This window comes from Moschus berezovskii, chromosome 1, assembly GCF_049115385.1.
Source record: "Moschus berezovskii isolate FMDL1 chromosome 1, NW_MosBer_1.0, whole genome shotgun sequence".
NCBI classification, from domain to species: Eukaryota; Metazoa; Chordata; class Mammalia; order Artiodactyla; family Moschidae; genus Moschus; species Moschus berezovskii.
In genome coordinates this window covers 153,149,248-153,221,336 of record NC_142460.1, presented here as the reverse complement: position 1 = coordinate 153,221,336, position 72,089 = coordinate 153,149,248, and the positions used below count along the sequence as shown (strand labels likewise).

The 72,089-nt window shown below is 40.0% G+C and overlaps 2 protein-coding genes across 2 annotated transcripts; one reads left to right on the top strand and one right to left on the bottom strand.

Annotated features, from left to right (window-relative positions):
- Positions 1-17,506: 17,506 nt before the first annotated feature.
- Positions 17,507-32,056, top strand: MRPS22 (mitochondrial ribosomal protein S22). The gene is made up of 8 exons (XM_055412870.2): positions 17,507-17,705; positions 22,126-22,289; positions 23,383-23,547; positions 25,115-25,258; positions 25,556-25,639; positions 26,857-27,002; positions 30,397-30,505; positions 31,471-32,056. The coding sequence occupies exons 1-8, from the start codon at positions 17,534-17,536 to the stop codon at positions 31,564-31,566; spliced, it is 1,080 nt and encodes a 359-aa protein (XP_055268845.2). The 5' UTR covers positions 17,507-17,533; the 3' UTR covers positions 31,567-32,056.
- A 119-nt stretch (positions 32,057-32,175) lies between these two features.
- On the bottom strand, positions 32,176-65,415 carry COPB2 (coat protein complex I subunit beta 2). Its single transcript, XM_055412858.2, has 22 exons — positions 65,300-65,415; positions 59,987-60,124; positions 54,445-54,531; positions 54,120-54,246; positions 53,052-53,200; positions 51,085-51,231; positions 49,359-49,458; positions 48,563-48,705; positions 48,119-48,318; positions 46,667-46,777; positions 44,600-44,688; positions 44,401-44,507; positions 43,009-43,152; positions 42,004-42,134; positions 41,091-41,298; positions 36,844-36,954; positions 35,645-35,859; positions 33,522-33,614; positions 33,259-33,439; positions 33,005-33,073; positions 32,776-32,847; positions 32,176-32,540 (listed from the first exon to the last, which is right to left on the bottom strand). Exons 1-22 carry the CDS (start codon positions 65,300-65,302, stop codon positions 32,445-32,447), a joined length of 2,721 nt encoding a protein of 906 aa, XP_055268833.2. The 5' UTR covers positions 65,303-65,415; the 3' UTR covers positions 32,176-32,444.
- Between the last annotated feature and the right edge of the window lie 6,674 nt (positions 65,416-72,089).

The window sequence follows — 72,089 nt, the reverse complement described above, 5'->3', positions numbered from 1 at the left end:
CATTACTTTGCCAACCAAGGTCCGTCTAGTCAAGGCAATGGTTTTTCCCGTGGTCATGTATGGATGTGAGAGTTGGACTGTGAAGAAAGCTGATCGCCAAAGAATCGATGCTTTTGAACTGTGGTGTTGGAGAAGACTCTTGAGAGTCGCTTATACTGCAAGGAGATCCAACCAGTCCATTCTAGAGGAGATCAATCCTGGATGTTCATTGGAGGGACTGATGCTAAAGCTGAAGCTGCAATACTTTGGCCACCTCATGCGACGAGTTGACTCACTGGAAAAGACTCTGATACTGGGAAAGGTTGGGGGCGGGAGGAGAAGGGGACGACAGAGAATGAGATGGCTGGATGGCATCACCGACTCTGTGAATTCCGGGAGTTGGTGATGGACAGGGAGGCCTGGCGTGCTGTGATTCATGGGGTCGCAGAGAGTCGGACACGACTGAGCGACTGAACTGAACTGAACTGAACTGAACTCTATCTTAACAATTAAAAGGCTGAATAAACTGAAAATCAACAGATCTTCTTAGGTATGTCAGAGAAGTGAGGTTACAGGGCAAACTGCTACCCCCAAATTGGAGAGACAGGTGGATACATAGAATCACAACTTCTGTAGGAACCGGCACAGAAGTCAGAAAAATGGCTGGAGGTTCAGTGTGGACAAGCATGAGGGTTAAAAACTCTAAGTGGACACAATCATAGGGTGACCTTCATACTTCTGTGAGTTTTACCTCCAGCAGTTGGACCAGGTTCTTGTTACAAGTCCAAGCTCATACTGCTCACCATAAATCAAGAGACGGGGTGTTGGGACAAGGAATAGTGACTTTCTCAGGAAACCCAGCAGACTGACGAGGTTCTAGACTCGTGCCTCACTGAACCATCTTACCTGAGTTAGAATTCAGGTTTGTTTTGTACTAAAATGGGAGGGGCATGGCTGGTTGTTGCAGACTCCTTGATGTCAGCCAGACTCAGAGAGGACGTGATAATCCTTTGTTCTTGCAGATGTCCGCATAGATTTGTTCATGGTGTTCATGTAAACTTCCAACAAGAAAAATGTTATTATCAGACCTGCAACTTTTTATCTCTGTATGAATGAGAAGTGTTATTCTTTTAAAGGTCAATGCTGGAAGGTGGAGTCTTGAGAAGGGGCTATCCTATGTGTTTCCAGCTATAATCAACATTCCTTTACAAAGGTGCAGAACCAGCAGACTAAGCCCAGGCAAGAGAGCCTAAAGGTAGGCGCTAATGAAATAGATCTGATATAGAGGCAGATTTGTTCTTCTCTGTTACATTCTCACAATAAATATCAGAGAAAAATCCCCGCCTGCTTCCTTCGGGGGTATGGGAAAAGTAACCATTTTGAAATCTACCAGAACACTGTGTTCAAGTTTTTTTAATTTAATTTATTTATTTCTTCATGGTTGCACTGGGTCTTCATTCCTGTACCTGGCCTTTCTGTGGTTGCTTTCTGTGGCCTTTCTATGGTGAGCGGGAGCTACTCTAGTTGTGGTACATGAGCTTTTCTTTGTGGTGGCTTCTTCTGTTGCTGGGCACAGGTTCTAGGGCATGTGGACTACGATTGTTGTGATGCATGGGCTTGGTTGCCCTGGGCCCCCTGCATTGGCAGACAGATTCTTAACCACTGGGGATGTCCCACTATTTTCATTATGAGGCCTGAGCTCAAGAGAAACTATTTTATCAGAACCTAACCTGCTAGGGTTTTATCAGAGCCTAGATGATCTGGGGGAAGGAAAATACAGAACTCCACTTCCTGCTAGCCATCCTGCCACACCTAACGGTGTAGAGGAGAAACTGATAAGTACGTGTAAAGTTCACAGAGGCACAGGCTCACTTAGAGACCAATTCCTAATCACAGGACTCTAGAACACTTCCTCTCCCTCCACACATCACCACCACATTCAGTTCAGTTCAGTTCAGTTCAGTCGCTCAGTCGTGTCCGACTCTTTGCGACCCCATGAATCACAGCACGCCAGGCCTCCCTGTCTATCACTAACTCCCGAAGTTCACTCAAACTCATGTCCATCGAGTCAGTGATGCCATCCAGCAATCTCATTCTCTGTCGTCCCCTTCTCCTCCTGCCCCGAATCCTTCCCAGCATCAGAGTATTTTCCAGTGAGTCAACTCGTTGCATGAGGTGGCCAAAGTATTGGAGTTTCAGCTTTAGCATCAGTCCTTCCAATGAACACCCAGGACTGATCTCATTACTAAAGGCCTATTTACAACAATTCGTTTTACTCAGTGTATTATGTCTATCAAGAAAAAAATGACAAAACATGCTAAAGAGGAAAAGTTTGATGAGCCAATACAAGCATCAGAACCAGAATCAGATATAGCAGAAATGTTGGAATTATTAGAAGAGGAATTTAAAACAACAATGATGAACATGTTGAGGCCTCTGATGGATAAGTAGGCAGCATGAAAGAATAGATGGGCAATGTAGGGAGAGAGATGGAAATTCTAAGAAAAATCAAAAAGAAATACCAGAGATCAAAACTCTGTGACAAAAATGAAGAATGCCTTTGATGACTAACGTAGACTGGATTTATCATGGCTGAGGAAAGAGTCTCTACACTTGAGAATATTTCAATAGAAACTTGCAGAAAGGAAAAGTTAAGGAGAAAAGAGAGACTGAAAAAAAAAACCAGAACAGACTATCCAAGAACTATGGAGAAACTACAAAGCATGTAACATACGTGTCACAGGAATACCCGAAGGAAAAGAAAAAGAAAGGAGTACAAGAAATATGTGAAGCGATAACGACTGTTTCTCCCAAATTAATGTCAGACACCAAACCGCAGATCCAAGAAGCTCATAACACACCAAGCAGGATAAATTCCAACAGTTAACACTGGAGTATTTCATACACAAACTTCAGAAACTGAAGATAAAGTCTTGAATGAAGTCGGAGGAAAAACACCTTACCAATGGAAAAGCAAAGATAAGAAATACAGCAGACTTCTCCTCAGAAACCATGCAAACAAAGAGTGCAGTGACATATTTGTGTTAAGAGGAAAAGAAAAACACATACATCTAGAATTTTGTATCCTGAAAAATTATCCTTCAAAAATGAAGGCAAATAAGGACTTTTTCAGAAAAACAAAAATTGAGGGAATTTGTTGCCAGTAGACTTGCCTTGCAAGACATGTTAAAAGAAGTTCTTTAGAGAAGTAAAATGAATTAGGTCAGAAGCTTAGATCTACATAAAGAAAGGAAGAGCATTGGAGAAGCAATAAGTGAAGGTAAAAGAAAATCTTTCCTTTTTCTTGTTCTAGTTGATCTAACAGATAACAGTTTGTTCAAAATAAAGCAACAATATAGTAGATTATATATGATTATGGAGTTATTTATATATACTTATCATATAAGTGAAGTGAATGATGGCTGTGATACACAGGATGGGAAGAAGTACCTATGTTACTATAATGTACTCACACTGCCCATGAAGTTGTGTGGTATCATCTTAAAGTAGATTTAGATTAGTTGTAACTATATATTGCAAACTCTAAGGCAGCCACTAGAAAAAGAAATATAACTTGTACGCTTAGAAAGAAAATGGAAACATATAAAATGTTCAATTAAAACCATTAAATGCAGAAAAATACTGGAAGGCAAAAATAGGAACAAAAAACAAGGGCAACAAATAGAAAATAATAACAAATGTGGTTGATATTAATCCAGCAATATCAATAAATGCTTTAAATGGCAATGGTTTAAATATACTAAATAAATACAGAGATGGTCAGAGTAGATTAAAAAGCAAGACACAACTATATGTGGCATATAAGAAACCCCTCTTTATATTGTATATAAAGACACATATAGATTAAAAGTATGGAGAAAGATACACCTTGCTGTTGCTGCTAAGTTGCTTCAGTCATGTCCGTCTGACTCTTTGTGACTCTATGGACTGTAGCCCGCCAGGTTCCTCTGTCCATGGGATTCTCCAGGCAAGAATGCTTGAGTACATTGCTGTACTCTCCTCCAGGGGATCTTCCCGACCCAGGGATCGAACCCATGTCTCTTATGTCTCCTGCATTGGCAGGCAGGTTCTTTACAACTAGTGCCACCCGGGAACCCCACACCTTGTTAACACTAATCAAAAGAAAGTGAGAGTAGTTATATTTCAGACAGAGTAGAATTTAGAGCAAGAAAAGTTATCAGGGATAAAAAAGGTATGGCATATAATAAAGGGGTCAATTCTCCAAGAAGTCATAATAATCCTTAGTGTGTGTATTTCAAAATGTGTGAAGCAAAACATAGAACTGCAAGAAAAAATAGGATGAATCCACTGTTATAGTTGAATTCAGCACCCCTTTAACAAAATGGCCAGATCCAGTAGGCAGAGAATCAGTAAGGACATAGTTGTACTCAAAAGCACCATCCATCAACTGGCTATAGTTGCATCTGTTGGCTACTTCCTCCAGCAATAGCAGGATACACATGGTTCTCAAGCTCACATGGAACATTCACCAAGATAGATCACCTTCTGGGTCATAGAACACACCTTAACATACTTAAAAGAAACACATGTACTCCAATGTTCATTGCAGCACTGTTTATAATAGTGAGGACATGGAAGCAACCTAGATGTCCATCTGCAGACGAATGGATAAGAAAGCTTTGGTACATATACACAATGGAGTATTTTTCAGCCATCACAAAGAATGCATTTGAATCAGTTCTAATGAGGTGGATGAAATTGGAGCCTATTTTACAGAGTGAAGTAAGCCAGAAAGAAAAACATCAATACTGTGTACTAACGCATATATATGGAATTTAGAAAGATGGTAACCTTAACCCTGTATACGAGACAGCAAAAGAGACACAGGTGTATAAACAGTCTTTGGGACTCTGTGGGAGAGGGTGAAGGTGGGATGATTTGGGAGAATGGCATTGAAGCATGTATATTATCATAGGTGAAACGAACCACCAGTCCAGGTTCGACGCATGATACAGGTTGCTTGGGGCTGGTGCCCAGGGATGACCCAGAGGGAGGATATGGGGAGGAGGGAGGCGGGAGGGGGGTTCAAGAAGGGGAACACATGTACACCCGGGGCGGATTCATGTCAATGTATGGCAAAACCAACCAATATAATATTGTAAAGTAGTTAGCCTCCAATAAAAAAAATAAAATAAAATTCTGGAAACTAAAAAAAAAAAATACTTAAAAGAATAGAAATCATACAATGCCTACTCTCAGATCACAATGGAATTAAACTAGAAGTTAAAAACAGAAAGATAATCAAATGTACACTGCATATTTACCAAGATTGACTGTATTCCAGGACAAATACAAGTCTCAATAAATTTAAAATGTTTCAAGTCATATAAAATATATTCTCTGATCATAATAGAATTAAATTAGAAATTAATAACAGACAGCTATCTGGAAAAATACCAAATATAGAGTAGCTAGTAAATAGCCCATGGATTAAAGAAGAAATTTTAAAAAGAAAAATTTTAAGTTATTTTGATTTGAATGAAAATGAAAACAATGTATAAAAATTTATGGGATGCTGACAAAGCAGTTCTTAAGAGGAAACTTATAGTATGAAATGCCTGTACTGGAGGAAAAAAAAGATCTCAAAACAACCCAGTTTCCATCTTAAGAAACTAGAAAAAGAAGCAGAATAAAGAGAGTAAACAGAAGATCAACACACAAATCAATATGAAACAGAAGAACAATAGCAAAACAAAATAGAAAAAGAACCAAAAACTGGGTCTTTGAGAAATCAAAATTGATAAACTTCTGGTTAGACCGATTAGGAAGAAAAGAGAATATACAAATTACTAATATCAGGAATAAGAGTAGGAATATCATTATAGAATATAATAGATAATAAAAATTTACCAGTAATACTGTGGACAGTATTTACTAATAAATTTGAAGACTGACATGAAATGGACCAGTTCCTTGAAAGACACAAATTAGCAAAGTTCACTCAAAAAATAAATAAATAAAAAGTTTACCTGAATAACCCTATATCTACTAAAGAAATTAAAATTTTGTTGAAAACCTTCCCTCACTGTAAACTCCAGGCCCAGATGGCTTAATTGGTGAATTCTACCAAACATTTAAAGGAGAAATGATACAAATTCTACACAAACTCTTCCAGAAAATTGAAGAGACTAAAAGGTTTCTCCATTGTGAGCAGGAAGCAACAGTCAGAACTGTACATGGAACAACAGACCGGTTCCAAATAGGAAAAGGAGTACGTCAAGGTTGTATATTGTCACCTTGCTTATTTAACTTATATGCAGCGTACATCGTGAGGAACGCTGGGCTGGAAGAAGCACAAGCTGGAATCAAGATTGCTGGGAGAAATATCAATAACCTCAGATATGCAGATGACACCACCCTTATGGCAGAAAGTGAAGAGGAACTCAAAAGCCTCTTGATGAAAGTGAAAGAGGAGAGTGAAAAGGTTGGCTTGAAGCTCAACATTCAGAAAACAAAGATCATGGCATCTGGTCCCATCACTTCATGGGAAATTGATGGAAAAACAGTGGAAACAGTGTCAGACTTTATTTTTTTGGGCTCCAAAATCACTGCAGATGCTGATTGCAGCCATGAAATTAAAAGACGCTTGCTCCTTGGAAGGAAAGTTATGACCAACCTTGATAGTATATTAAAAAGCAGAGACATTACTTTGCCAACCAAGGTCTGTCTAGTCAAGGCTATGGTTTTTCCCGTGGTCATGTATGGATGTGAGATTTGGACTGTGAAGAAAGCTGATCGCCGAAGAACTGATGCTTTTGAACTGTGGTGTTGGAGAAGACTCTTGAGAGTTGCTTATACTGCAAGGAGATCCAACCAGTCCATTCTAAAGGAGATCAATCCTGGGTGTTCATTGGAAGGACTGATGCTACAGCTGAAACTGCAATACTTTGGCCACCTCATGTGACGAGTTGACTCACTGGAAAAGACTCTGATGCTGGGAAAGGTTGGGGGCGGGAGGAGAAGGGGACGACCGAGAATGAGATGGCTGGATGGCATCACCGACTCTGTGGACATGAGTTTGAGTGAACTCTGGGAGTTGGTGATGGACAGGGAGGCCTGGCATGCTGTGATTCATGGGGTCACGGAGAGTCGGACACGACTGAGCAACTGAACTGAACTGAACTGAACTGATAATCTCAATCAGAATTCCAGGAAGGATTTTTATAAAATCAAATACCTGATTTTGAATTTTATATGGGAATGTAAAGGACATAAGGCAGCCAAAAAAATTTTTTTTGAAAGAAAAGAGAACAAAATTGGAAAACGATTGACTCTACCTGCTTTCAAGATTTATCAGAAAACCATAGTAACAATCAGTGTAGTATTAACATAAAAATATAAAAATCCATCAACACAACAGACTAGGTTCCAGAAATAGACCTACACATATACAGACAATTGATTTTTTAAAATGTTGCAAAGCCAGTTCAGTGCAGAGAGGACAGTCTTTTAAACAGTGATTCTGGAATCGTTGAGATATATATGCAAAAATGTGCTTCAATCCTTATGCTATATTTAAAAAATTAACCCAAAATGGACCATAGACCTAAACATGAAATATAAAACTATGAACCTTCTAAAAGAAAATATTGTGACCTTGGGTTAGGCAAACCATAACCCATAAAAGAACACAGTGATAAATTTTAAATTTCTCTTTATAAGATATTGTTAATGCAAAGGCAAGCCACAAAGTAGGGGAAAATATTTGCAAATATTTTAAATATAGGACTTGTATCAAGAATATATAAGAATTCTTGAAATTCAGTAAGAAAACAAATAACCCAACTTTAAAAATAGGCATAAAATTTGAATATACAAATTATCAAAGAAGATACATGAATAGCAAATATGCACATTAACATACAGACACTATATATGGGCTTCTCAGGTGACTTAGTGGTAAATAATACACCTGCTAATACAGGAGATGCAGGTTTGATCCCTGGTTTGGGAAGATCCCCTGGAGAAGGAGATGGCAACCCACTCCAGTGGGAAATCCCATGGACAAAGGAGTCTGGCCGGCTACAGTCCATGGGGTCACAAAGAGTCAGACATGACTTAGCAATTAAATAATGACAGCTACTACTATATATAAGATTATCAACAAGGTATTACTACAGCACAGGGAACTCTACCCAATATTCTTCAATAATCATGTGAGAAAAGAATCTGAAAAAGAATGAATATATGAATATGTATAACTGAGTCATTTTGCTGTACATGTGAAACTAGCACAATATTGTAAATCAACTATACTCCAATAAAATTTATTCAACAACATTAGTCAGTAGGTCACATAAATTAAAAACCACAATGAGATACCACAACACACGTATGAAAATGGCTAAAATGAGAAGACTGATCATATCAAGTGTTGGTGAGGACGTTGAGGAGACAGAACTCTCATACACTGCTCGTGGAGATGTAAAATGGCACAATTACCTAGAAAACAGTTTGAGTGTTTCTTAAAAAGTTAAATATACACCTATCATATGATTCAACCATCCCACTCCAAATACTTTCCCAAGAGAAATATTAACATATGTCCAAAGACTTGTACATAAATGTTCATAGGCATTTTTTTTTCTCTTTTTAAAAACCTTTTTATTTTGTATTGGGGTATACCTGATTAACAATGTTGTGATAATTTCAGGCATTTTATTTGTAATAGAGAAAAACAACCCCAAATCTCCTCAAGAGGTGAATGGATAGCAAATTGTGGTACATCCATATAATGAAATATTATTCAACAATAAAAAGGAATAAGCTGACATGATAACATGGATGAAGCTTAAAATAATTATGCTGAATGCAAAAATCCAAAAAAAGAATTCGAGCTTATGATTATAATCTGGAGATTATAGAACTCTGGAGGTTTCTAGAACTCTAGAAAATGCAAACCAGTCTGCAGAGAGAGAAAGTATGGTTGCCTGGGGGAAGGTATTATACAGAAGAAATGGAAGGAAGCAATGGGCTGATGGACATGTTCATTGTCTTGACTGTGGTGATGGTTATGTGGCGTGTACATACATAGGTTAAAACTTATCAGATCATAAGCTTATTTGTGTGTAGTTTACTGTAAGACAATTATTCCTGAATAAGCCTGTTTAGTTGTTTATTTAAAAAAAAACAACAGGGCATCTCCACTGGAAATTGTTAAGGTCAGGGATATGTGTATTCTTTTCTCATAGGTTCCATGGAGCCTATGCCAGGCCTGGGTGTACAGAAAGTAGTTGACAACCATTTAATAACTTTCATCGCTGCAAAATGTATCAGCTTAGAAAAAAACTCATTGAGTGGGGATTGTTATTTGTGTCACTTGGCTGATAGGGAAATTGTGATTTACTGATGTAGCCAAAGTCATAGTGGGTGAGGGGAATTGGTGTGGCCACTCATTTCTCTGGACTGCTAGTTCAAGTCAGTTCATTTACATCTGAAATGTTTGTAGCCCTGGGTGGGTTTTAAAGAAACAAAATGAATGCCACACAGGCAGGAAACAAAATGGCAAGAGGCAAGAATGATGATAATGGTGGCGGTGATGATAGTCATAGCAGTAATATTATCTACCACTTGCTGGGCACTGACTATGTGCCAGGGCTGTATTGTTCCATGGCTGTTAACCCTCTCCCTGGGCCTGTGAGGAAGCTGTTCTCATCCCACCCTGGAGAGGAGCAAGCCAAGGTGGTGAATAGCAAGGGCCCATATAGCTAATAAATTGTAGAGTTAGAATTTGAACGCATATTTGTCTGACAAACCTCTAACCATTAAACTGCCCAATTTCCAGGCCAGCATAGATGTTTGAGCACATGTATGAATTCCAGCTGAGCTATTTCAAATCCTAAAAGATGATGCTGTGAAAGTGCTGCACTCACTATGCCAGCAAATTTGGAAAACTCAGCAGTGGCCACAGGACTGGAAAAAGTCAGTTTTCATTCCAATCCCAAAGAAAGGCAATGCCAAAGAATGCTCAAACTACCGCACAATTGCACTCATCTCACACGCTAGCAAGGCAATGCTCAAAATTCTCCAAGCCAGGCTTCAACAGTACATGAACCGTGAACTTCCAGATGTTCAAGTTGGGTTTAGAAAAGGCAGAGGAACCAGAGATCAAATTGCCAACATCCGTTGGATCATTGAAAAAGAAATAGAGTTCCAGAAAAACATCTACTTTTGCTTTATTGACTATGCCAAAGCCTTTGACTGTGTGGATCACAACAAATTGTGGAAAATTCTTCAAGAGATGGGAATACCAGATCACCTGACCTGACTCCTGAGAAATCTGTATGCAGGTCAAGAAGCAACAAGTTACAACCAGACGTGGAACAAGAGACTGGTTCCAAATTGGGAAAGGAGTACGTCAAGGCTGTATATTGTCACCCTGCTTATTTGACTTATATGCAGAGTACATCGTGCAAAATGCTGGGCTCGATGAAGCACAAGTTGGAATCAAAATTTCCAGGAGAAATATCAATAACCTCAGATCCACAGATGACACCACCCTTATGGCAAAAAGCGAAGAGGAACTAAAGATCCTCTTGATGAACGAGAAAGAGGAGAGTGAAAATGTTGGCTTAAAACTCAACATCAGAAAACTAAGATCATGGCATCTGGTCCCATCATTTCATGGCAAATAGATGGGGAAACAATGAAAACAGTGACAGACTTTATTTTGGGGGGCTCCAAAATCACTGCAGATGGTGACTGACCTAGACAGCATATTAAAAAACAGAGATATTACTTTGTCAACAAAGGTCCATCTAGTCAAAGCTATGGTTTTTCCAGTAGTCATGTATGGATGTGAGAGTTGGACTATAAAGAAACCTGAGTGCCAAAGAATTGATGTTTTTGAACTGTGGTGTTGGGGAAGACTCTTGAGAGTCTCTTGGACTGCAAGGAGATCAAACCAGTCAATCCTAAAAGAAATCAGTCCTGAATATTCATTGGAAGGACTGATGCTGAAGCTGAATCTCCAATACTTTGGCCACCTGATGTGAAGAACTGACTCACTGGAAAAGACGCTGATGCTGGGAAAGATCGAAGGCAGGAGGAGAAGGGGATGACAGACAATGAGGTGGTTGGATGGCATCACCAACTCGATGGACATGAGTTTGAGTAAGCTCCAGGGGTTGGTGATGGACAGGGAAGCCTGGGGTTGCAAAAAGTTGGACAGGGCTGAGCAACTGAACTGAACCGAATGTACATTAGTGCATACACAAGACCACAAAATGCACACACGTGTTCAAAATAACATATACATGCATGCATGTACACACACATTTGAACACACACTTTCACACCAATTGGCCACCCTGACATACACATATGCACATACACATGTCCCCTGAAGACAAACAAACATCCACATAAACATTTGTGTGACACATATAGCCAAACACACACACACACTGCATGTGCACATACGCACAGGCACACACTTATGGCATCCTAAGGCCATACATTCTGCCCTGTCTGGCTTTCCATTAGTAGCAGCCAATGCTTCTCCCATTCTGGGCCCCAAGCATCTTGAGGACACTGCAGTCCTGAGTCTGAAGTGAAATAATGCTTCAGGTCCTGATCTGGGAACTGCATGCAAGTCAGGGCAATCAAATGCATCACATTTTCTCATGAAAGAAATCTCTGATGGGCTTATTAACCTTTGAAAATATCAGCTCTCAGTCCGAAAGACTTCCTGAGTCCAGATCAAACTGAAAAATAACCTTGTGACAGACCACCCGGTTCTGAGCTGATGGGAATTACTTTCAACCCAGGCCAGCATATCCCTCAGACAAAATGTTCCACATACCAAACCTGATAGCAGCCAGCTCTCACGAGTAGGGGAGCCAAGTGTCTGCTATCATAGATCATATCCACTGTGGCTGTGACAGGCAGTGATGCTCTGGGCCTGCATCATGGTGGGGGCTCCAGAATGGTAGGAAGGAGCTGGCCTATGTGCCTTTGATATCCATGTCCTCATGCTGTAGGACAGAAAGTCTGCCTGTCATCACAGACAGATGTAGCCTTGGCTTTGGGCAATCATTTTCTGTTTTGAATGTTCAGTTTGGGGTATAATTGTAGTTCAGTAGGTGCTGTCGGAAGAAAAGAGACAGTGTCATGTGGAAAATTGAGGATAAACAGATAATTCCAGGGTTGGAAGAACTGACTCATCCACCCCATCATCTTGTGGGGGAGGACAGTCTCCCCGCCTGTCTCTTTTGGGCCATGTTCAGTCTTTATTATTTCTGAAGTTCTCAAGTGTTTTTTCCTCATCCTACTAAACACATGTGAAACGGAGCTTTTCCATTGTAACAGCTGCCAGGGACCACAAAGTTTATAGCCTTGTCTCTAAATCAGGTGGCCCTAGGCAAGACCCTTAACTCTGCAGAATCTCAGCTTATGTATAGAAGATGGGAATGTCAGTATTTTTCTTGTCTACTTCATCCGTCTGACATGAGGACACACAGGACTAATGAGAAGTCTGCTCTGAGAGAGTGGGAAGTTGGTTGTGCTTTATCATGTCTGATGACATTGTTTACCATTGCTCACCAAGCAATCCTTACCATTGATTATGGTTCTTCTGGGCTTCCAGGCACATCTTCAAATGTTTTCCGTTTTCCTCCGGAACTAGGAGTAATAGTTTCCTGGCTTGCAGATCTTGATTCTTTTCTAGCACTGCTTCAGAACCACCCCCCCACCCACTACTTGGTGGACTGCGTGGATTCAGGTTCTAATATCAGAGCCTTGTGCACAGCCCCCACCAGCTAAGTCAGACTTTTCACTCCTGCAGCTCCCAATGCAACCCTGCCTTTTCTCAGCCAATAACTTTGCTTTCCACTGCTCAGAGAAGAGAGGCTGAGAATCAGGAAGTCCCTCTGATTCTCCACTCAAAACCTAGCCACACTCCACCATCTTTACATCCCTGCTTCCTGGTACAAAGGCCCCATCCCACCAATGGGCATTGTCCCCACTTAGACCTTATTTGCTGTAGCTTCTTTGGGAACCTCCCATCATCATGTACCTCTTCTCACTTTACTCGTTTCCTTGCTAATGGTTCCTTCTTAGTGCACAGAGGGGCTTTGGCTTTGGAATTTGTGTGTGTGGGAACCTTTTGGAGGTTTGGACCTTGAACAGGAGCAGGGGAAACATTCTGGGTGAGGATAAAAATGGGGGCACATGTGGCCCCTAGGGACAGCTTCAAAGATAGGGTTTTGAAGATTATGTGGAAGTTGCAAGGGTGTTGATGAAGATTGAAAGCGCTCTTGGATTGTCCAAACTGTTACCCTTCTCCCTCAGTCTCTGTCACCCCTGTCCCTGACGTCTATCTTCACACCCTTATCTTGAAGAATTCTAAAAGACCAGGGCAAAATCCTAGTCCCTTTAGGGAAATAATGAAAAGTTCAGACTTTGTAAAATCACAATTGAGTAATTGAAACATCACTATATTTTTGCTTTACAAACAATAGGACTCATTCTTGCTCCACAGAGCTGGTGATCCCTCTCCCATATTTTACCTGATGAATCCTACTACTAGATGCAGCCACGTTGTCTTGGAACTGTCAGAGGATCAACTTCCCATTTCCAAGTAAACAGAGCCCCACCAGAGCAATCCACTTCTCTCACCAGGAACTTGAATTTGGTGGGAAGCATGTAGTGTCATCCCTCAAGATCCACAGAGGGCTGGTTCTAGGACTCTCTCAGACACCAAAATATAAGGATGCTCTAGTCTCTTACAAAAAATGGCATACTGTTGCTTATAATATACACACACTCTCACTTGCAGTTTAAATCATCTCTAGATTACTTATAATACCCAATACAATGTAAATCCTTTATTGCTGTTGTTGTGTATTGTGCTAAGTTGTGTCCAACTCTTTGTGACCCCATGGACTGCAGCACACCAGGCTTCCCTGTCCTTCACTATCTTCCAGAGTTTGCTCAAATTCATGTCCACTGAACTGGTAATGCCATCCAACCATCTCATCCTCTGTCGCCCCCTTCTCCTTCTGCCCTCAATCTTTCCCAGCATCAGGGCCTTTTCCAATGAGTTGACTCTTTGCATCAGGTGGCCAAAGTACTGGAGTTTCAGCTTCAGCATCAGTCCTTCCAATGAATATTCAGGTTGATTTCCTTTAGGATTGACTGGTTGGATCTCCCTGCTGTCCAAAGCTATATAAATAGTTGTAAATACAATGTAAATGATATGTAAATATTTGCTGACATGTGGCAAATTCAAGCTTTGCTTTATGGAACTTTTAAAAATATTGTTTCTTTTAATATTTTCGATCCACAATTGGTTGAACCTGTGGATTTGTAATCTGTGGATTCAGAGGGCCAACTGAGTTGGAATCAAGTCATTCTGACATCAGTCTCCTGAAGCAATTTCTCTTAAGTTCTTGCCTTTGGGGACGCTGGAGCTTCTATCCTTCAAGTCTTTCTTGAGGCTTGGCTGTTCAGCTTTCTCTTTAACTCTGTGAGATATTAAGCATCCTTCCCATCACTTCTGTCTCTGTTTTGTAAGAAAGATTTCTGTCACTTGCAACCAGAGAATCTTAACTGATAACCTTATAATGCAGTAAAGCTTTCCCCGTGAAGATCTTCAGAAAGCCACCAACTTGCTGACACATGACCTTCTTGCATCCCCTTTGGAAACACCAGGCATTAGATCCTGAAGGTACTTTGTCCTCAGAGTCTAAAAGATAAGTACTATCATCATACCCAGTTTTCAGGTGAGAGAAGGGCTCTGAAAGATGTGGGCATCTGCCCAAGGTTACAGCTGAAATTAACAATCTTGGTAATCCCATCAGTAATTTAGTGTAGCCCAGGAAAAGGAGGTTAATACAGGAAGGTGGGAGCATCTCTAGGCAAGATAGCACACCCCTCCCTCCCTCTCTTTTTCAAGCACCCTAGTTTGCCATTTATGTTTCTGATCCCTTTTCCTGCCTTTTTCTCTGCTTGTTGATTAGTGAGCATATTGCTGGAAAAGGCTGCTCCAAACCTTTCTAAACAGTTACCCATTTTAAGCTTCTGCCATCAATTGTATTTCTGAGTTTGAAATATTGAGGTAAAATCTGCTTGGTGTCTGGAAAGCTGGGGTCAGCTGAAAATGTTCTTCCTCATGAAAGGATATTTATTTCCTAGTTCCTGTAACCTATGAATGTTATATAGAAACAGGATCTTTGCAAAAATGATTAAGCATTTGAAGATGGAGAGATTATCCTGGATTATCTGGGTGGGCCCTAAATGCAATCATATGTATAACCTTACAGAGTGAGGTAAAATGCAGTTGGACATGGACAGAACAGAAGGTGCAGTGAAGCACAGATTATAGTGATGCAACCATAAACCAAGGAGTGTTCACAGTCACAAGAATCTGGGAGACAGGATTTCCTTTGGAGCCTCTGAAAGGGGCACAGCTCTGCTAATACTTTGACCTAGCTGAGTGATACTGAATTTAAATGACTGGTATCCAGAACTGTGAGAGGATTTCTGTTGTTTTAAGTAACCAAATTTGTCATAATTTTCTGCAGAACCTTTAGGGAACTAATGCAACATCCGATGAGTCATTTCTCCTGCATTAGGTGTCCACTCATTGTCCAATCAGTTTTATCTAGGAGGAAGTTAATAAGACAAACACAACCACAGAGGCCTATCCTCTGGGAAAGTAGGTGGTATATTCTCAGAGAAAGGACACGGCTGGGGGACACTTGCATTCATCCCACTAGCACTCCCTGACACCTTTTATCTTGTAGGTGTGAGAGGAAGTGTTGGGACATATTGGGCAGCAGTCATGCCTGAATACAGCACCAAGCTTAGGGCTCTCTCTTTCACTGCCCAAATAGGGTATGACTTCATAAACAGAGCTCTTAGCTGGGCAATGGTGAGGTAAGGTTAGAAGACGAGTTTATCTGTCTAGCAAATTCATATAGTCGTTTACTTAACGCCTCTTTTTAGTCAGATGTTGGGATAAGTTAGCAGAGGCACCAGTCTCAGGTCAGTTCAGTTCAGTCGCTCAGTTGTGTCTGACTCTTTGCAACCCCATGAATCACAGCACGCCAGGCCTCCCTGTCCATCACCAACTCCCAGAGTTCACTCAAACTCATGTCCATCGAGTCGTGAAAAGAAGGGAAGTGAAAAGCAAATGAGAAAAGGAAAGATATAAGCATCTGCATACAGAGTTCCAAAGAATAGCAAGGAGAGATAAGAAAGCCTTCCTCAGTGATCAATGCAATGAAATAGAGGAAAACAACAGAATAGGAAAAAACAAGAGATCTCTTCAAGAAAATTAGAGATTACAAGGGAGTATTTCATGCTAAGATGGGCTCGATAAAGGACAGAAATGGTATGGACCTAACAGAAGCAGAAGATGTTAAGAAGAGGTGGCAAGAATACACAGAAGAACTGTATCACAACCAAGATAATCACAATGGAGTCATCACTCATGTAGAGGCAGACATCTTGGAATGTTAAGTCAAGTGGGCCTTAGAGAGCATCACTACGAACAAAGCTAGTGGAGGTGATAGAATTCCAGTTGAGCTATTTCAAATCCTGAAAGATGATGCTGTGAGGGTGCTGCACTCATTATGCCAGCAAATTTGGAAAACTCAGCAGTGGCCACAGGATTGGAAAAGGTCAGTCTTCATTCCAATCCCAAAGAAAGGCAATGCTAAAGAATGCTCAAACTACCGCACAATTGCACTCATCTCACACGCTAGTAAAGTCACGCTCAAAATTCTCCAAGCCAGGCTTCAGCAATATGTGAACCGTGAACTTCCAGATGTTCAAGCTGGTTTTAGAAAAGGCAGAGGCACCAATCTAGGGGAGGATAAAGCCTGCATATACTGGACAACTGGGAAAAACATAACAGGATCCTCTAATCGTTCATTTAGACATTTATTCAACAAATGTTTGCTGTGTGCATATGTACCAGGCTATTGTGTATCTTATAACACAATATATAATGTCATTGATTTCATGGCATGAGAAAAATAAGCAAGCAGATAAATGAGCAAAATAATTGAGCACAAATTGAGAAAAGAACTGCAAAAGAGACTTAAGATTCTGAGACAGAAACAGGTGTGTGAGTTGAAGGGGAATGATAGGTGCCGTGGCAATCGGGGTCTGGAATCAGGTGTTATTTATCGGGAGTAGTGGGGCGGGGTGGGGGCGAGGTGAGGGGCGTGAGAAGTTTGAATGGAGAAGTAGCATGCTTAGGCAGTTGGATTTAAACCTGGGGCTGGGAGAAAAGGTTGGGGCAGGAAGCAGGAATTTGTTGTTTAGAGCCATGGAAACGAAGGAAAGGTCAGAAAAAAGAGCATATAAACAACTTTTACGTGTGAAAGAGCGGTTTACAAGAAACAATCTATTGTTTTATAAACAAGTTTATTGTTTTATAAATAGGAATTGGGTCGCTTCCTCCTCCCCCTTCATCCAGACTACATTTCCCAGGGTGCCGTGCGAACCGCGTGAAACCCAGAATCGTTCTCAGCCGCTTCCGGCGTAAGTGGCCCGGATAATTATGGCGACCCTCAGAGTGTCTTTATCGCTGTGGAATCTCCATGCAGGTTCTCGGGGTGCCGGGCGAGTCTATTTCCGGGCCCGCGCTCGGCCCCGGCCCGGCGACCTGTTCCAGCCTCTGCCCGGGGTCTGCGGGGCGGGAACGCCATGCTGTGGGCTCTGTTCCGAGGCCGGTGAGTGACCTGCTAGGCGTCCTCTGGGGCGTTCTGGGAGATCTAGAGCCCTTCAGATGACGAGACCCACGCGGGGGCCCCTGTTCTTCCCGTGGCGCGCCCTTAGACCCGGGCGGCTCACTCCTGTACGCACCGGCTCGGGCGTCACCCGCTCGCCTAAGCAGCACTGCTTTAGCTCCGCTCTTTGGTGGCTCAGAGGCTAAAGCGTCTGCCTGCAATGCAGGAGACCTGGGTTCGATCCCTGGGTCGGGAAGATCCCCTGGAGAAGGAAGTGGCAATCCACTCCGGTATTCTTGCCTGGAGAATCCCGTGGACGGAGGAGCCTGGTGGGCTACAGTCCATGGGGTCACGAAGAGCCGGACACGACTATGCGACCTAACACAAGCCAAGTTTAGGGGTTGAGGGGGCCTAAGACTGACATGGGTTTTTGCTTGAGGAAAGTCGTGGTCCAGTGGGAGGAGGCAGTGCAGTGTGACCTGGACTGTGATTGGGGATGGAGAAGAGTGAGTGAATGATAGTCGCTCTCCAGCTCTTTGCGACCGAATGGACTGTAACCTGCCAGGCTCTGCCAGGCTCCTATGTCTGTGGAATTATCCAGGCAAAATACTGGAGTGGGTTGCCATTTCCTTCTCCAATGGAGAGAAGAGTGGCACTCAAACTAGGCTGGAAGGACTGGGGAGGTTTCCTAGAAAATAAGACCACAGCTGAAACTTGGTTAACGGTGTTCAAGAGAAAACAAGAAACATTTCAAGTGCAGGAAACAGCATAAGCAAAAGTCCAGAAATGAGACTGAACTCAGGTAGATTGGGAACCCATTTTGGAGGTAGGATTGATGAGGTTGGTTATAACTGTGAATCTGGATATAAAAGGAGAAATCAGTATAAATGATATTTCTCAGGTTTCTAGCCTGAGCCGTTGAGTGGAGAGTAAGTCCTGTTTGTATCTGGAGAGAGAAAATTAATTATAGGACAGTTTTTTTAGAGGGGAATGAGAGGAGGAGAAGTGAGGGAAAAGGCAGTAGTGGATTAGGTAAGGAGATGGGAAAGGAAGTGGAATTAAACATCTGTCTTGGATGCATTAAATCTGAAATTTGAAATGCCTTTGAAATTCAAGTGGAGGTGTCAGATATGCCGTTACAGATAAGGTGAGAAACATTGGAGTAAAAATGTTAACAGAAGCTAGGGGGAATGGGTGAGGTTGTCTGAGGTGAGAGGTAGTGCTGAGCGCTATTGTGTGTCAGGCACTGTAAGAGACCTTGGGTGCCAGAGACCACTACAAGACAGGGTTGTCACTTTGGGAGAGCACAAAGTCTAGTGAGGACACAGTTTCAATTATTAGTTGGCTGTATATACATGAGTTTATTTCTGCACTCTCTATTCTCTTGGTCTGTGTGTCTTTTTTTATGCCAGGACCATACTGTTTTGATTACATGTTAATGGCTTGAAGTCTGGAAGCGTGATGCCTCCTGCTTTGTTTTTCTTAGGATTGGTTTGGCAATCACAGGGTGTCTTGTGATTTCAATTCCATACAGATTTGACGATTGTTTTTTTCCACTTCTGTAAAAAATGCTGTTGAACTCTCGAGGGGTTGCATTGAATCTGTAGATAGCTTTGGGTAGTATGGACATTTTAATGATATTCTCTAATCCCTGAACAGAGGGTTCCTGCCCACTTATTATATGTTTGATTTCTTTCATCAACGTCTTGTGGTTTTCAGCAAAGCAGTCTTTCACCTTCTTGGTTAAATTTAGTACTAAATATTATAATGTTTTTGATACTTTATTACTTTTTCAGGTAATTTGTTGTTAGCGTATAGAAATGGTATTGGTTTGGAGATGTTGAGTTTTGTATCTTGCAACTTTGCTGAATTTGTTGATCTAGTAGTTTATTGATGGAGTCTTTAGGATTTTTATAGATAACATCATGCTGTCTGCAGAGAGAGACAATTTTACTCCTTTTCAGTTCTGATACCTTTTATTTCTTTTCCTTGCCTCAGTACTCAGACTAGAACTTCCAGTACTGGGTTGTATAGGAGTGGTGAGAGTGGGCAGCTCTGTCTTGTTTCTGTTCTTGGAGAAAAGACTTTCAACCTTTCCTCATGGCGTATGTTAGCAGTGTGTTTGTCATTTATGGTCTGTCTTGTGTTGAGGTGTGTTCTGTTTATACCTAATTTGTTAGAAGTTTAAAATCATTAATTTTGTCACGTGCTTTTTTGCATCTATCAAAGAAATCTTCCTTCTTTCTATGAATATGTTTCATATTGATTGGTTTGAGTATGTTGAGTTGTATTTGCATCCCAAATCTTATTTGATCATGGTGAATGATCTTTTTAACGTTCTGCTGAATCAGTTTGCTAGTATTTTACTGCGAATTTTTGCATCTGTATTCATCAGGGATATTGGCCTGTAGATTTCTGTTAGTATCCTTTATTGATTTCAGTATCAGGATAATGCTGGCCTTATAAAATGAGTTTGGGAGTGCTTCCTGCTCTTCAATTTTTTGGAAGAGTTTGAGAAGGATTGGCATTAATTCATCTTTAAATGTTTGGTAAAAGTCTCTTGTGAAGCCATCTGGTCCTGAGCCTGTTTTCACTGGAGGATTTTTTATTATTGATTTAGTCTTCTTAGTAGTAATTGGTCTGCTTTGATTTTCTGTTGCTTCCGGATTTAGTCTTGGTAGATTGTATGTTTCTAAGAATTTTTCCATTTCTTCTAGGTTGTCCAATTTGCTGGCCTATTGTTACTCATAGTAGCCCCTTATGATCCTTTGTAATTCTGTAATATCAGTTGTAATGTCTTTTTTAGTTATAATTTTGTTAGTTTGGATTCTTTTCCCCTTGGTCTAGCTAAAGGTTTGTCAGTTTTGTTTATGTTTTCAAAGAACCACCTCTTTGTTTTGTTAATCTTTTTTGTTGTTTGGATTACATATTTTATAGATGACTGTGATTGATCTGTGGAGAATGGTCAGAATAGGGCAAGGAGACAGGTTAGAAGGCTGAGGCAAGAGATAGGATGGCCTTGACTAGGGTAGTGGCAGTGAGAAATAGAGAGTTAAAGACTGATTTATAAGATGTAACAGGCAATTGACTTGTGTCAGTGTCCTCTTGTAAAAATGGGACTAATCATAGTATTTATGGGATTGTTTTGAGGATTAAATGTACCAAGTATGTAAAAGTATTAGTCAGTACTGGCACATAGTAAATATCTAACAGATGTTAGCTGTTAACATTTTTGTTTTTATTACTGATGCTATTGGCTAGATGTGGAGGGGGAAGTCAAGAATGACTGGGTTTCTGGCTCACGTGACCTATTGGATGGTGCTAAGGATAGGAGGAAAAGCAGGTTTGTGACAGAAGAGAAGGTATGAGTTCTGCTTTGGCAGTATTGAAGTACCTGTGAGATGTCTGTTGGGTAGTTGGATGGAAGATGATCTGGCTGGAGATTCAGCTTTTAGAGTTTCTAGGTAATTAATAGTTACAGAAGGTTAGGAGATAATCCATCAAGGATATGAGAAGGCAGAGAAGAAGAATGTACTTCAGAATCCTGTGGGACACCAGCATTTATAGGACTAGCAGAGGAAGAGGTGGTTGGGAAGGAATGGCTTCCCCCACCCCCAATGGAAATGGAGGTTGGGCAAAGGGATAGGCATACTAGGGAAGGCAGAGCTGAGATCTGGGTCTCCACTCCTGTCCAGCTTTCTTCCATAACATCACATGGCCTTTTCAGTATCATGTCCAGTGATCCAGGCCTCTCTTTCGTGACTGGAACCCCTTCAGCCTAGAATTTCCTTCCCTTTTTTCCTCTGCCCTATTCAGGCCCCCTGGGAAGCATCGTTTGACCCTACCATGCCTTTCTCTGCTCCCAGGCTAAGATTAGTTTCAGTCTCCGTTATTACACAACCCCCTGTACCTCCCTTGTATGTAGCACTTACTCTGAGGAACATGATGGCAAATTGAAATTGATCTAGGTTCTAGAATCAGATAAACTTTGGTTTAAATCGGGTATATCATTTAATAGCTAATTGTCTTTAGCAAGGCTCCAGTATCCTCATGTATAAAACTGGGATATCAGTACAGACTTTGTGGCTTGTTGTAAGCATTCCTGAAAATGTGTGTAACTCCTGTCAGATAGGAAACAGTTCTTTGGTTGGCAGTAACTGTTATTGTTATTAATATTGCATTAACTTACTTTTTTCCTGTTGCTTCCTCCACTAGACTTTGAGTACCTTTTTGGCAGAAACTGTATCTTGATCATCGTGAATGACCAGTAAATTTTAAATGAATGATTGAATCTTGTAGGTATTAGTATTATGCATACTTAGGTAGACATGGTGTTGATCATTTTTATCATTGACTTTTTCCATTTAGATGTCTTGTTGCCTTGTCATTTTTGCCATCTTATTTACTAAAATTCATTTAACAGAATCTGGTAGCCCAAAGATCAAGAAACCTACTTTTATGGATGAGGAAGTCCAAAGCATACTCATCAAGATGACAGGCTTGGATTTACTGAAGATTTTTAAGCCAGCAATACAAGAAACAAAGCCGCCAACTTACAAGCTAATGACCCAGGCACAGTTGGAAGAGGTACGTGAATGCAGGAATATTGGTAGAATATCTTTCTTTAAAAGGTTAAACAACATTAGGGTCCCTCCAGATTCTGACGGTTGCTTTTCTACAGGTACTAATGAGGGGGAGTTCCAGGCACAGAACTGAGAAAAGAAACTTGTGCAGTCTGGCAGAGAGGAGTAGGGAAGATTGCCAGAATTAGACAGACTGAGCATACGGGTCAGGTCTGGCTGTCAGGCGGAACCACCTCTGCTCCAAAACCAGCCTAGCATCCTTCCTCTGTCCTCCCTGCTCCAGCCTCCTTCCTGCAGAAACATTTCTTGTGAGCTGCTTTAAGGCTGAGGCTTGGTGAGATTATGAGATCCTTCTGAACAGTATTCTGTTCCAGGCAGGTGTCCTCCTGGAGTCATGGGTATTGAGTGCTTTGTGGAAAACCCTTTCATGTATGAATATGTGAAGTATTGTTGCTTTTCTTTCAACTCAAAAATCATTGAGAGCCATAGCAGAGTTCAAATACCCAAAAGTATATAGCCCATGAAGAGTGAAAGGCCCCTTTCATCTCTCAGAGGTAGCTACAGTCAGCGGTATGGCATGGAGCACTGTGCTCAGTGGTTAAGGGCATGGGCTCTGGAGTTAAATTGCCTGGGTTCAAATCGTAGTGCTGCAGCTTCTTAGCAATTTACTGAACATTTGTGTGCCTCTATTTTCTCTCTCATAAAATGACCTCTAAACAGTAACGCTTAGCTCATATGGGTAGTTGTGGCATTAAAGGAGCCAGATGCACTCAGAGTATTTGAGCAATATCTGGAACATAGTAAGCACCCAGTAAGTGAAGTCCTCTGTCTTGTTTTGGGTGGCTCTTGTGGCCTGGCTCTGTCTCAGAGCCTCCCTTTGCTGTTTTTGAGAGTGGTTGAGCCTGTGACTGGTGCTGTCATCATAGACAAAGGCCAGGGCCCAGGAGCCCAAGTTTGGCTTTTCACTCACTTATTTGTACCTACAGCTTCTGTCTCAGTCTTTAGCACTTTTTTTAAAATTAGTATCTACTTTTGTCAGATGATCCTTTTGGTCTGTAACCTTGTGGCTTTCCCTTAGATATATTTTATTTCATTAGGCTACAAGACAGGCAATTGAGGCAGCTAAAGTCCGATTAAAAATGCCACCAGTTCTGGAAGAGCGAACACCAATAAATGATGTGTTAGCTGAAGATAAGATTTTAGAAGGAACCGAAACAGCCAAATATGTGTTTACTGATATATCATACAGCATACCACATCGGGTAAGTATATGTCTAATCGCAAAATGATTCTGCCCAGGTTAGATTGACTTCAAAAAGCTCAAGCTTTTTGAGAAGATGGAAATGCTTGCTGATGCCCCAAAAGCTCAGACTTCCCAAAGGATTTTCACTTTTCAGAATTTGCAGTAAGACTATCACACTTCCCCAGATAATTTTTAGGCACCACTTCATCTGCTGTAGTTTTTATTGTCTAACTCCTCTTCCCTTGATTGGCAGTTCCAAAAGAACACTTTAGCACTTATAAAATAACATACATTAGTTTTGTGTTTGCGCCTTTTCAAGTAACGAGTGAAAAGAGTAATTTACATTTCAGCCCACAGACTGCAGTAGAATATTGAATAGTGATAGGACTGAAAAAAGGGCCACCCCGTGCTAATCTTATCATATTGATTATGGTTAGAAGACGTGATGTGAGCAGTGTCCATGTCTGTATGTCAGTCACCTGTGTATCTGACATAATGAATGGGATTAGAGTTTCATTTTATTAGAATTTTTGCTTTGAAGTATTTTAGTATACGTTTGCAGTGCTGTGAAGGCTGGTTATGGGAGCATTCTACAACCTGAAAGGGAGAAAGGAACTTGGAATTTGAATTGCCAAAATCCGTTTGAGGAACAATTATGTTCCTTTACCATCTGCTATTTTTTTTTTCTGTTTTCAGTGCTTGATGAAAGTTTTAATTATATTATCCTCGAAACACATTCAGAGACTCTTATTAAAGTTCTGAAGAGTTGAGAGTCACTGGTTAATTTAAACATTAATCAGATGTGTAGCATTTATCAGCTGTGTGCAAAGCTCTGTTTGAGTCATTCTGGGTTTTGTAAAGAATTATAATCCAGTTCCTGACCTTTTCTAGTTCTGAAACAGTGTTAACAGTATCTAAGAGGTGCCACGAATGCTGCATATGCTAAAGTAGATTGCCAGTTGAGTGGTACAGACAGTGGGTGGAATTCACCCAGTGGGTGAAGGAAGCATCCTTTGGCCTGGGATTTGGCACTTAAGAAAGCAGAGAGACCAGAGTCAGGTGCACCAGTCCGTCTCTCTGACATTTGTCTCTTGCCAGAATAAGGAATCGCAGAGGTGTGGAATTAAGATTCCACATTCTTGGGTTTGTTCCATTTATCCCTGTGATTTTAAATATGGACCATAAAATAGTCAAGTCTTATCTGGGTGACACTTTAGGATAAGGAAACAATTTAAAAAGGTTTATAGCACTTCTTTTTTCTGACATGGATTTAGATGAATCTCAAATCAACTTTTTTAGTCGAATCATTTTATGTATTCAACTCACTTTAGGACTGTAGTTCATATTTAGTAAATACTTCCATTAGATTTCTGATTGTCAGAGGCACTGCAGTGATTAGTGAAGGAAGTATCAAATCTCGCCAAATCTGAGGTTTAAAATTATTACTGAAATCATACACGATTGCATTTTGTTTGCCCATTGCATTTTATATTGTTGATTGCAAATTATTCTTGTAATGGTGCTTAGTGGGACACTGAAACTAAAAATCAGCTCTCACAAACTCATCCTTGTGTTTTCTATTTCAGGAGCGTTTTATTGTTGTTAGAGAACCAAGTGGCACACTACGCAAAGCCTCTTGGGAAGAACGGGACCGCATGATTCAAATTTATTTCCCAAAAGAAGGCCGTAGAGTTTTAACACCAGTAATTTTCAGGGAAGAAAATCTTCAGGTAAGATGACTTTGGGGTCATAGAGGCAGTGGTGATGATTTCTTTGTTGAACCAGTTGGCTCTGGTGCTGCTGGGTATTTTGCTTTGATAAACACAGGCATTTCTAATGATAAGTAGGGTCATTTGTCTTGTCTTGGGATTTGAATCCAGGTGTGACATGTGGTTTGTGTGTGGTTTCCCCTTCCCTTGTGCTGGGGGCAGATGTGGTCTGTGTGTGGATGGGCGGGGCTGTCATGGCGTCCGGACAGGTGTTGTACTCTCTTCTCATCTAATTCCAACTCTGCTATGTGGGTTTAGACCATGTACAGTCAGGACCGGCATGTTGATGTCCTCAATCTCTGTGTTGCCCAGTTTGAGCCAGATTCTGCTGACTATATCAAAGTGAGTATATTTTATTTTATAGTTTCTAAAGTATGGGTGTAAGTATGGTTACGAGTAAGATTTTTTAGTCCAACACAATGAGTTAGGTTATAAGCTTCAATCCAGGGGGAGGAAAAGGGAAATGCCTAAACACCTGTCCAGTGCTGGATGTACACCAAATAGATATTTTCATCCTTTCAACAACCCTTAAGGGTGAGAGAACTTAAGCTTAGAGAGAGTCAAGTAACTTGTTGAAAGTTACACAGCTAATAAGTGGTAGTTAGTACCCAAACTTGATGGCAGAGATTTTTTCCTTCAGTTTATTGTACAGGGAAGTTATTTACTAAAGTTAGCCAAAATGCAGTGTATGTGCCTTACATTGCAATTTAATAATCATATAGTACCTTCTGTGTGTAAGGTGTTACTGTGGAGGACAGGCGATGACGTGAACTAGGATGGGGAGCCTTGTCGAAGCTTGCAGTCCAGGAAAGATTGTGGGGAAGTATAATCACCACCATAGGTCTAAGGTGTTAGGTGCTAAGAGAAGGTTGCAGCATGCTCTCAGGGAAGGCCTAAGAGGGCTCTAGGAGGATAGGGAACATTGTGGCAAGTGGATGGAGAAGTATTTCAGGTAGAGAGGAACGTATGAACAACAGGCAGGACACAAAAGTAGACGAGAAATGGCCAGTCATCTGGTTTGCTTGTACATGCGGTGAATACCTAGGGAAGTGGTTCAAGATTAAGCTAGAAAGGTAGATGGGGCCATATCACAGGGGACTCAGACACTAGGCTGACGAATCTGGACTTCAGTCAGCAGCCTTTTTAATATAGGAATGGCCTCATCAGAGTCCTCATTTAAGATCAGTCTGCAAGAACTGAAGGAACATTAGTAAGATGGAATGGGATAGTTGATTGGATAGGGAAAGGAGAAGTGGAAATCCATTATTTCCAGTGGTCCATATATATAATAGGTGCTTCATATATAGTGCATGGCTGCTGAAGTGTAACTAATCTGGCTATAAATGTCTGGCAGACTTGTTCCAGGTTCCACACACTTCTGCAGTGGCGAGCTTTCTTTAATCATACCTACTAGGTAATGATTGATAGTAGATTCAGGATCAGGAGACCTGGTTTACTAATACTTCCTTGGACAGCTCGCATGCTAGTGGATGTATATCCAGTAATGTTGGCTCATTTTTATTTTTGTATTTCTGAAATATTGCATTTTGTATGGATAGATTCATCATCAGACCTATGAAGATATAGATAAATATGGAAAGTATGACCTTTTACGTTCAACAAGACACTTCGGTGGAATGGCTTGGTATTTTGTAAATAAGAAAAAGATCGATGGTTTATTGATTGACCAGATTCAGAGAGATTTGTAAGTATGATCTTAGTAAGTAAAGAAAATACTATCATTACAGTAAACCTGTATTTCAGTTCAGTTCAGTCACTCAGTTGTGTCAGACTCTTTGTGACCCCATGAACCGCAGCATGCCAGGCCTCCCTATCCATCACCAACTCCCGGAGTCCACCCAAACCCACGTCCGTCGAGTCAGTGATGCCATCCAGCCATCTCATTCTCTCTCATCTCCTTCTCCTCCTGCCCTCAATCTTTCCCAGCATCAGGGTCTTTTCAAATGAGTCAGCTCTTCGCATCAGGTGGCCAAAGTATTGGAGTTTCAGCTTCAACATCAGTCCTTCCAATGAACACCCAGGACTGATCTCCTTTAGGATGGACTGGTTGGATCTCCTTGCAGTCCAAGAGACTCTCAAGAGTCTTCTCCAGCACCACAGTTCAAAAGCATCAATTCTTTGGCGCTCAGCTTTTTTTATAGTCCAACTCTCACATCCATACATGACCACTGGAAAAACCATAGCCTTGACTAGACGGACCTTTGTTGTTGGCAAACCTGTATTTAATCTATTATTTTTCCAGTGATAACAGTGTACTGCTCAGTGATAAGGGCTTCCCGTGTGACTCAGTGGTAAAGAACCTGCCTGAAATGTAGGAGACACATGAGACATGAGTTCAGTCCCTGGAGTGGGAAAATCCCCTAGAGGAGGGCATGGCAACTCACTCCAGTATTCTTGTCTGGAGAATACCATGGATAGAGAGCTTGGCGGGATGCAGTCCATGGCGTCTCAAAGATTTGGACACGACTGAAGCAACTGAGCACACGTGCACACCCAGTGATAGCTTTCACTTACTTCAGTTTATTTATGGATTTGTTTTTCCAGTATAACCCAGTTTTCTCAGCCTTTGCTTCTGTGTCATGTAAACACGGCTAGATTCTTTGAGAGTAAATGAATCTGGATCTGTGCTGTGTACCCTGGATGTTGACTTATCCTTAGCCTTGCTGGTGCTTCTGGGTACCAGTGAACTTGCCAATGAACAAGGGGATTAGACAGGAAATGCAAAGAAGTATACAAAAGGTCTGCTGGGTGCTTTTCAGTAAAAGTCATCATTTATGAAAATACTCCTGCTTTTGAACCTTATTTTTGCAAGATTTTTAAGGTGTTAAAAAGGTTACAGGTTTTTTTCAAAGTTGAATAAAACGAGGAATGTCTATTATGTTTTTGTACACAACTGCGGTGTGCCCTGCCTTCTAGCTGCAATAATACTTTATGATTTATGATGACACTGACACTGAAGAGAAAATTGTCTTTTGAGTAGCTTTCCATTGGTTGAGTTAAAAGTCAAAATGGAAAGGAAGAGAAACAAGCATGGCTGTAGTAAGAAGGTCACAGGAAGGGTTAGTGATTATTGTCACCTTGAACATAAGGAGTTTTGACTCAATCTATCTATCCTCCATGTAATCTGAACCATTCGCACAAAGGCAAGGCATTTGGAACTAGAAAGTTCCATATTGTCTTAAGAAAGTCCATATGGAAACAGCATAATTTCTCGTAGAAACATTCATAATGGGAAATGATTTCCAGGCCAGCCCTCTTCACCAGCATGTGTGGTATAATCGTGTAATCCAATTCAGAGGGCAGAAATATGCCTTCATCCCACATAAGGAGGCGGCTGCTGGTGATCATGAGCATGTTCAAAAATGACATGCCTTTAGGTGCATTAGCCGTGAATGAATTTAAAGCTTCTTAGCTGTAAATGTTCTGAAATTATTTAACTTTTTTTTTAAGAAATTCGGGCAACACAGAATGTATTTCTCTGAAAATTATTTATTAAGGTGTACTCATAAGTTATTATAGTACTTATCACATGTAAGCTTTACATCTGAAGCAATTCATTTGCATACTGGGAGGGAATTTTGAGTACTTAACCTTTCCTGCTCAGTTTAAGTAAAACTTCCTGTGGGAATTCTCAGCAGGACGGTTTGCTCCTAATCCCAGGTTAAACAGTAGAGGGTGCATATCCTTGGCAAATGGAGCCCATGCCAGAATTCTGCACAGATTTATTTCACACTCAAGTTCCACTGCTGGTCTTGAATTGAGGCGCTTTAAAATCTTTTTTACGTGTGGATTTACTTGCTTTTAATTTCAAATACAGGCTGGGTGTGAAGCTAAATCGTTCTGTAAGCAGGTATTATACAGTAGCATGAACGTAAAGAAGCCCTGCTGTGACCAGGATATAGAAACCCAGTTAAGCTCTTTATGGACTCACATGCTTATGCTCTTAAAGAGAATGACTGTTATCTTTTATTGCCACGTTTGTTGATCTATTAGAGTACAGCAAACACAATAGATTCATAATGAACATTAACAAGTATTTTTCCTCTGGAAGGTTTCGTTTCTCGGCTCTGGTTTTCTCAGTTTTACCAAGAGATAACTGTTAGGGTGAACGGGCTTTGGGATGAGCCCAGAACATTTCTCTAAGGTCATCGTGGCTTAAGAAACTCTTTACCCCACTCCCAGTCCACTCTAGAAGGGCTCTGAGGTGGCAAATGGTAGGAAGGTGTTGACTGTGTGAGAGGATAGAGGTTATTTAGTTTGGGGAAGGCTAAGTTTTAATGTTGATAAAAACTGTCTATAGGTTTCTCAAAAGTTTAAGTACAAACCGTAAGAATTGAGCTCTTGTTCTGGCTTCATCATGGGTAGTTGTGTGACAAGAGACATGAGACAGATTGCTGAGGAAGAACCCGAATTCTCTTCTGTCTAGAGTGCGTAATTTCAAATTTGCTTCCGTAGGATGCTGGTTTTTAACTAACGGGATCCTGTGAATCGACAGGAGGCTTGGGAGTCTTTCCTTGGACTTCTAGATGCCTCTCAGAGGCATTTATCCACTAATTCAGAGTCTCAGTGAAAATTCCTCAGCAGATGTCACTGCTAGTGCACCTGCAGACAAGTAGCATTGAGCATCCCCATGTCCACCAGTCTCTGGCTTCTGTGGGATGAGGGTACAGACCCACCCTTTGAGTTGTATTACTATCTGCTGGTGATGTGGGCCAGCCTGGAAATCATCCACAGTTAGAACACTGTTTCTATGAGAAATGATGCTCCGCTTTCAAAAAGGATACAGCCACATTTTGAATATATTCACTTTCATAAACTGGGTACCCGCCTGTATTAACTCTTGCTCTGTGAAACCTAAACTAGCCAATATTCCTGAAAATGCTTTGAAAATATGAAACTGAAGGCTGTAAAAGTTTTTTTTTTTCTGGCCCAAAGGAAGTTTGAAATGTTATTTAAAGTTCAGCATATACTTTTATAGGACTGTGAAGCCAAAGAAGAAAACTATAAACTAAGATTAAATATGTAAAAAGAAAATGAAAACAACAAACCCTTTATAACGGTAAACCCTTTCCCTCCAGAGCTGATGATGCCGCCAGCTTGGTTCAGCTCTATCACATCCTCCATCCTGATGGCCAGTCAGCTCAAGAGGCCAAACAGCAGGCTGCTGAGGGATTACAGTTAATTAAGGTAAAGGGACTTCTTTCACATTCATTATCATGTAGTGATTGAGTGAAGAAATCATAGTGAAGATCCCTGGGTCAAGAAGATCCCTTGGAGAAAGGAATGGTAACCCGCTCCAGTATTCTTACTTGGAGAATCCTATGGACAGAGGAGACGGCTACACCCCATGGGGGTTGCAAAAAGTAGTACACAACTGAGTGACTAACACACACACACAGATTTGTGGTCTTAAACCAGTGATTACATCCCCGTATTTCTTCAGCCTGGACAACAGAAACAGCTGCCACTGGAGTCCAGGAAGTTCAGATAGTGGGGTGGCAGCTCCTGTGCTCTTCGGAGCACGTGTTGCCCAGTTTGGTCACGTTCCTGTCCAGGTTTCCAGAAGTGGGGAGGATAGTGTGTTCTCATTTTGGAACTGTATAGCTCTCAAAACTACGGGTTTACACAGATTTCTCTGTAAATGTTGAGAAGGAAGTGGGGAAACCATTATATGATTTTCATCTTTTCTAATGCTCAGAATAGACACGTATTGTGGATCTGGCCTCTGTCCCAATACTACTTTATGCTACTGCAAAGCAGTTATAAAGCTTACTGAGGATAAAAACAACCAGTGATAACATTATAGGTGGAGTAGGAAAAGCCATTCTTTAAAGTGAAAAAAATCATCTTGCTAACTTTCATCCTCTGGATTTCTCTTGAACCTAATGCTTGTCATTTTGATCCAGCAGTGTCAGGTTTTCTTAATTTTTTTCTGAAAAATGACAATCACATTTGGAAACTTCTGGTGTTTGGAATTAGGTTGCTTTAACTGTGATACTGTTTTTCTGTCCATGTAGTATGCTTATTGTTTGGTAATCAGAAAAATACTGCGAAATGTGGAGGGCTTTTTAAACTGGGACTTCACTAGGAACTTTATCAATAGTATATTCTCTATTCTAAAACTTTTTTTTTTTTTTTTTTACTTTAAACAGGTCTTTGCAAAAACAGAAGCCCAGAAGGGAGCACATATAGAATTAACATTGCAAGCTTACCAAGAAGCATTCATTAGCAGTTCTGCAGCTTCCTAAAAATGTTTTTTAAATAAACTTCATTTTACTAAATTCTAGCTAGTTTTCTGTCAATACTGAAAAAAATGTCAAAATTGAGAGTTTCTTATAAAATTGTTTTTTAGACTCCAAATAGTGCCTCTATCCGAAATACAAAGAAAAAACTGTTTACTCCATTCACTTTCCAAGGCTATGAGAGGATAACTGAGAAGTATATTTAAAATAACTGGTTATGAATTTCTCTAATCATGTCAGATGAGTACAGCATAAAAAGAAAAAAAGTACTATGTCTCTGTGTTACCAAATGGGTCAGTTGGTAATTTAAACAGAGCGCAGCTTAATGAGGTCGGGGGAGCTGATTCTAGAAACAGGTACTACCAGACAAAGTCAGAGGAAGGCATAAGAAAGCTACATAGAATGAGGGCAATAATGCAGTGAGGTCAAGGGAAAGAGTTTAGAAACTTACAGCACAGATACTCAATTCTAAGAAAAATATGAGTGATGCTATTTGAAAATAGTTACTCAAGGAGAAGAGAACGTGGGCTGATACCTAGAAGAAGTGGAGTTTTGGCTCAGCCAAACTGGAATCCTGTTTTCATTCTGCAGAAAGGAAACTCTGAAGCATCTTCATCAATTCAAAAGATTTTATGAGATACGGTCCAATGACAGTATGAAAAAAGTCAAAGCCCACAGCTGTTTTAGTTAATAAGGGAACAGTGATTTAGATGCTGCACATAAACTCCTCCGAAGATGAGGGCATTGTGCACCTAGTGGGCCACAGTGTCTACATATAAAAAACTGAAAGAGTTTCTCAAGAGTCCAAAGCATGGTGGTCAGGGTGATGATCGATACCTGTCCATAATAATGATCTGCTTAGTTGAGTAAACGGGAAACATTATTTAGTCGTCCAAAATGTCTTCATCCAGGTTGATATCTGTTGTGTCAATATCTTCTAATTCTAAATTATCCAAATCTACTTCCAGCTCAAGTAAACTCTGCAAACAAAAGGAAGAGGGTGGGTTCTATAGTACTGTTGTTAAAGAAACGTTACCTGTGATTCACGATCCAAAGAGAACTAAACCAACAGTCAGAAGGGGTATCTTTCCATTTCAAAGCCCCTGCTCTGAAACCGATTACATCACTTAAAACACAGGCCTGCAGCTAGCACATGTTCACATGCAGAGAGGGTGAGGCTGGGGTCCGATGGGAAGCTGGGTATGATGTCAGTACCTTTTCTTCTTTGTTGGCTGTCTGGGAGGTAACAATAACAGGAGTAGGAGAAGCAGGTTTCCCATCAAGTTCCTGAAAACCCAGGTAGAGATACAAATAAAAACAAAGGAATTTGTTCAGGAATTCGAAGTTTTTTCCAAAGGGAAGGCTGATTGGGATTAGGAAGTGGGAGATGGTACTTAAAATCAACAAATCTCAACCACACTATCTTGTGCAGCAGTCTACTGACCTGCTGAGCTGCAGATCTTGAGGGCTGAAAGCCTTTTGCTTCTTCCATAACATTTCTTTCTTCATTTGGCTATCAGGGAATGAAGCAATGATGAAATGAAATATTCTGAAAGCATAATTCATCTATGAACTTGGCCCAAATCCCAAACACTAGCTCTCAATCAAACCAGAACATATGTGGTACAGTTTAAAACCTTAAGTCGTGAATGCCCTTCTACTTGTAGTTACACAAAATTAGGCGCCCCAGGCACTCACCGTGACAAGTGGGTACTGTTTGGCCAGCCACAGGTCGGCATGCGTTTCCTTCACCCATTCTTCTACAACAAAGGCTTCCTTTAATCCAGGGAAAAGGTTTTCATATTCTGTTGGATCAGCAAGGGATTCTGCTGCTTTCTGATTGACTTTTGAGAGGTTTTCTCTCCAGAGTTTCACCACCCTGTTACAGATATGGAACCAAAGGGAGACTGTAAGGACTCTTTTTATCTGAAATATTTCCTCTCAAAATGAAAAGTCTGTACCTTGAAACCTGACTGGGTAGGTAAGTCCGTGCCAGGAAGGCAGCTTCTGGCAGTCGTCCAGTTCTAATCAAGAGCTCCAGGCAAGCATCAAGCCTACAGATTAAAGACAGGCACTGTTACCAAGAATAAACGCTGTAATAATGGCACTTAGCACATTAAAGAAATGTGAATTTAGTGCTGCAAAGTCAGCATTCCCTCTCCAGCTCCCACATGTATACCTCTTTTCTGTCACTGAGCCATTAACTTATCACCAGTGAGCTACATAATGGACTCCAGGAGTGTGAGAAATAAGACAGATTTTGTGACCATTTTCAATCTCCTTAACTGTCCTCAGTTCAGTTCATTCGCTCAGTCGTGTCTGACTCTTTGTGACCCCATGTATCACAGCACACCAGGCCTCCCTGTCCATCACCAACTCCTGGAGTTCACTCAAACTCATGTCCATCAAGTCGGTGATGCCATCCAGCCATCTCTAGGCAGACTCTAAAGGGGCTTTTTAAGACAAGGTAGCTGAGATGAACACATTTAAGGGCTTCAGGAGATACAGAGGAGAAACTCAGTTTCACAAGTACATTATTGAGGGCAGCATCTCTAAGATGAACAGTGCTGTGACAATGCTGTGGTGCCCAGTAGGAAAATATCCAAGTGTCCACTTTCTTTATTTCAGTTTTTTCCTGTGTAAGTTTGATAAAGTGGATAATGTGTTTTAGAATCTGTTTAAGAATTTTTTTGATTTTAAAAAGGTAATACTTGGATTTTACAAAGTAATATGCCATATGTTACATAACATCTTCAGCACCAAAGTCACAAACATTAATATTCTGCAAAAAACACGTGACTACTAAATACAATAAAAACATACCAAGTGGCATAAAAACATAAAAACAACTAACAACTTAAGTATTCAGGTCTGATTATGCCACCAAGTACTCTTCAGAATGTTTTTGGGTTTTTGAATGATTGATAAGAAATAGTAGACCAGACTTACCTGGTGGTCCAATGGTTAAGAATCTGCCTGCCAATGCAGGGGGGACAGGAATTCAGAAGGACTGATTCCACATGCTGCAGGGCAGCTGAGCCCATGCGCCACAACTATTGAAGCCCTCATGCTCTAGAGTCCCTGCTTCCCAGCGAGAGAAGTCATCACAGTGAGAAGCTAGTGCACCAAAACTATAGTGGTCCTCACTCACTGCATCTGGAGAAAGCCCCTGCACAGTGACAGACCCAGTGCAGCCAAAAAATAAACAGTGGATCTATTCTTGTTAAGTTGCCTCAGTCGTGTCCAACTCTTTTGCGACCCTATGGGCTGAAGCCCACCAGGTTCCTCTGTTCATGGGATTTACCAGGCAAAAATACTGGAGTGGGTTGCCCTTTCCTTCTCCAGGGGATTTTCCCAACCCAGGGATCGAACCCATGTCTCCAGCACTGGCAAGCAGTTTCATTACCAGGGAAGAATCTGAGCCACCAGGGAAGTCCAGACCTTTTCTCACAGGTACATAAATGTATGCATACATATGTTATAAAATACATATACATTCAAAGTTTTTATGATTAACTGTGAGGTTCAGAAAGTCTGTAAGGCAAAATTAATGAATACTTTTGCATTTTATTTCATAATATGGTCAACCAATGAAAAGACCTAATATGTACTAACTGCTACACTTTTGAAAATATATGACATTTTAATGCTTTAAATGCAAATCTAAAAGTAACTAGCATCCTGATCCCCCTTATTTTTTGTTGTAAACAATCAGAATTATTCAATTTGGGCAAAATCACCTGCCATTCAGGTACGAAATGACAGCCTCCTGCTGTCATTAAATAAAATACCTTAGCCAGGAAGTGGCAGGGCTATTGAGAAAAGGGGTTTAACATTTCTCCCAGTTGAGCTTCCCTGAAGCTCACCTCTGCTCACACATTTAGACCAACTGTGGTAAAAGCACCCTCTGCTGAAGCAGCCCTGTCCCCCTGCCTGCTCCAACCAGCAATACCCGCTAGCCAGGCATCAGTGCACTCTCCAGGGTTTCCTCTTCACGTTCCGCTCGAAAGACCACCCTCAAAAGTCAGTGCAGACGGTGCTTCTCATTACTCGGCCCACCTTTAGACCCTGGCTTAATACTTACTTGCCCTGTAAAAAGTAGCTCATGAATGCCACATTATTCTTGCCGTCTCTCTCTGCGCCCTCCGCTAGCTTGTTCACCATACTAGCGTTACCAGAGGCAGTGGCCAAAAGCAACAGACCCCCATAGTCCTGTGCATGATGCAGGCACTCCTGGGCTAGGCCAAACTGGCATTTACTAATCGCAAGTTCAGCAAGCTGTTTCCACTTCTGTTCTGACTGTAAGAAAGAATTTCCACATTAAAATATCTTTTAAATAAACATCTGAATTTGCAATACCAACATTATTCTGTTAATCTGATCATTACTGTGCTGACAATTTTATATTTTCTATAATTACAAAATACATGTTTTATGTATACTGAGCTGTGCTTGTTAAGTTGGTTCTGTCAGTCAAAATAAGAATGGAATGACAAAATATATGATGAGAAAATGGAAATTATTCACATAACAAAATTAATTCAAACACCAATCAATTTTAATGCTGTATGAATAATCATTAGCCCATTATATTTTTATTTTGTAATTATATAATGAAACTAAAACTAATAAGTTTTAAGGTAATTAGATTGTAATTTAAGGAATGATTTATAACCATTTTTTAAAAGAATAGAAAAAAAGATTTTATGTCAAATATTTAATAATAAATATTATTTCTGTCATTGGTAACTTCTCAGAAATCAAATAAAATGCTGCTCATTTGGATAATCTTAACATAGCTAAAATTTCTTTAGTACATCTGAAATGAATTTACCCATAAAAGTTAGACTGAAACCATAACTGAAGCCCTCAATATACAATCCATAAAAATGGCATTCAACTGTCTCAAAATGTCAGAACACTTCTTTAAAACCAACAACTTCCTAGTACTAGTTTGGATTACTGACACATTACTGCTGTGTCTGCATTCTTTGAGAGTTCCAGATTCCTTTATCTACTACCTTCCAGCTTTTCTTCTCTTCCAAACTAGATCCCATGTAAGATTAAAAAACAAAAAACTTTAGCTTTAATTAGAATGCTAAGAATATATTAATAAGAATAGAGAAGTAACTAATCATTTTTAAAAAGACCAAAGAAAGGCAATAACCTCACCAAAATGAGTTATTAATTTGCATTTCAGAAAACTTTAATAACACAACTTACACTAAACACGTAGCTACTGACCTTTCCACCAGTTACAAAAAATCATAAATTAGTGCATACCTCTGCTTCCACTGCTAACTGGTATGCAATTTTTAGTTCTCCAAGCTGAAGAGCAAGTTCAAAGCGATGCTCAGGGTCTGTGGATACTGTAAGAGCTTGCTGCTTGAAGCCCTGAACAGATAAGACATATGTGTGTGTTTATGTACAGCAAAACCTGTGTGTAGTCTACATATTCAGTGTGCACACACGGCAAATAATCCATTTTCCCCTCAAAACTAAATACACTGCTGACATTGGAAGCCCTACTTAAACAAAAGTAACAACAACTACTCTTCAATAAGAAGACAGACAAATTAAGAAGCTGTTAAATCAACTGGTAAGAACATACAAGGCAGACAAAATTCAGTTGCACGCCTGTTTTCTAAGCATGGAAGCTGACCAATGCTTGATAAACTCAAGTTAAACAACAAGTAGTAAAATTTAGAAGTCTAAAAGTAAACATCAAAAATAATTCTGGAAAGTTGACTGATGGAGACAGATGCTTTACCGTCTGAGCCACCAGGGAAGTCCTCAGAGAAAGGAAAGTCAAATGTAAAACTTTACAACTTTCAATCACCCGCAGGTCATTTAGCAAACATTCTGCTTTCAGGTCCAGACACTGATTGGGTGTCAGTACCTATGCCTTTACTGTTGGTCTCATGTCCAGTTTACTCATCAGCAAGTATTCCAGAGGGCAGAAGTCTAAAACCTCCTTCCCATGCTCCAGTCATCAGAAACAAGCTTTTAAGCCAACCACTATAATCACTATATTAGCTTCTCCCTCAAGATGGTGCTGATGGGGTCTGCCCTATGAGCAAGTTCTTCATCTCCAGGGGACTGGTATAATGAGACAAAAAGTTCAAGCTGCAGAAGACTTCCTCAGACTAAGGGTGAATGCTGTTAGGTCAGGATGCAGAAACTGGACAGTTTTGTCTCATCAGATACTCAGTCAGCATGGCTGTATCACTGTGTTCAAAATAAGTTCCCAAACTATACAAGCTGATCCTCCCTCCACTCACTCCTGAGTACAAGGTAACAAGGAATTCTGAATAGTCTGCATTACTCCTTTTCTCCCCTAGCACTGATGTAGACAATATACAATCCAAGAGTGGAGGATAGAAAATCTATAGAACTAGTCAGATATGGTCAAAATAGATCAGGTACCAAGAATCAGGAATATAAATGGTTTAGACTTGAACAATAACTAGAAACTAGAATACAAATGACACTAAAGGGATTCTTCTTTAAAGCACAAACTCCCAAGGACACATAAAAAGGCAGAGGAGAAATAAGTATTAATAACAACACTTTGTGAAGCTTGAAAGCTGGTGAAGGAGTTAAACTCACTGAAATAAACATTCAGTTAAAACTAGAGAAGACTAATCTCTATATTAGGAGTCAAGACAGCATAGAAATAACTCAATTCACACCTCAGCAGTGTCTTGTGAAGGACAGTATTAAAGCCAGCAAAGAAATCAAACTGCCTAGGTCTATATAAGAAGCAGTTAGACACCCCAGGTCCTCACACCTCCCCCTATCCTCTCAACACACATGGAGGATGAGACTTGTTTTCTAGAGAAGGTAAACTAGAGGGTCTCCAGCCTGAGGGATACCTACACACCCAGAAGGAATACTGAGTGGCAAAAGGAAAACAGGAGATTATGAGAATGGATACTTAACTAAATGTTTGAAATACTAAATACTGAGACACCAAGCTATACTCTACTCCCCTCCAGAATGATGGTGATTGGGGAGCTTTTCTGTAAACTAACCAGTCAAAGGGGCTAGACTTAAAAATACTAAAATGTCAATGAGGGTTATATGGCAGCCTGAGCAGTACAATATTAAGTGCTCATTAAATTTACTAAATGAACAAATTCATTAGATTTAGATACTGACATTGAGGTTTCCCAATCAAATGGCTCAGCCACATCACATATTTTAAGTTCATACTCAATAAGTTCAGCCATAAACTCAGTTCTTTTGACCTGCTTCTTAGACCTCCACTCTTAAATGAGTGCCCAAAGATCATCAGATACCTGAGGAAAATCTTTAAAAGGAAAGACATAAATCAAACCAATAATAGCAGAACCAACAACAGTAATCTGAAGAAAGCATACCAATAAAGGAAAAAGAAAACTTCAACTATCACTTATACCCTAAGTATGAAGAGAAACTTTGATCCATAAACAAGATTTTTAAAAGTCCAAGAATAACAAAATGAGAAAACCAGTGCAAGAAGTCCAACATCTGAATAACAGTTCCACAGAGAGAATATGGAAAACATAGGAAGGAAATCAACAGAAACATGATTCAACAAAATCTCTCAAAAATGAAGGAATGAACTTCCAATTAAGAGAGCTCATCTAATACCCAGTAGAATGAATGATAATTGACCCCTAAACCAGGGCCCACTATCATGATAACATTACAGAATAATAGGAACCAGATCCAAAAAACTTCCAAAGAGAAAAAATAGATCAGGTACTAAGAATCAGGAATATAAATGGTTTAGACTTGAACAATAACTAGAAACTAGAATACAAAATAGAATTTTTTCTTCAAAATTCCGAGAGAAAACTATCTCCAACTTAGAATTCTATATCCAGTTAAGTGGCCTAATATGTTCTAGGGTAGCAATGGCACTTTCAGATATTCAAGGTCACAAAAAAATTTACTTCCTATCAATAAAAAACCCTTTTCTCAGAAAACTACTGAAGGACATACTCCAGAAAAATGAGGAAGTAGACCAGGAAAGCAGATAGGGGATGTAGGAAACAACAGCTCAAGCCAAAGAGGGGCCCCTACATGATGGGGAGGGGATACCCATGATGAGGGAAAGAATCAGTTCAGCCTGAAGTAGACTGAACACACTGAAAGGAGATAGCAAGGAAATCTGGAGAAGCAGCAGAGTAGGAAGTATAACCCTAAACACAGAAAAATAAGCAAAGTTTAATAAAATCGATTATTAACTCAGGGAAAACAACTGAAAAAAGGCGAAGCTATAATATGGCTCAGCTATAAACAGGGTTTAAATAGTCATAATAATAAACAATGGATACTGATCTAATCAAAATTATGATGTAACAATTTAAATGGCATGTATGTTGTTGAAGCAGGGGGAGTGAAAGAAAGATAAATTCTTCATTTTCTGCAGAGTGGGAAGTCCCAAGAAATACCTAAAACTGAGAAACAGCAATATAATAAGCATGTTAGACACGTGGAAATAAATGCCAATAGCCAGCTAAAAGAATTAAAAGTGATTACCACTAGGGAGCAGAAATGAGAGAAGGGAGAGGGCTGTTTTCTCCTAAGCCTTGCAAAGCTTTATATTTCGCGCACATACATAACTTGGATTTTAAAGCAGCACTGTTCACAAAAGTCAGAAACAACCGAAATGTCCACCGACAGAGGACTAGATAAAGATGTGGTACACAGATACAATGGTATACTACACAGCCATAGAACGGAATGAAATAATGCCATTTGCAGCAACACAGACAGATCTAGAGATTATCATGCTAAGTGAAGTAAGTCAGAAAGGCAAAGACAAATATCACAAAGTATCACTTATATATGGAATTTAAAATATGGCACAAATGAACCTATTTAAGAAACAGAAACAGATTCATAGACATAGAGAACAGACTTGTGGTTGCCAAGGAGGGGAGAGGGAGAGAGATGGACCAGAAGTTCGGGGTTGGTAGGTAAAACCATTCTGTACAGAATGGATAAACAATGCCCTACTGTATACCACAGAGAACTATACTCAATATTCTGCGATAAACCACAATGGAAAAGATTATAAAAAACAATGTGTATATGTGTATAACTGAGTCACTGTGCTATATAGCAGACAGGCACAACACTGTAAATCAACTATGTTTCAAGAATAAACAAACTTTGATTATAAAAATGTTACTTTAAGGAAAATGCTCATCACTAATGATAAATTTTATGTGTATTTTACAGAAAGAGAGAAGCTAGCTAGGATAGAGAAAAATACAGCATAGAAATGAAAATACTGATAGAATGGAAAAGAAGTCTACAGAAAGGGAAGACTAATAAATCACCTTCAACATATAAAGGGGATATAAAGGACAATGAGAAAGGAGAAGGAAGCATATTAACAAGTGACTTAAATTTATAAGAGAAAGTCCACTGCCATAAGGAAATCAGTGACAAGAAATAAAGTTCTTCAAATTCATACATTCTTTCAAATTGCTGGCTTTAAAAACACACACAAATAAACAAACAACCCCCCTTACCTGCTTTTCCAAGAAGTGTGCAACTCTGGTCCTCTGCTCTTTCGGGATGGTCGGGAGGACCTTATCGGCCATGCTGAAGTCCCTCCGCATAACAGCTGTCTGGTACTCCAGCACTGAAACCAGCAGGGAGTAGCTAACGATGTTCAGTTCCTTATCCCCCAGATAAAGCCTGTTGTCTTTAGGAATATAGCCCAGGAGATACATCGTCCTGTAAGAGAAAAGGAAACTAATTTAGAATTAAGCCCAAATCAGGACCTACTCTCTCCCTCACTCTGCCTCTTGCTCAAAATCTTTTCATTTGATTGATGCAGTTTTAGTCAGTAATTCAGTTCAGTTCAGTCGGGTCTGACTCTACGACCCCATGAACCGCAGCAGGCCAGGCCTCCCTGTCCATCACCAACTCCCAGAGTCCACCCAAACCCATGTCCATTGAGTCGGTGATGCCATCCAACCATCTTATCCTCTGTCGTCTCCTTCTCCTCCTGCCCTCAATCTTTCCCAGCATCAGGGTCTTTTCGAATGAGTCAGCTCTTCGCATCAGGTGGCCAAAGTATTGGAGTTTCAGCTTCAACATCAGTCCTTCCAATGAACACCCAGGACTGATCTCCTTGCAGTCCAAGAGACTCTCAAGAGTCTTCTCCAACACCACGGTTCAAAAGCATCAATTTTTCGGCACTCAGTTTTCTTTAATAGTCCAACTCTCATACATGACCACTGGAAAAACCATAGCCGTGACTAGACGGACCTTTGTTGGCAAAGTAATGTCTCTGCTTGTTAGCAATTGCCACCTATTTAAACCATAACACTGAAAAACCAGGCCTATCATTGTTACAAGCCAGCAATTGGTTTTATTTTTAAAGTATACTTTTAAATTTAGGATGTTAAAAACAAAAGCAAAACAATAGTCAGCTACCTGTCCAAGTGGGCAATGGTGACTATTTCTCCTCCGACATAATAATTTAATCTGTTCACAGAACTTGTGTAAATGAAGCAATCGCCTACCCACAGTCCTGTTTTCACAATTTCCTGAATCTCACCAAGAACCTACAGAAAGAAAATGAAGCCTGTTATTGTCTTATTCAACAACAAATAACAAACTGTCAATAACAAAAAACTGAATATAATTAGGGGTTATGGATAGAAAAAGACATGCAAAGAAAGAATCCTAGTTCAAGAAAGAAAATCTTTCTTGGAATGTCTATCTTCTTTCTTCATTTAAGAAAAGATTCCTGGATAAGCATCTATAATGTAAAGTCTCACCACTGAGTCAAAGCCATAATCTAAGAAAGTACTGATTGAAATTCCTAACATATATGAGACTGGCATAATAAGTATTTCATAAAATCTTCTAAGACACCTCTACTATGGATGATTTATCTTTATATTTGAAAGTCCATTTAATTAATTTTTTTAAAGAGAATTATAGACTCTCTTATTTTATTTTTTAAATGGAGGAAAATTGCTTTACAATACTGTATTGGTTTTTGCTGTACAACAAAATGAATCAGCCATAATTAATATATATATCTTCTTCCTCTTGAGCCTTCATCCCTTCCCTGCCAAGTTTCACCCCTCTAAGTCATCACAGAGCACCAGGCTCCCTCTGCTTGAAAACCCATTTTAAATAACTCTAGCTAAACTGTCTTAGGACCATGACAACTTCTAACTTCCTTACTGAAAAACAGTCAAAGTTGGTCTAAAGATTTCCTATAATCAAAGTACAAATCTCTTTTAACAAATACTTTCAGATACTAATCTTTGAGCCAAGACTTTAATTTTCACATTTTACCATAACTCCTTAAATGTTTATTAAGTTTTCCCAAACCTAATTTATAATAAAATGTTACAATGAGTGAAGTTCAGCTGTAAGTACATAATTCATTTAAAAACAAAGCTTAAGTTTTACTGATGCAATTACCTCAAAACCATCTTCAATGCCATCTTCAGTAACTCCTTCATGTGTTTCCTGTGCAGCCAAGACTTTTTCTGAGAGATATTTAAGGATAAAAAATGACTCCTCAGTTGCAATACAGACTAGCTCTCCAGAGTCAGACCAGAAAATCTGCGACATGACAAACAAAAACACAGATAAATGATTTTGGAGTCTATATAAATGTGACAAACTGCATATGCTGTTTCCTACAAGATTTATCTTCTTACGTTAGGATAATAAGTAAGCACTTAATCTGACACACACACACACACACACACATTTGGGAGGGTGGACAGGGCGCTGCTATTTTATTTACAGAAATGGAAAGCCCTAAGGGAGGCAGGAAGGAGCGCTGGCAGTAAGTGCCAGGTGTACTGAGATTCAGAAGAGCACGGGACTATTCCCAACTGCTCTACAACAGTGTTTCTCACTCCCTCCCACCCCAAACCTTTTTTAGGCATTTTTTCCCAATCACTTTCCTTGATGAAGTTTTAATATCACAGATACTACACATCTGAAAGTTGCTCAGTCATGTCCAACTCTTTGCGGCCCCATAGATAGTAGCCTGCCAGGCTCCTCTGTCCATGGAATTCTCCAGGCAAGAATACTGGAGTGGGCTGCCGTTCCCTTCTCCAGGGGATCTTTCCAACTCAGATCAAACGCAAGTCTCCTACGTTGCAGGAAGATTCTTTACCGACTGAGCCACGAGGGAGGCCACTATCCATCTATACATTATGTAATACATAAACATACACACAGCACACAAACACATAACATGTATAAACATATGAACATCTATGCTTTATAGATAAAATAGAGTACTTTTCTTATCAATTGGTTTCAAGAACCGATGTCTGCCCCCTTGAGGATGATGCCCCCCTGGCTGAGAATGCAGACTCTAGAAATCAGAACCAGGACCTTGGAAGTTATCTATCTCCAGAGACAACTTCCTGACAATGAAAGTTCTCAAAGAAGCAGGCAGATTTAAAGATAAAAAACTGTCACTGGTGAACAGCCACCTAAAGTTTAAACAGCCGTTATCAGGTAATGTAGGCAAAGGCTTTCTGAACTGAATGGGAGACTTGCAGGTCTTGCCACGCCAAGAACTCATTGACTTTTCCTCTTCAAAGCATTAAAGCCATTTAAAATACGACTAGCACTTGGCATTTGTACAACTCTATACTTTTCAAAAAGCCCAACATCTACTGCCTTATTCAAATACCCCAATCTTCCTTTTTAAAGCAATCCTGAGGTAATGGCCCCATGTCCAGCACAATGGGACAGGGACAGCAGGATACCAGGGTATTTCTTGGCCTTGGGGACCCAGAGTTTGTCACAAAGAGGTACATTCCAAAAACAGCAAAGATGGAAGCTCACATGTTTGGGTTGAATTTCAATTCTGCGTATGAGTTCCGTATTTTCCCAGTCATAGAAAGCTAAACCATTTACAGACCTGACTCCCAGTAAGAAGCCTCCGTAGATACCTACAAAGAACAACAAAATATTTTCAGATCTTTAGATGTTTTTGAGCCATTACAAAGTTTCTAAAATTGTATCATATATAAACAGCACTTACTTTCAGCTCCAAAGTCTGGTTTAAATGATTTTTTTTCCTTAAAGTTCTTAAATATCTTTACAACACTGTTGCTCTCTCTTATTGCATATCTGGGGAGAAAAGGAAAGCAATCATAGCCTATTACATATATACTAAACTGTAATTCCACCAAATATTACAAATATGTTCAAATATATTTGAGTAGTGAATTACACAAAAATATAAAATGAATACCTGAAGATTCACTAATATATTTTTTTCCTAAGAGATCAGTGAACTGCTTACAGTTGGACAAATAATGAACTGGCTCCACAATGTCTATTACACAAATTACTAGGGCTTACAAACCATTTTAAAAGATCCAAATGTCCTTCAACAGGTGAATGAGTAAACCAACTGTGGTCTATGCATACAATGGAATACTACTCTGCCAAAAAGGGAACCAGTTATTGATCTGTGCAACAATAAGTTGCAGTTTAGTCACTCAGTCGTGTTCAACTCTTTGCAACCCCACAGACTGTAGCCCACCAGGCTCATCTATCCATGGGATTCCACAGGCAAAAATACTAGAGTGGGTAGCCATTTCCTTCTCCAGGGGATCTTCCCAGATAAGAGATCAAACCCACACATATCCTGCATTGCAGGCACTGAGCAATCTGGCAAGCCCATGTAACAATATGGATGCAGCTCAAATACATTATGTGAGCAAAACAAGCCATATGACAAGTATATACCGCACAACTCCATTGAGGAAATCCTAAAGAAGACAAATCTAATCTACTGGGGAACAAGGGTGGGGTGCTGACTATAACAGAAACAAGGGGTTGTTTCTGAGGTGACAGAGATGTTGACTGTGCTGGTGGTTACAGGTTACATCCATTTGTCCAAATTTGCTGAAAGATACACTTAAAACACTGCCTTTTATTTTGTATAAATTATTCCTCAATAAAAAGTAACTTAAAAAAACAAAAACTTTTATAAGTGGCTCTAGTCAGTCATGCTTAGCAACAACTTAATAAATTGTGTATACTTGGGCCTCTCTCTTGAAAGGGGGCTATGGCTGGATATTCAAGAGTATATGAGAAAGGTATGGAACAAGTACTTCGCTTCAACAGGAAAGATGCTGAACAGGGAGGGCCTGGGTTGGATAAACCTGAAAAGAGGGAACTATCAAAACAAAGGGAGATGTGTACTGAGAGAGGTATGGCAATTCATGAACCATAACTGTGCTCATGGTAACAAAGTACTTTTTAGTATATGGAACTGTACATAAATGAGTTTATTTAGGAAATTGATGAAAAGATCTTACCTCTCAGTGACCTTTTTGTTAAAAACTAAAAAGCATGCATCTTACTGAGCAATGCTGAGGCCTAAGTTACCCACTGTTGACAGAAGAGGCAACATAAAATATGGAGAAAACAAAGCCAAGAAAACTGTGAAGATGTAATTCAGTGTGTAGTATGGAAAAAACCAAAGCCTCCATGTTTATTACGTGCACCAAACAGGAATCAAAAAGGAACCAGTCAGTAAATATATAGTATAATATTGAGAGGTAGATTTTTTTCTATTTTTAATGAGACAATTTTATGAACATTTTGAATTCAGACAGAATTTGTTAAGAATGGGAGATAAGTAACATCATGAAAACTCATTTTCGTGATGTTTTATCACAGATTCATTAAGTTTTTATCATGATTACATTAGAATCTAGCATCTCTCCAAGTGGCTCAGATGAGGGCAGCAGCAGCAGCTCAGGATGCAGGTTCTGGGGTGGGGGGGACCTGCCAAGGTCTTTATCTGAGGGCCTACTCTGCCTTCAGCCCTGCTGTGGGCTCCACCAAGGAAAAATAGGTGTTGGGTCCCTAGTTTATTATTGGGTCAGACTGAGTGAGCCAGCTCAAAACTGAGAATAAAAGTTAAATGCAGCTCATGCTGCACATTTGCCCCTCACTAATCCTTCAACACAGGTCTGGTGAGAACTGGTCTTCAACATGGAGAAGCACAGCCTTGCAGACCTCTTCAATACAGCTGCACACTGAATGCCCACTGGCAATCAGAGGCAGTTGATATGACACAGCCAAAACTTACTCTGAAGAATCGTGGGCCCACGCGAACTCCTGGGCAGACCCAAAGCTCTTGTTCCTCAGTGCCATTGCCGTGTAGATGATGTACTCGCCGTCACCACACACCACAACAAACCTACAAGTTAGAAAAGCCAGGGTGGGGGGAAGTACAGAGGACCAATGACATGTAGAAGTCAAGAAACAATGATTTATCTTATTTCTAATATGGTGAAATATTTCTAATAACAAACATTATTTCAGTTGACTGTTACAAATGAACCTAATATCCTTTAAAGTTATATATTTCTTGGAATACAGAGCTAGACATAAATATTACACCCAACAAATCAAAAGCAGATTATGAAGATGGGGTTACTGCTGAAAATATTATTGCAGTGGCCTCTCTTACAAACAAAGGGTCAGGAAGATAAGAAAGGCTGGAGACGTATAGGAGAGAACTCCAATAATTCAACTAGCATTTGTTGAGTACTCAGATACCTGGCATTTTGCTCATTACATTTACATCATAAGAAGGCATGATCTCTTGCAAGGCTACCATCATTTTAAAGCTGATCATTCAAATAAATGAAAATATCTTACTCTACTTTTTAATGACTGTTAAATTTATGATATTTATAATAAACAGGATATTTTTTAAATTTGATAAGAAAAAAGGAATGGTGCATAGTCAAAACTTTCTCAACAGACATATTGGCTGTTATTAGACTGCCAAAGGTGAAATGTAAAACTTAAGCAAAAAATGTTTTATGATATTAAGGGGAAAATATACAATGTGTTCTTACTCTTTATAAGAAAACTTTATTGCAAGTAATTATGGAGACCATTTACTGAACAAGGCAGCATACTTGGTTTATATGCTTGGTCTTTTTTAATACTCAGGATAGCATTATAAAATGCTCAGATCTACTGTAAAATAATTTTTAAAGCTTACACGTTTAAACTCATTGTATGAGAAACTTTTCTTTCACAAGATGTTCAGTGCTTTACAAATCTTAAGGGAGAAACAAAGCTGATGATACAAATTACAGAGAAGCAGCAGAATTATTTCCTTTCTCAAAACTTTTTCAAAAGACAAAGACCTCACAACTCTCCTTAAGAGCAATGAGTCAGCAAATATTTAGAGAGCACCTACTAAGTCTCGCTAAGACAGGATTCTTGCCCTTGAAGGGGCATAAGGACATGTCATAAGGACGCAAACCAACACATGTGAAACAGAGTCAACACAAAACTATTCCACTGTTCAAAACTGTGTAGTGGGACAGGCCAGGAAAGCAATTATGCTTCACCGTGCATGCAGACAAGATCAACGGGCCTGGCTGCCTGCCACTGTGTTGAGGACTTGTGAGGCCAGGGCAAAAGCTCAATGAGGAAGGCGTATCACAGGGCAGGGCTGGGACAAGCTGTGGATATGCAAACACACACAGAGGCCCAGAGGGAGATTCTGGTGGTAGCTTACCGCCCGTTAGGATTGTGCTGAATAGTCTGAGGGTATATTTCACAACTGCCCATATCTTTCACTGCCAGTGGCAGTCTTTCTCCATCTTTAATTTCAGCATCTCCCATTGCTTTTAGGTTGGCTTGCTGGACTTCTGAATGTTTGGCCCAGATTATCTTTCCATTGGCATCCATGGACATGGCAGGTTCCTCCCGACCAAGCTGGAGGAATGACATATGACTTTTAGCCACAAAAAGGAAAACAAATTAAACTACAACAAAATAAACATTTTCTATTTTCATTTAATGGAGGGCTCCTTTCTTCCACTTAACTCTCCTCACCAGTACCTAATCTCTTTTAAGTACATAGCTCGATGACACAGTGCCAGTTTAACAAAGCTGGTGACTTAGAAGAAAACCGTTCCCCCTGTATACCCTATTCAGAGACGGTCCAGTGAGATATTACCTTAACAATGATGCTCCCTTCATCATAGCCCAAAGCAACATTATTGGACCCTCGCAGGCTAGCCACACACCATACTCTCTCCATTCCATAATTCAAAGTACTCTCAAGGCGATAGGTGCTTGAATGCCAAATACGCACGGTTCCTGAAAAAACAATATGAATAAGCCATTTGACTTGAATACACAACAATGAACTGTCAGGTGAACCAGCCACGTGGAAGTCTTTATATTCAAACACAACACACTTCCCGGAAGCTTCATTTTTGATTTGTACTCTCTGACTTTATAAAGCAACATAAACATATAATAGAAAGTGCGTAACAAGCTAAAACAAAGAAATGTAATTTTTATGTGTGAAATAATGACAGGATTCCTGGGTACAGTGCCTACTACATGCCAGATGCTTTCTATGTTACTTCTCCACATCCTCTCACTACAATCCTATGAGGCAGGTATATTTGTTCCCATTTCATAATGTACCCAAACCACACATCTATGAAGTGGCAGAGCCTGAATCTGATCCTGGGCTTTTAGACTCCAAAGCACAGGCTTTTTCCGTTTTCCCCTAGAACTTCTAGGTGTCCTCTTATGTACCTAACAGAGTCAAAACACATCAGAATCATGATGATGATAATAACAATGTCCTTGTACTCTTTTATATCTTAAGTAATCTACTCTAATAAAAAATATCAAAATCTTTTGAAACTTCCAATGAAAATGCAGGGCACTAAGCTGGCTTAAATATCCACTTAGCAATGAATGATAAGCACAGGAATAAATATACATTTCTAACTTACCATCTTCTGAACCTGTGATGATAATTGGCAGCTCAGGATGAAAACTGGCACAAGACACATTTTGGGCATGTCCCTCCAGTGTCTGTACACAAGTTTTATTCTATAGTCAATACACAGAAAACACTCTTATTAGTGGAAAATAATAACTCCTCCTTAATTTTCCCAGAGCACAGATACAGAATCAATGATAATGGTCATAACAATCTAAATAGAATTCAATACAGAGATTTTCAAAAGAGAATCATCTCATTGTGTACATGTTTTCTCATTGATTGTACAGGCAAAAGTAACTATCATATTTAAAGAAGAAAACGTTCACACACACACCCCCCCGAAAGAGCTGGTTTTCATCTAAGTATCAGTCCCCCAATTTCCTAAGATGTCTTTAATGTTTTTATCCTGTATTTAAACACAGATTTGAGTATCTCACTATAAGTGGTTTTCTAGGCCTCATTTTATTAACTATTTGTGGTTATTTTGATGTGAGAAAAAAATAAAAATTTAAAATCGGAGATAAAAAGTGTAGTAACAAAAGTTCATATCCAGGTTTGCTAGCACTATTGTGATGTCCGACATTAGTCACTAGTGTGCTAGTTTTGAAATACAAATGGAAGTCTGCCAATGAGGATACTAAAGGATGTAAGAATTCATTTTAATTAAAATCGTGAAATTTCTCATTTCTAGTAGTAAATGAAAAATAAATATGATGGCATTTTATTTTTACAATCTTTATAAGCATTTGTTGTTATTTTCATGGGGAATTCTGAGACCACAGTTTAGGTGCAATTCCTGATGCCTTACTCCTTGGAAGGAAAGTTATGACCAACCTACTGCTACTGCTAAGTCGCTTCAGTCGTGTCCGACTCTGTGTGACCCCATAGACAGCAGCCCACGAGGCACCCCCATCCCTGGGATTCTCCAGGCAAGAACACTGGAGTGGGTTGCCATTTCCTTCTCCAATGAGTGAAAGTGAAAAGTAAAAGTGAAGTCGCTCAGTCGCGTCTGACTCGTAGTGACCCCATGGACTGCAGCCTACCAGGCTCCTCCATCCATGGGACTTTCTAGGCAAGAGTACTGGAGTGGGTTGCCATTGCCTTCTCCGATGACCAACCTAGACAGTATATTAAAAAGCAGAGACATTACTTTGCCAACAAAGGTCCGTCTAGTCAAGGCTATGGTTTTTCCTGTGGTCATGTATGGATGTGAGAGTTGGACTGTGAAGAAAGCTGATCGCCGAAGAATTGATGCTTTTGAACTGTGGTGCTGGAGAAGACTCCTGAGAGTACCTTGGACTGCAAGGAGATTCAACCAGTCCATTCTAAAGGAGATCAATCCTGGGTGTTCATTGGAAGGACTGATGCTAAAGCTGAAACTCCAATACTTTGGCCACCTCATGCGATGAGTTGACTCACTGGAAAAGACTCTGATGCTGGGAGGGATTGGGGGCAGGAGGAGAAGGGGACGACAGAGAATGAGATGGCTGGATGGCATCACCAACTCGACGGACATGAGTTTGAGTGAACTCTGGGAGTTGGTGATGTACAGGGAGGCCTGGCGTGCTGTGATTCATGGGGTCACAAAGAGTCAGACACGACTGAGCGACTGAACTGAACTAACTTATTATTATGCCCAAAACAGAGGTCAACAACCCAAGTTTGAACTGTCCTGTAAGAAATCATGAGAAGTATATCTAACATAAGGCAAGTAAGCTATGAAAAAACTGTACCTGATAGTCCCATATTTTCACAAGACGGTCATCTGCTCCTGAGATGAGGTATGGCTTGTCACCACCACTGTAGTAATCAATGCAATTCACGCCTTTCTCATGTCCCTCCAGAGTGAAGTTTGGTGACGATGAGCCCAGCTGCCACACCTTCAGAGAGCAATAGCATCTGCCAGTCAACATGGGGCCTTCATTTCAGAAGGCAGCTCCACCACACCCCTGACAGGTCACAGAAATGCCAAAGCCCAGGAGAGAAGCTGAAGAATGCTCATTTTTTCACCCACTTGTTTGGGTTCTTTCTCACTTTACTTAAATTTCCAGGGGGCAGAATCACTATGGCATTCTCTGAAATGCCAATTTCCAGGCTTTATCCTTAGAGATTATGATTCAGTGGAACTACAATGAAGTTCAGGAATCTAGATTTTCAACAGACACCCCAGGTGTCTTAACTTTGAGAAACACTACTTTAAGGTAGGAAATGACATTAAGAAAGAGTTATTAATAACACAAAGCTAATGAAAATGGACTTAGTAAGATATATTAAAACGAGAAAATTACTGCTGTAATCAAAAAATTAAAAGTATGAAAAAGCAGTCAAATACTACTACAGCACTGCTAATGAGCTTTATCTTTACAAACATTTATTTTGTATGACTACTACATGGGAAGCCCTGTGGGGAGTATAAAGATATGTAAACAAACTTTACTAGAGCCAATGGTAGGACAATTTTGTCCTCAAGCTATATCTAATTAGGTGAAGAAAGTTTGAAACTAATTTCAAAGTTTTCAACCTATGTCAAAAGCAAGGATAATCTAGTAAAAGAAAAAAAAAACAAAGTAATTCAAAACCCTACGATATTCAACATGTACCATTTAATATTAAGTTGCCAGACAAACAGAAGATAATATTTTATGTAAGTTAAAGGAAAACTAATAAAAATGTTATATAGATGTAAGCCTATTCATGTAAGCAAAGTTAAATCTATGCATATAGAAATATTTTAAATATTATAGTGGGAAAGGGAATATATTTGCACTCACTGCAACATGTATTAAGCATCTAATACAGACAGGGCACTGTGCTGCTTGCTAATGTGTGTGTGCTTGTGAGAGGAGGGTAACATACGGTTCCTATCCCAAACATCAACATTTCGGGAATAAAGATTTCCCATTATTATTCAACAGGAAGGCCGTGATAGAGGCCAAAAAAAATGGAAGGAATGGGATGACAATGGCTCTGTCTAGGGGTGAAATGGATGTCTGAAGGGAGCTTCTCAGAGTAAATAACTGCTAAGCCTTGAAAGATGAGTAATTCTCCAGAGGAAAAGAAATCAAAAAGGAAGAATAAAGGATACAGTAGGCAGAGGGGCCAGCTGAATGACGTAAGGTCCCGTGAACATTCATGGCTTCTCAAGAAAATGGTGAGGAGACCAGGTTTATAGGAGATGTCTCGTAACATTAGCTAAGGTTGGTCTTGCAAACCCTTGTATTCCATACCAAGGCACCTGGACTTTACCCTTAGACTGGGAACTGACAAGACGGAACACATGTTTTAGAAAGGTAACTGGCAGTGGTATGGAGAAATGGAGTAAGAAAAAGAGAATGGAGGCAGATGAAATAGATTAATAATCAGCAGATGGCAACAGCAAATAAACTAACAAAGAGGAAAACAGTGACCTAGAGAAGACACAGGCATTTTCTTACTCTGGGTTTGCAGAGGTTTAAAACTCTTACAATATATTGCTTCACATGGAGAAACACCCCCCGACTAAGAGCACTGGATTGCCACACCATTTTTCTAAACAGAATATGCCCTTCTGAATCAAAATAAGAAGTCCTATTCTGCTTCAAAATGAACTGTTGAGAGACACCTTTCAGACAGGACTAACTCTGGGAAGCCAGCAGTAAAATACCTAACACAATTATATCTCACCAACACACATAACTGACACAAACAATGGGCACCTTACCTTGATTGTCCTGTCCAAAGAAGCACTGGCAAACTGGTTGTTATCTTTAGGGTTGATCACAATCTGCATTACATAATGAGTGTGTCCTTCAAACACTTGTGAGCAAGACCATTTTTTATCCCAGTCCCAGAGTTTAATAAGCATGTCATCTAGACCAAAAGAAAGTCTCCAGTTAGTTGCAATTTCTATTTCTTTCATTCAGAACTAAGGTGCAGAATCTCTGTGCCTTTTTAAGGAAGAAAATCTAACACAAATCATATATTCTATGACTTACAGACATAGAATCAGAACTGAACAGATTTTTCATAACATTTATTCTAAGAATAATTTTAACTTTCTGAAGAATGGAGATAAAAGAGATTACTAATTGCAAATACACAAATTTCATGGAAAAAATTTAAAAGACTCAACGGGTTTTACAGGATGATGAAAGAGTAACAAGTTGAATTAGAGTCTAAGTATGACTGAATAATGATGACAATGGCTATTTCAGAAACAAACATTTCTCTTTTAATCAGTTCAGTTGCTTAGTCATGTCTGACTCTTTTCCATCCCACGGACTGAAGCACGCCAGGCTTCAACTGGTTAAAAAAAGTTCTGAATTACTTCTCAATTGCTAACTTAAAAATGTTTCAAAGAGCTATTACCAATTCAGTGCAACTTGTTTTAACTGCCTTCCAAAAAGCTCCACTGCTTTATGCATAATACCAAGGTGTAAAATAGTCTGAATATAAAGATAAAACTGATTAGAGTATATGACAATCTGCCAAAAACGCACTCACTCAGCAGGTAAATTAGCTTTCTGTTCAGGAGCTGTTTCAGCATCTAGACCTTCAGGTCTTCCCTGACAGGAATTGAAGCAACAGCTACACAAATCCTAAGTAGAGCTGATATTCATTAAAATACAAAAGCAAGCGGCACTGATAGTACGTTAATGGATTTAAACAGTTTAAAGGCTGCTTGGAATCAGAGCTTTATTTGCAACAGCAGTAAATGAATTACATGTCTCACTGAAAGAAAATGAATTACTCAAAGAGACCTACATGACCAAAAAGGGTCATCTCTTACCACTGCTGGTTAGAATGAAAGGCTGGGTTGGATGAACAGCAATACAGCGAATGTAGTCTGAATGTGCCTCAAACATATGAACTCTCTCCAGAGTGTTGTAATTGAATACTCTAATCTGCATGTCATCCTAGAAATGGAAATTTAAAAACCATCATTACTCTTATGAAGTAAATTGCACAAAATAAATATAGGGTCAAGGTATAAAGTCCAGGCTTTAAAACACTGCACTAATTAACAAAAGAAAGCAAGAATCAAAACTCTTCAACTCATCTGGGTAATCACTGACCAATTCAGAATGGGATTAGAAATTCATATGCTTACTTACCGCTCCTGTTACAACCCAATTCTTCCTTGCAACAAACTTTGCAGCTCGGACAGGAAGATCACATACTTCAAATGTTTTCACCAGTGTCTTGAAAATGTAATAAGAACATACCACTTTGAGTTATGAAAAAACAACTGAAAAATCTATTGTTATATTTAAAACATCCAATTATTTAGATCACTTCTAATCTCAGAAATATTCTCCAGCTAAAATATAAAAGCAGTCGAGTGGAAAACAGTGACCAGTCATCTTTTCTTTAACAGATTCAACCCTAAAATACTTATAAAAGAAAAAAGAAAGCAAATGTCCACAAGATGAAGTTCCCCATCCTCTGTGCTCCAGTCCTTCCATACTTCTCTAGCCCCATCCTTAGATACTCTCAGCCTTACCTTTGCTCCCATTCCCTCCACCTGAAAACCCACCCAAAGAACCTTATACCCCACTTTCATAACATAGCACTTTCATAATTACATGCTTAATGTCAGTCTTTCCTGCTAAGCCCCCTGAGGGTGGGAATCTTGTTCACCACTGTATACCTAGCGCCTAGAACAGCGGATGAAAAACAACCCATGTGTAATAAGTATTTATTGAATGAATTAGCTCTTAGTTTTCTTCTTTTAAAAATTAAACCCATAAACTCATAAAATAAACTTATAAACAATATACAATTCTTTTGTATACTTCAGCAATATACTTCCATACAAAAGCTGTTTCTTTTTAGTGATGAATTAAGTGATTCCTAATTCTTCACAGTGATTAAGATGTCTTTTAAAGCTGCTCAGAACAGAATTATACACACAGGATAGAAAGCTGCTCAGAAAAGAACTATACACACAGGACAAAGGTGGAAAACTGGAAGACTGTGCCAGAAAGAACAGCAATGAATGAATTTCTTTGTCCTCCCACTTTGATGCTTTGTTCTTTAAAATTCTGAAAGTCAAACTATCCCTTTAAAAAATTTATTTCACTCTTTTTTTATATATATAATTTATTTTTTGGCTGTTCTGGATCTTCATTGCTGCACAGGTTTTCCTCTAGTTGTGGAGAGTGGGGGCTCTTCTCTAGTTGTTGGCATGGGCCTCTCATTGTAGTGGCATTTCTTAAAGCAGAGCACAGGCTCAAGGGTGCACAGGCTTCAGCAGCTGTGGCACATGGGCTCAGTAGTTGCGGCTCCTAGGCTCTGGAGCACAGAGTCAATAGTTGTGCTGCACAGGCTTAGCTGCTCTGCGGTATGTGGGATCCTTCTGGATCGGGGATCAAATCCATGTCTCCTGCATTGACAGGTGGATTCTTTACCACTGAGCCACAGGGAAGCCCCAAACTGTCACTTTTCTATATCTGTTTCTGTACTAGAGAATAATGAGCATATTATGATTGATTAACCATGTGTACCAAACTTAAAAATAGGAATTGGTTCATAAAAACCACTGAGTCCAATCTGGCTTCCTGAGCAAGACCTCAAAGATTCTACAGAAAAGACTGAATAAATGGGTATATGAGCTCCAACCTGTACAACCATTACCAGCTGACTGTGACACAGACACAAGTGAGCAGGCAGAACATGCAACCTACAAGATGACATGGTAATGCACAAAAACTCAGTTCAGTTCAGTTGCGTCCGACTCTTTATGACCCCATGAACCGCAGCACGCCAGGCCTCCCTGTCCATCACCAAATCCCCGAGTTTGCCCAATCTCATGTCCATTGAGTCGGTGATGCCATCTAACCATCTCATCCTCTGTTGTCCCCTTCTCCTCCTGCCTTCAATCTTTCCCAGCATCAGGGTCTTTTCAAATGAGTCAGCTCTTCATATCAGGTGGGCAAAATATTGGAGTTTCAGCTTCAACATCAGTTCTTCCAATGAACACCCAGGACTGATCTCCTTTAGGATGGACAGGTTGGCTCTCCTTGCAGTCCAAGGGACTCTCAAGAGTCTTCTTCAACACCACAGTTCAAAAGCATCAATTCTTCTGTGCTCAGCTTTGTTTATAGTCCAACTCCCACATCCATACATGACCACTGGAAAAACCATAGCCTTGACTAGGACCTTTGTTGACAAAGTAATGTCTCTGCTTTTTAATATGCTGTCTAGGTTGGTCATAACCTTCCATCCAAGAAGTAAGCGTCTTTTAATTTGGCTGCAATCACCATCTCCAGTGATTTTGGAGCCCAGAAAAAAAAGTCAGCCACTGTTTCCCCATCTATTTGCCATGAAGTGATGGGATAGGATGCCATGATCTTAGTTTTCTGAATGTTGAGCTTTAAGACAACTTTTTTACTCCCCTCTTTCACTTTCATCAAGAGGCTCTTTAGTTCTTCTTCACTTTCTGCCATAAGGGTGGTGTCATCTGCATATCTGAGGTTATTGATATTTCTCCCGGCAATCTTGATTCCAGCTTGTGCTTCATCCAGCCCAGCATTTCTCATGATGTACTCTGCATATAAGTTAAATAAGCAGGGTGACAAGATACAGCCTTGACGTACTCCTTTTCCTATTTGGAACCAGTCTGTTGTTCCATGTCCAGTTCTAACTTGCTTCCTGACCTGCATACAGGTTTCTCAAGAGGCAGGTCAGGTGGTCTGGTTTTCACATCTCTTTCAGAATTTTCCACAGTTTATTGTGATCCACACAGTCAAAGGCTTTGGCATAGTCAATAATGCAGAAATAGATGTTTTTCTGGAACTCTCTCGCTTTTTCGATGATCCAGCGGATGTTGGCAATTTGATCTCTGGTTCCTCTGCCTTTTTTAAAACCAGCTTGAACATCTGGAAGTTCATGGTTCACGTATTGCTGAAGCCTGGCTTGGAGAATTTTGAGGATTACTTTACTAGCATATGAGATGAGTGCAATTGTGCGGTAGTTTGAGCATTCTTTGGCATTACCTCTCTTTGGGAGGGGAATGAAAACTGACCTTTTCCAGTCCTGTGGCCACTGCTGAGTTTTCCAAATTTGCTGACATATTGTGTGCAGCACTTTCATAGCATCATCTTTTAGGATCTGAAATAGCTCACCTGGAATTCTATCACCTCCACTAGCTTTGTTCATACTGATGCTTCCTAAGGCCCACTTGACTTCATATTCCAGGATGTCTGGCTCTAGGTGAGTGATCACACCATTGTGATTATCTGGGTCGTGAAGTTCTTTTTTTCTATTCTTGCCACCTCTTCCTAATATCTTCTGCTTCTGTTAGGTCCATACCATTTCTGTCCTTTATTGAGCTCATCTTTGCATGAAATGTTCCCTTGGTATCTCTAATTTTCTTGAAGAGATCTCTAGTCTTTCCCATTCTATTGTTTTCCTCTATTTCTTTGCATTGATCGCTGAGGAAGGCTTTTTTATCTCTCCTTGCTATTCTTTGGAACTCTGCATTCAAATGGGTATATCTTTCCTTTTCTCCTTTGCTTGTCACTTCTCTTTTTTTCATAGCTATTTGTAAGGCCTCTTAAGGAGGCAACAAACTCAGGGATCTGCTGAACAGTAAAAAGTAAAGCAGCCACAGCACTAACAGTCATGGTTCAGGTCTACAATAAGTGCTGTGGCTGATACAAATGACCTAAGGGATGGTCTTCCTACTCCAGAAGCTAAACAAGATAAAGAGGATGAAATACTAGACACTCAACATATAAATCACTAATGAGAAGTAAGTAAATAAAGAAATACTTGTATGGTACCTGACAGGTTTCATACACAATTTTATCTAATTTGATTTAATCATTCTGACAATCCTGTGAAGTAAGAAAGGCAACATATCATTTTCATTTAGGTAAGGAAATCAAGCCTGTTAAGTCTTGCCCACATCATTTAATTAGCAGGATGGCTTCAAATTCTAACATGCTGATTTTTTAACTGCTGCACCCATCACCGCAAAGAGTATATAATTCCTCCTTATTTGAAATTCAAGAACATTTGAATTTACTCCCCAAAACTTTTTCGGCTCTTTCAAGCATCTTGCTCTCCACACAGATGAGTGCCAAGTAACTTCTGTTGGTGACAAAGGAAGAAAAGCAGGGAGAACCAAAACAAATCAACCATTCAGCAGACTTACTGAGTATCTACTATGAGCCTGTCAGGTGCCCACTTGAAATAACAATGGGAATTAACACTAGGAAAATCCCTGTCCTCACAGAACCTTCTTTTCTTCAAGGAAAGAAGGGAATTTTAAAAATTACCAATGAGATGAATTATGAAGGGGAAGCAGATGGCCCTGCAGAAGCACACAGAAGGGTACAAAAACAAAGATGAAGCAAAGTAGATGACCTGAATCAAGCAGTTACATTATAGTAAAAATAAGGGAAGTACACCTGGGCTCTAGAGCATACCATAGTGAGAGAGAGGAGAGTGAGAGATGGTGAAATGCAGCGGACAGAAGGAACCCCCAGGAAGCATGGTGGGGGTGGGGGAGGCACCAATATATCTGTTAAGCACGAAATCAGAAAGCTTTTAAACATTCGGATAGAACAGATCCCCTACCCCACCAAAAGCAGTTAGCAAGCAAACTTTCCACATCAAGGCAAAAGGAATTCACAAGATTTGAAACTGCAGAGGACAGAAATTCTGAATTAGTGATATACTGGTAAATGGACAGTTTATTATTCAGTAGTTCAACACATAGTTACTGAGCATTTATTGTGTGTCAGGTAATGTCACAGGCACTGGGATACAGCAGAAAACAAAATGTTAATGTGAATAAAATATCACTGGTGGGGTCCTGGTTGAATGTGCAAATCCTTACTGTTTCATTAGAATGATATAAGCTGAAAGGGTGTTTTAAGTTTACTTTTGAACTTAGTTTCTCCTCAGGCCTATTTTTGCCATCTTAAACCCCTCAAATGTGAATTTTATCTGGATTTTAAAAACTTAACCTTGGATGTTGGGGATAATTACTGTATAAATGGACACAAAACTGTATAGTATAGTGCTGACTATATGTTCTATACCTTGAAAGAAAAAGATTAAGGATGGCCAAGAAAGACTGGAAAAGGTTAACTAAGTTGAAAAATATATCACTTACTCAAAGAAAAGTATTTAAGACAGATAATCTGTAAAAGACATATTTCCACATGTAATGAAAACCTGACTACAAACATCTCTCTGATATCGTCTATAATCTGTATGGCTGCCTGGAAGTTATCTGCACCATGCATTATATTAAGCATGTGGGGGAAAATTAGTAAAAGTAAAAATCCCATTTTTAAGATTTTTAGAATACTTACTGAATGGAAAATTAAGTACCATTAAATACTATTATCTAGAGCAAGTGATCTTATATTGGTCAGTTTCTTCAAAGAAGAGCTAATACTACCTACATGAGAACTTAATACTTCAACATTGGATACAATGAGCCCATAACAGTTTCTCCCACAAGCTCTATCTTCATAAATGTTAGCTTATCTATATTAAAAATACTTGTACCAATTTATTTAGAAAAGCAGTATATACACACACACACACACTCACTCACTACTAGACTGTTATATTTATCCTCTTTTATTATAAACAGTCTAAGACAGTATTTCTAATAAAGTCCTCAGAAATTTCTACCTGTGTTTCATGATTCCAAACGCACACACTACCGTTGTAAAGGCTCGCCAACATCCATGGCTCTGTAGGATGCAAATCCACACTCTTAACTCGATCAGATCGAGCAGTAAGTTTTCTCTTGATATCAAGTCGCAGAGGCTAAGGACAAACAACATGAAAAACAAGCAAACAAAATGTTATATTGCTATGTCAAATGAAACATGTTTACGATCTTAAGTAAAAACAGTGCATTAACATGCCTACAATTCAGTTTTTACTTTGTGAAACTGTAGCCACAGTTTAAAGTCTAAAGCACCTACTTATTCACTCATACATACAAAAAATACGAGTATTTAAAAAACTTTAACTTACAGCAGCACTTGTCAAACTTTTTGGTTTACAGACACCTTTACAGTATTAATTTTTGAGGACACTAAAAAGCTTCTGTTTATGTGAAGGGTGAAAGGTGAAAGGGTTAGTTGTTCAGTTGTGTCCAACTCTTCTGCGACCCTATGGACTGTCGCCCGCCAGGCTCCTCTGTCCATGGAATTCTCCAGGCAAGAATACTGGAGTGGGTTGCCATTCCCTTCTCCAGGGGATCTTCCCAAATCAGGGTTCGAACCCAAGTTTCCTGTATTGCAGGCAGATTCTTTACCGTTTGAGCCACCTTATTTATATAGATTATATTTATTAATATTTATCATGTTAAAAGTTAAAACTGAGACAATTTTAAAATATTAATGTATTAATTCATTTTCAAAAACAAACTAAACCTATTCACGTTAACTTAAATAAAATAACTACAGCTTTGAAAGAAAATTAGTGATAAGAGTAGCAATGTTTACAGTTTTGCAGAACTCTTTAAATTCTGACTTAACAGAAGACAGTTCATTTCTCGTATCTGCTTAGGCCCTCAATATGTTGTGATATGTTATTTTGGTTGATATATGAGAAAAAAACAACAAACTTTGCTCATAGATACAGAGAACAACAGATTAGTAGCTTCCAGAGGCGGAGTGTAGAAGAGGGAGAAATAGGTAGAGGGAGTCAAAAGGTACAAACTTCCAGTTATAAAGTAAATCATGGAGATGCAATGTACAGCAAAGCAGATAATAATACAGTGTTGCATATTTGACAGTTGCTAAGAGAGTAGATCTTAAATGTTCTCATTACAAGAAAAAAACACAAAAACACACAATTTTGTAACTATGTATGGTGACAAATGTTAACTGGACTTATTGTGGTGATTGTTTTACTATATATAAATATCAAATCATTATACTAGACACCTAAAACTAATATATTATGTCAATTATACCTTTACTATTTTTTAAAATTGAGTTCTTCAGAGAGTAGTAGATTTATTTTGGCAATAGTATTATTAATAGTAAATGCTAGACAATGTAATTTGGGATCAATAGGGTTATTATATCTATGTCCATAAAGGGCTCTGGAGTCAAATGGGAATGTTTATAATATTTTAATGGATTTAAGTTATAATAATCAAATGGAAATTAGGAGAATTCTGAACTAAAGCTAAAATACTCTCTCGTCATAAAAACAGCATTTTTCAACATGGATTTGTCTCCAAACCACAGAAAAAAATAAGATCTGAATAACTATTTTCTCAGTTCTTCCAAGGATGGCTTTTTAGGAGAAAAGTTAATTCATTATACACACTGATGGCTTACAGCAGTAGTCTCAGTTCTCTCTTGGAAGCAGGTATGAGGAAGACTGATTTAAAACATGTTTCTCCTTCAGCAGGTTTTAAACACAACCTAAGAGTTTACTTGGCAAGCTGAGTTACCATCAAATTTTTATTTTTGCTATCTTCTGTGATATTCATGAATGGGAGAGAAATTTAACATTACTTTTCTACACAAATGAAACCTGCTAAATGATTTCAGCAGAGGGAATTTCCTGAGACAAAGCAAACACCTCACAAGGCTCTTATTTATTGTTTTGGACCTCTATCAAATCTGGGTCACTGACTACTTCGAACCTGGTTCTCACTTCTATAAATGCCCCCCTACTTCTGGCAACAACCTCCACCTCTTACTTTCCTTTAAAAGATCTAAGTTCTCTGGCTCTTCACAATCACCACAAAAATATCTTCTCCATCTCAAGCTTTCGACTTTTAAACCATTATTTTCACATTCCTTCCTGAAGCAGGACTTTTCACTTCATCTATTTCGGAATCTTGCCCCATTAATTACCTTCACAAATATTAACTTTTTTTCTGGTCTCTCCATAGTTAGCAAACATGATGTGTCTATTATATGCCAGGAATCATGGTGGGAGTTTAACATAAGCCAGCATATCTCATACTTCTTCTCTAGCGAATGAGGAAATTGTACACTTTTAAACTATGCATATTTTGCCATTAAAAAATGTTTTAAATGATTGATTACTAAGTAAAAGTGAAGGTGGCCCAAGATACAAAGCAATACCAGTATAACAACATGCCCCTAATGCACAGTCTCAATTTTTAAAAGCACAGCCAAGGGCTCTTGCTGTTTTTCTCCCAATATTTTAGTGCCTACTTTGAATGAGACATTGTACTAGGGACTGTGGAATACCAAGATGAGTAAGGTACTCATAAAAGTGAGTGAAAGTGGCTCAGTCGTGTCTGACTCTTTGCGACCCCATGTACTATACAGTCCATGAAACTCTCCAGGCCAGAATACTGGAGTGGGTAGCCTTTCCTTTCTCCAGAGAATCTTCCCAACCCATGGATCAAACCCAGGTGTCCAGCATTGCAGGTGAACCACAAGGGAAGCCCAAGAATACTGGAGTGGGTGAAAATGAAAGTGAAGTTACTCCGTTGTGTCTGACTCTTTGCAACCCCAAGGACCGTAGCCCACCAAGCTTCTCCATCAATGGAATTTTCCACTGGAGTGGGTAGCCTTTCCCTTACTCCATGGGATCTTCCCAACTCAGGAATCGAACCAGGGTCTCCTGCATTGCAGGCTGATTCTTTACCAACTGAGCTATCAGGGAAGATACTCACACTGCAGCCTTAACGCTAAACATCTCCTTGTATCTCCCCAAGGCTGAAGGCATTTAGGACTTAGCTTAAATGTTACTGCCATCATATAATCTCTTGGATTACCCTACCAGAAGTATCCTTTCCTACAGAATCCTACAGAATTTAATGTTTAATATTTGTGCACATGTCTCTTTTTGGTTTCTAGAGTAGATGCTCCTTAAGAGCTCATTCATGTGCAATATTCAGCACTTTATATATTTGGGTATGGGAGGCTTCTGTGGTGGCTCAGCACTTAAGAATCTGCCTGCCAATACAGGATACATGGGTTCAATCCCTGAACTGAGAAGATCTCCTGGAGAAGGAAATGGCAATTAACTCCAGAATTCTTGCCTGGAAAATCCCATGGACAGAGGAGCCTCGGTGTGTCCATGGGGTCACAAAAGAGTTGGACATGACTGAGCGACTAAACAACAACAAAAGAGGTTTAAGAACAGATAGGATAATCAAGATCTAAAGAATCATGATGGACTCAAGCTTCAGTTCCATCACTCATCTCAAATGCATGACAGTAGGCAAATTTACTTAATTTCCCTCAGATTTGATGTATATAAAACTATTGACTATTATCTATCCCTTAGTGTAATGAGAATTAAATTCAGTATTAATCAGTAAGAACTGTGCCTTGCCTATTTTAACCACTCCATGAACATTTATAACTCACTCTCCCACCTGCTATGAGAATTAGGAAGCAAATGTTTAGCAAAATCCATGGCACACAGTAAACACTCTATGGTAAATGAATGAACAAATTTACATTTAAAATCTTTTGTAAAAGAATTTAGATGTGATAAAGAATGAAATATTTAATTATAAAAATACTCTTAAAAATCGCAAAAGAAAACTAAATTAGGCAGATGCAAGGGGCTGTTTCCAAAAATGTCCGTTTTGAAAACCACAGCACACTCCAGAGCAGGTCCTTGGTAATACAAGGTAGTAGGACTTAAGTTTTGTTCTGGGGCTCTTAACCTGGGGACCCAAGAAAGCTCATGAATGAGTATTGGTGGGTGAGAGTATCTGTGAGTGAGCCCATTAAATTTTTATGCAGTGTTGTGTTTCTCTATGCACTTTTATGGAAATATTCATAAAGTTCACAAGTTTCCCCAGGGAATCAACTTCTGCTGCAGTTAAAACTCTGCAGCAATTAGCCTTAAACTAACTCGCCGCCCCCGACCCCCCCACCCCACCTACCCACCCCTCACCCCCGCCCTTTTAACTGCAAGGTGAGGGACCTGGACTTAATCCCTAAGGTCTTCAAGCTCCAAAATCTCTGAACCTGTGCTGCCTAACAAGTTAAAAAAAAAAAAGCAAGAAAATGTTTAAATACAAAATACATAATCTCTTACATGCTTTTGGAAAGAAATTCTCACACTATCGTACTGCTTTTCTTACTATTATAACTTAAGTGCAAAAATATTTTAGCGCATATTTGGGGGTGATAATAAAAAAATGGTGTGATGATTTGTCATTTGTCAAAAATGCTGTGTGACTGTCATTCTTCAGTTCAGTCGCTCAGTCCTGTCCGAGTCTGCAACCCCATGGACTGCAGCATGCCAGGCCTCCCTGTCCATCGCCAACTCCCGTTTACTCAAACTCATGTCTATTAAGTTGGTGATGCCATCCAACCATCTCATCCTCTGTCGTTCCCTTCTCCTCCTGCCTTCAATCTTTCCCAGCATCGGGATCTTTCCAGGGTCATTCTTCAGTCATTATGTTTGCAAATGCAGACAAGCACACCAACCAGTTTTATAAAATACGTCCCAACTCTTCGCTTCCCCCTTGACACTTAAGCTGGAATTCCAAAGCATGTGAACTTCTACTTTTGACTCTATAAGATCCATTCACATTTCGAAAGGCGAGGGGATGGGGGGCGCCTGCCTGTTTAAGTTCGTAGTTTGCGGTCATACTATACCAAAACAAGCAGAAGAGTGCAAATCAGCTGTCACCGTTTTAAAGGCACAATGAGGTAGTTTCATCAAAACCTTCTACAGAATTCAACATTTTCGGCTTCTTTTATTTCCCTGCACTAAGGACCCCACTGTAGACCGCAGAAGCTCTAGCAAACTCCGTAAGCACCGAAATCAGGGACCCTCCAGGCACTGCCTCCCCAAACGACCTGCCGCCTCTTCCCTTCCAGAATTCAAACTGGACCAGGACCCCTCAAGGCCTGAGGCGGTGGCCGCAGCGGGAACCCAGGCCGCGGACAACTGCAGGTCCCAGGCCAGGAGCCCCAAGAATTGGCCTTGGCCACATGGGGCCCCACCGCCTCCTGCAAGGCCTGGACTTACCATGGCTCCGTCGGTCCGAGCCCAGGCGCCCTCACTCGCTACAGACCAAGAAGTCCCGGAGAAACCCACCGACCCGCTGACCGGGCGACTGACTGACGTGGAACTTCCGGGAGGAGTTCTCGCGATAGTAAAGACCAGAGCGAGCGCCTGCGCAAAGTCGGCGCAGGGCTGTTTTTCTAAGCCCCGCCCCAGTTTCCTAGGCAACAGGGCCTCCAAACTGCCCCAAGCCGACCTGGCGCCTCAGGAGAAGGCGGGGTGTGGCCTCTAGAATCCTTTGCAGTGCCCTGGGGCTGCTAAGAGTGGAATAGAAACAAACCGAGAGTTAAAAACGATAAGAAAAAGCGAAATGCTACTTTCGAGTGCTAACGGCCGGAGAAACTACCCCACAGTGGAGCTGTATCACAGGAGCTGAGAAGTACTGTCAGAGGGAGAGGGCGGAGGAGAGAAGGGAAGATGAAGCGAGGCTCTCAGCCCACTTGTACCTTGGTCGGCCTGAGAATGAGGCCCATGTAGTCCTTTCCCGGCCCTGCTCGGGGCACCGATTTCTGTTGGAAAGATGTGGGCGGGTTTCAGGGCTGAGCTTCATACTTCTGAGATCAGAGGGCAGAAAGCCTGGAGCTCCCCAGAAGATAGGAGTATCAGGCCCTGCAGGATATCCTTTTATTGAGCATCGACCGCATTGATCATTCATTTATAATTATATCTCAATCTTCGGGTATATGCCAGAATACTTTCCTCTCTAATCTTCACATCAAATCTGAATTATCTCCATGTTACTGATGAGGAAATCAGTTCAGTCAGTTCAGTTGCCCTGTCCTGTCCGACTCTGTGATCCCATGGACAGCAACACACCAGGCTTCCCTGTTCATCACCTACTCCCGGAGCTTGCTCAAACTCATGTCCATCAAGTCGGTGATTCCCTCCAACCATCTCATCTTCTGTCGTCCCCTTCTCCTCCTGCCTTCTATCTCTTCCAGCATCAGGGTCTTTTCCAAAGAGTCAGCTCTTCACATCAGGTGGCCAAAGTATTGGAGTTTCAGCTTCAGCATCTGTCTTTCCAATGAACACTCAGGACTGATTTCTTTTAGGATTGACCGGTTTGATCTTACAGTCCAAGGGACTCTCAAGAGTCTTCTCCAACAGCACAGTTCAAAAGCATTAGTTCTTTGGTGCTCAGTTTTCTTTATGGTCCACCCTCACATCCATACATGACTACTAGAAAAACCATAGCTTTGACAAGATGGACCTTTGTTGGCAAGGTAATGTCTCTGCTTTTAAATATGCTGTCTAGGTTGGTCATAGCTTGTCTTCCAAGGAGCAAGTGTCTTTGAATTTCAGGAAACCAATTAAGAAACTAAGGTTCAAAGAAGTATCCCAGCCAGGGCCACACAGTAAATCGTAGAGTCAGGATTTGATATGTCCTCAAAGTCCTGTGCTCTTTCTCCTTCACTGAAATACACCTTCATTAAGGTAGTTGAACTCTAGCATAAGGATCTGAGCCATAGGGATTGCAAAATGAACTGCTAGAGCATTTGCCTACCACCACCTTCTGAGTTCCCACTTATAAATAAATTTAGTTTTTAATTTTCTAAACACAGTGGCCAAATAACTTTGACCTTTTGCTACATATAAATGTGTAGCAAAGGCCTGAAAGTAGCCTTAGAGCTTTTGTAGACCTTTAAATTATCAGAAAGGAAAAAAGTGTGTGTGTGTGTGTGTGTGTGTATGTGTGTGTGTAGAAAGTAATATTTAGAGGGAGACATATAGACTCTGCATCAAGTAATTTGGCTTTTAGCAGGAGATTTATTGCTACTGTAACTTCTTTATGGGTCTTAGTTTTCCTCATCTTAAAAAAAATGTTTGTAAATCACTAGGCACCCAAGAGTTTACCTAGTTGGTATTGATGAGGGACTTAGCCCCAAGTATCATACTCACTTGGACTATATATTTTCCATTAAGTTCTTTAGTTGTGCTTTATACATTATTTCATGTAATGTACTTACTGAATTTGTACTATATCCAAAGCACTATACTAGATGCTGCCTGAAGATTATACCTCTTGGATTTGGGTTGAAAGAAATTTCATTTTAAAGAAATAAGATTCTCAAATATGAACCCATACATAAAATTACATTATGTGTGTGTGTATCCCTGAAGACTAGAAGGTTAGAAAATAACTCTGGGGAAGAAAATAAATAGGAACAAGCTTAGCAAATTGATAAAGTGTTTCCCAAAGATTGGTCACAATTGGATTTCTAGGGTGACTTTTGAACTCTTCCTTTTGCCAAGTGGAAGCTCACTTGTGCTTCTATTAATACCCTACATACATCCTTCCCTCCCTATTCTGTTCCCACCCCTTCATTAAAAGTTGAGGAAGTGAGAATAATTCCTTGAGGAAAAATCTAGTTGGTATTTTTAAAATATATACATGTCTCATCACTTAGCAAAGTGGTGAGTAGGAGAATAAGAGCCTAGTTTTTCCCTTCAAAGGAAGTACAATTAAAGAGACTTCCGTGGAGGTCCAGCAGTTAAGACTCTGCACTTCCAGTGCAGGGGTGAAGGGTTTGAATCCTGGTCAGGGAACTGAGATATCCTGCAGGCTGTGTGGCCAAACTAAAAGGGATTACAAATTTATAAGAAGTACGAATAAAAATACTCAGCATAAAATATCGAACTGGGGAGATAATTTTCATAAAGGAGGCAGAATTTGAGCTGGACTTTTGGACCACAAAAAGTCGAGTTTGCTTGGAGAATGGTATTCATTTAGAAGTGCGTGAAGCAGATGGCTAGAAAGAAAGGATGGAGCTAAAATCTGAAAATTTACTGAAATAGGAATTGGACTGTGATTCAGTAAGCAGTTCAGTTCAGTTCAGTTCAGTCGCTCAGTCGTGTCCGACTCTCCGCGACCCCATGAATCACAGCACGCCAGGCCTCCCTATCCATCACCAACTCCCGGAGTTCACTCAAACTCATGTCCACAGTAAGCAGTTGGGAACAATTAAACCAGAAAAGAAACATGTTTATGTTTGCACTCTGTAAGATTTCTCTTTCATTGATGTGTATGAAGAAATGGATTGGAACAGTGAGATAGTATACAAGTTTGAAGGAAGTGGGTTTGGAAATAACAGTAATATTGAAGAGATTTCATTGAGTGCTTACTTTTGTAATTGAAATATACACTTTGCATGCTACAATTTATATAGTAATACTAACATATAGTCATTATTTTCTTTAATTTATAGCTTCGCAGGCAGATTCTTTACTGTCTGAGCCATCAGGGAAGTCCAATAGATGAGAAGTGGGTTAGCATGCCCTCCTCCAGGGGATCTTCCCAGCCCAGGGATCAAACCCATTCTCTTATGTCTGGCAGGCAGTTCTTTACCACTAATGCTACCTGGGTAGTCCCCAGTGCATGAGACGATGTAGCCCAAATGGGTTAAATATTAAGCTCTGTGCCACACTGCTCAAGAGCTGGTGACATACCTGAGATCTGAACCCAAGTTTATTTCCAAAATGACTGCTCTTTCTATTGGACTATGAGTTTTTCCTTTTTCACTAAGAAGTTAGAATCAACAAGAAACACAAATGATTTGACTTTGTTTTGAAGTTCAAGGATTGGGAGATATTCTATTGCTAATATTTTGAATCTAGTGAACCAAGAGGAATATCTTTAATTAGAGGAAGAAGTGGAGCCAGAAAATGACACAGAAAAGGCACAATTAGAATAAGACAGCAAGAAAAACTGTATGCTACAGAAGAATAGGGAGATAGAATATAATAGGGTGACTCATAATCATTTAGTTCATTGCCAATAGTCTAGATGGCTTTAGAGAATTTAAGGAAACTTGGTTTTGGCGGGGGGAAACTGTTGTCAGTGAACTACATGATTATGAGGACAATCAGTTCAGTTCAGTTGCTCAGTTGTGTCCGACTCCTTGCGACCCTATGAATCACAGCACGCCAGGCCTCCCTGTCCATCACCAACTCCCGGAGCTCGCTCAAACTCATGTCCATCGAGTCGGTGATGCCATCCAGCCATCTCATTCTCTGTTGAGGACACTAGTAGCCTTAAAAAATTTTTTTTCAGTCAAGTAATGCTAGGGGGAGTAGGTTTGCAAAGGATTAAGAAATGATTGGATGATAAAGCACTGAAAGTGAGTATAAAATATTTTACCAAAAGTTTAGTCATGAAAAGACAAATGTTGATGTCTCACTGAAAGTGGATTGATTGATTCTGTATTTGGGGTGTTCAGTTCAGTTCAGTTCAGTTCAGTCGCTTAGTCGTGTCCGACTCTTTGCAACCCCATGAATCACAGCACGCCAGGCCTCCCTGTCCATCACCAACTCCAGGAGTTCACTCAAACTCATGTCCATCGAGTTGGTGATGCCATCCATCCATCTCATTCTCTGTCGTCCCCGTCTCCTCCCACCCCCAATCCCTCCCAGCATCAGAGTCTTTTCTAGTGAGTCAACTCATTGCATGAGGTGGCCAAAGTATTGGAGTTTCAATTTTATTTGGGGTGTCAGTTCAGTTCAGTTTAGTCGCTCAGTCGTGTCTGACTCTTTGCGACCCCATGAATCACAGCACGCCAGGCCTCCCTGTTCATCACCAACTCCCGGAGTTCACTCAAACTCATGTCCATCGAGTCGGTGATGCCATCCAGCCATCTCATTCTCTGTTGTCCCCGTCTCCTCCCACCCCCAATCCCTCCTAGCATCAGACTCTTTTCCAGTGAGTCAACTCGTCACATGAGGTGGCCAAAGTATTGGAGTTTTAGCTTTAGCATCAGTCCTCCCAATGAACACCCAGGATTGATCTCCTTTAGAATGGACTGGTTGGATCTCCTTGCAGTCCAAGGGACTCTCAAGAGTCTTCTCCAGCACCACAGTTCAAAAGCATCAATTCTTTGGCGATCAGCTTTCTTCACAGTCCAACTCTCACATCCATACATGACCACAGGAAAAACCATAGCCTTGACTAGATGGACCTTTGTTGGCAAAGTAATGTCTCTGCTTTTTAATATGCTGTCTATGTTGGTCATAACTTTCCTTCCAAGGAGTAAACATCTTTTAATTTCCTGGCTGCAATCAGCATCTGCAGTGATTTTGGAGCCCAAAAAAATAAAGTCTGACACTGTTTCCACTGTTTCCCCATCTATTTCCCATGAAGTGATGGGACCAAATGCCATGATTTTTGTTTTCTGAATGTTGAGCTTCAAGCCAACCTTTTCACTCTCCTCTTTCACTTTCATCAAGAGGCCTTTGAGTTCCTCTTCACTTTCTGCCATAAGGGTGGTGTCATCTGCATTTCTGAGGTTATTGCTATTTCTCCCGGCAATCTTGATTCCAGCTTGTGTTTCTTCCAGCCCAGCATTCCTCATGATGTACTCTGCATATAAGTTAAATAACCTGGGTGACAATATACAACCTTGACGTACTCCTTTTCCTATTTGGAACCAGTCTGTTGTTCCATGTCCAGTTCTAACTGTTGCTTCCTGACCTGCATACAGGTTTCTCAAGAGGCAGGTCAGCTGGTCTGGTATTCCCATCTCTTTCAGAATGTTCCACAGTTTATTGTGATCCACAAAGTGAAAGGCTTTGGCATAGTCAATGAAGCAGAAATAGATGTTTTACTGGAACTCTCTTGCTTTCTCCATGATCCAGCTGATGTTGGCAATTTGATCTCTGGTGCCTCTGCCTTTTCTAAAACCTGCTTGAACATCTGGAAGTTCACGGTTCACATACTGCTGAAGCCTGGCTTGGAGAATTTTGAGCATGACTTTACTAGCGTGTGAGATCAGTGCAATTATGTGGTAGTTTGAGTATTCTTTGGCATTGCCTTTCTTTGGGATTGGAATGAAGACTGACCTTTTCCAGTCCTGTGGCCACTGCTGAGTTTTCCAAATTTGTGGGCATATTGAGTGCAGCACTTTCACAGCATCATCTTTCAGGATTTGAAATAGCTCAATTGGAATTCCATCACCTCCAATAGCTTTTTTCATAGTGATGCTCTTCTCTAAGGCCCACTTGACTTCACATTCCAAGATGTCTGGTTCCAGGTGAGTGATCACACCATCATGATTATCTTCATCGTGAAGATCTTTTTTGTATAGTTCTTCTGTGTATTCTTGCCACCTCTTCTTTGGGGTGTAGGTGACATTAATTACCTCATGATAACTATTCCATATGGATGGAGTAAACCTTTACGGTATTGAGTAGGAGCTAGCAAGACAAATGTCAAGAGGGTATATGTAGGGCATTTTAAGTGGAAGGACTTGAGAGTTCGATTTTTCCAGAGAACTAAAAGTAGTTAAGCATGCATGGGCCAAAGAGTAAGAAGGGAGAGGATTGAGAAATGGGACTAGGAAGATAGATGAAGCTCAGACCCTGAAAGTCCATGACTGCCAGTGTAAGAATTCTGGACTTTACCTTGAAGGCTCTAGGGAACCATTGAAGAATGTCAAGTAGGGTAATCTTCATGCTCTATTACTGATTCATCATTGCATGTCAGTTACTTTCCCTATTAAAGGAAATGTTAAGATTCTCAGGTGGATTTCTTCATGAAGTGAATGAGAGTCTTGACCACATAATCACATACTAACCAACAGGAGACTAAACTGAGTTGGAGAACCACTGAGTTGTCTTCTAAGAAGAATGAAACTTATGGTTGCCTGACACTAGAGGCAAAGTTTTGACTGATTGCAAAAGCATTGTTCGACTACAATGTGCTGTACACTTAGTATGATTACCTTCCAAAATTTTAAAACTTATTAAATTTACTCCATGTGAG

What these genes read in the sequence shown, in the direction of transcription:
- COPB2 (XM_055412858.2), bottom strand. An exon ending in AAGGGAGCATCATTGTTAAG is followed by an intron (nt 48,319 to 48,562) that starts GTAATATCTCAC and finishes TCATTCCTCCAG; the next exon opens with CTTGGTCGGGAGGAACCTGC. An exon ending in GCATTGAAGATGGTTTTGAG is followed by an intron (nt 42,135 to 43,008) that starts GTAATTGCATCA and finishes TTCTTTCTGTAG; the next exon opens with GTTCTTGGTGAGATTCAGGA.
- MRPS22 (XM_055412870.2), top strand. Translation starts at nt 17,534, where the DNA reads ATGGCGACCCTCAGAGTGTCTTTATCGCTGTGGAATCTCCATGCAGGT. An exon ending in ATTCTGCTGACTATATCAAA is followed by an intron (nt 25,640 to 26,856) that starts GTGAGTATATTT and finishes TTGTATGGATAG; the next exon opens with ATTCATCATCAGACCTATGA. An exon ending in GACCAGATTCAGAGAGATTT is followed by an intron (nt 27,003 to 30,396) that starts GTAAGTATGATC and finishes CTTTCCCTCCAG; the next exon opens with AGCTGATGATGCCGCCAGCT.